The following is a 72,089-nucleotide window of genomic DNA, read 5'->3' as shown; positions in this document are numbered from 1 at the left end:
TTGAAATAATTAGAAATATGTTTTTTGTGACTATCAACTATTTTTAACAGAAGACTCTTCATGTACAAATTACTCAATTGAATAATGTTTGTACTATTTGTCAAATAATATATCAACCATTTTGTCATAAATTATCAGATGGGTATTACTCAGCTAGATCCAGATAGCTCCAGATTCTCTCAGTAAATCTCTGTCATCTTTGGACAGTGGCTGATTTTAGAAAACCAGCTTTTTTACCTGGAGGTAAGCCTGATTCTAAAAAATCTCTATACTTAAATATGAGGGATGGAAAGATGTCTGGGCACAGTTCTGAATTTTGATTGACTTCAGTCACCCCCGAATTACAGATATCTTGTAGATGCACACTGAAGTGCTGTCTTTATTTTTTTTTTTTTTTAATAGGCAGTGTGACAGAAAGTGGGATGACAGCTTGACTTAACAATGTTGTCATGAATCTGACATTGTGCAAACCACAAGATCACAATGGTCCTTATCGAAGTGCTCTGTATGCAAGCACACATATACATATATTTAAGTGTAAGCATATGGTGAAAAAGGTACTCGTCATCATTTTTTCATGTTTTTATATGACACTGCCATACCACCTTGCTATATTGAGATAAAAATTCTATGCTTTTTACTCTTCTACACTTAAAGAAATAAAGCAGAATTATATTTCAATGATTTATGGGTCTTGCAATAAAGCTGTATGTGTTATTGGGTTACTCTTATGGTGTGATTAACACTCATGGTGTTGCATTGTGAAACGTCTTCTGATTGAAGAGAAGGGCTTACTATGCTCTGAAGAGTGGTATGGCTTTTGTCTGAGTAGTTTTTGTAGTTGATTGTTTCTTCACTACATGTAAGACAGAAACAATAGGCTGTCGTATCCTCCTGAAATTAATTTCTTTTAGTCTTACCAATGGTACCGTGGAAATTTTTTGTCTGCTATTGAAGATGTACCACTTCGTCAACACCTGCTCGCCTAAATTACTTGGAGACACTGGGAGTATACTTGCTTTCACAGGTATTTCTAACAACTAATTGCCTGTGAAAATTCATTTGGTTATTTGCAACTTGAAATGACAGGAAGTGTTATGAGAGCAGTAGGTGAAATATATATTCCCAGCTCACCCACCTCTGGTTTTTAATTCTGTTGATTGAGCTTTAGCCTCTAGACTGTATTGCTGCTCCACTGACTACTGTATCAATAATTAAATAATTCAGATTTGATTTCTATATGAAATTAACTCTATGCTATATTGTGTGTAACGGTTATGGAATGGTATTCAATTTTATGGTGGGAAAAATTACTCTAGTTAATTGGAAGGATAATAATGGCATGTGCTGTCCTGAACTCCCATCGTTGTCCCTTCATATAATCAAAATCACAGTCTCATTTCAATTGGCATAGTTCAATAGGACTGTTATTCCCCAAAAATGTCCTGTAGGAATCAAATATTTCATGGCCATGTGTTCCATGTCATCAGATTCCACCTAACAACTTTTAAACAATTAGCTTGTTAGCCAAGGATCCGGAATACACAGAGATACTTTTCTCGGTTAGTCTAGCAGCAAAGCCACATAGATCTCACTCTTTTCAATTCATAACCTCTGAGAATTAGTATCACCTAAGAGAAATACAAAAAGAGAATAGTGAAGATAAAAGAATTAGATTATACTGCAGTGTTTGAATTCTTGAGTACATAAAAAGACTAGCTTACAACTGCAAAGAAAAGCCACCAAAATGGACTAGATTTGCCACATATGATTCAAGCTTTTCCCAATACAGCACTTAAAATAAACATTTGATTTAATAGAAGTTATGAGACTGTGAAATCACCAGTATTCTCTGTTGTGTGCAAACTACACTTGGCTCCACGCTTTATAAATTAATGCTGCAAGACGTTGCACATCTTAAGCATTTATTTGTCCATGAATATACACATATAGACAAGTTGTCTATTTTCTGCTAAGTAGTCTTTCCTAATTTCAATTGTGAATTAAATCAAGCATTTTAAAATGGTACTCTAAGCATGTTTTAAACGATACACCAAAGACCTATTTTTGTATGGCATACCTTCTGTCTGTATTCTCATTTCAAAGGTGTGTTAATTGCCTGAATTTTATTGCCAATTACCTACCTGCTATTCATAGTGCAATGTTTAAGTAGGCTTTTGGTGTTGTACTGGATCAATATTTTGGAGGAACTCCTTTTGCCATAAAAGTAATGGCTTTCACTCCTTTAAAAAAAAAATAAAAATCTATAGGCAATTTTTATTACTTAGTCATCACTTTTTCACTCAGTAACTTTGGCTAAGTTGTATAATCCCTGTTCACAGGGCCTTCATCTATTGAAGAAGACCAGTTAGTCATGTGCACAATTTCGAATTCATGTAAAAGTTCCCTCCAAAATGAATCATTCATTGTGACTGCATATTTTCTTCATAACAGAATGTATAATATGTGCTACATCCAGGTGTCTTGGTTAATACCTAAACTGCTGTTTTCAGTAGCGCTTCACTGCAAATGCGGACATCCATTATAGCTCACCTGTTTGTTTAGCTAAGCTCAGGGCATGCCATCCATTTTTCATGCACTCTACTTTCTGCGGGAACCTAACCTGTGTAAAAGGGCCAGGAAGCAGCTGTGATACGCTCCAGGCAATTCCTTCCTTGACTGGTTGTCAGGTCGGACCCGTTGGTATGGCTGTGTACCTGTTGTACTATTGAATCGTAGTCTGAGAAATTATTTTCAAAAGGATATGGGATTTTCATAGTCACTCTCATAGTGTTAAATGATTAATTATCTCCTGCTTTCAAATCAGAGGTGGAGAATCTGCTCTGTGCTACACTATTTCATTTTATAACTTGGCTTTTTACTGTCTAAAGGATCTTTGAAGCACCACTTTTTATTTTACTATGTAGATATGCTTCCAAAAATAGATGACTTCTCAGATAATGTGGTCCAAATCTATAGAGAGTACTTGGAAGGTGAGCAACCTATTCATGAATTTGCATTTGCTGAATCCATGTATTCAGAGGGAAAACAGTGACAAGAGCAGAGCACTGAACAGACGTGCTGTCATTGTCCTGTCTTGCTTGCTTTGGATTCCAAACTGATTGCAGCTCAGTTAAGGTCAGTAATTTAATTCTTAAAAGCAAGGGTTTACAATCATCCTGGCTCAAGTCTAAGATCATAACATCTGAGCTACCACAAAGAGTATCTATCCCTTTCGTTGACTGGTTAGACAACGAGATAATCGTTCTCCAAAATAAGCACCATTGATGGCATTTTTTGCTTGCAATTGCTTATTTGATCTGTCAGTCATCCCACCAATTTCAAACACAGCTAGAAATAAAAAGTTGGACTAGAAAAAAATAGAATGAGGATGAGTACTCTTTAGCCTTATACTCTCTAGGACAAGACTATAAATATAATGGAACTTCTGTTTGTAACTTCTATTAAATTTTTGAATACAGCTTTTAAAACACAATGGTTTTCTGCATGATTTAGCAACTGAACAAAAATACCATGCCAAATTTGCTTTATTAAGATGTTTAAAAGGCAAAAATATTATTGTATGCAAAGAAAGAGTGATTCTGTAAGGAAAAAGTTACAGATATTTTAAAGGAGGGAATCATGTGAAAGGAAAATAAAAATTTCTGGTGCCTCAAACTAAGCAGTTGTCATATTACAAACATTTTGTTGGTTATTTTCCTGGAACAATTCCATGTTTTGCACCTAATTAAGTGCAGTTATAGTTTTCATATGATTTTCCATTCTATGTAGACAATAAGTTGGATGGGATTGCAATCACAGTAACAGAAACAGCTGTGTTAGAGCTGTAATTTTGAAGGAGAAACAACTGGACATCAAAAAAATAATGAGGCTGAAGACAATTGGCTCACCTGTTTGAGCATGTACAGCAAAAAACTTCTATTTCAATTGTGTCTGCACACCAACCAGTGTCAGTCAAAGAAAAGGGATAGCATTAAAAGAGCTAGAGGAGAAAGGAAATAATTATATTTAAAACATTTGAAGTGATCATTAAAACATGCACACCATGACACCATCTAACACTTATCATTCCTGTCCCAAATTTTCTTCTCTGTCATTGTGTTACCCTTTGTCATATCTAAAATTACACTGTAAATTCCCTGGGGGCAAGTTTTGTGTCTTAATTTATTTTGCAAACTGCAGCAGTCTTGGGGTGCTGTATAATAATGTGCTGGATCTCATTAGTTTGTGGATGTATTTTGATACAAGTAACAGCATGTGTTTAGTTTGCTAACAAGGTCAGTCAAAATCAGTTTTTTTTCCCCATTATTTCCTGTTACCTGCTTCTCTCTTTGTGTAAACCTGTGTGCACACAGATACCTCTTTGTAGGACCTCAGTCCTGCATATCTGTTAAAACAGTATAGGTTCAGGGTTCAAACGGACAGTATTTCTTTTTTGTATTTCAGTGTAGCTCAAGCTTACAAGGAGACAGAGGTGCTCGGTATCTCAAAGGATGTTCTCAGCAATTCAGCCTGCTTATCCCTAACTCGGGCAAAACTTATGATGAAATCAGAGCAGCTACAGCCTGTAAGTCCACAAATGCCTGCTGTTTCTAATGTCTCAGGTCTCAGCTGTTGGCTTACTGGGAGTTTTGCTTTGTGTGGTACTGAGTTTCTTCATCTCTCATTGACTTCAGTGAGAGTTGAAAGGTGCTCAGCAGGTGATGGCGGTACCAGTGGAAATTTAAATGCCCAGATCACTTTGAGTACCTAAATATTAACACTGAGAAAGAGTAATCGTATCTCAGGAGTGATAAGAGGCATTTTGTCCTTATACTTATCTATCAGTAGGCTGTCCTCAAAATGGGCAGTTGTGCTTTCTCCCCTGCCCCCCTCAATATGGTGATCTCATGGAAAACAAATGTTTTGGGGGCTTTTGTAATTTTTTTTTTTTTTTTTTAATTAAATTGCCTACAGAGTGACTCTCTGTGTGATCACCAATTGAATAGACTAGATCTGAATATTAGGCCAAGGATGGAAAAAGTGGAAACTAGTGGTAGCATCTTGCTATTAGGTATTTTTCAATACAATTTGAAACTGTACCCAGTCACAGAGGTGTAAGAGAGATCTCACAAAATTCTGATGATTTACTTGCTTAACTGCAGAGAGGAAGACTACTTTAGTTAGAAAGTATCAGTATGTTATCGTTCTGACAGCTTGTCAGATCACTACCTAGACATTAGATGATTAGTTCATATATTTGGAAATTTCCTTTGCTGATATTTCGCCTACAGAGCTTCTAGGTAACTCTGGATTTTCAGAAATGTGAAATAAATCAATTAGAAATTTGAAAATATCTTCTGTTGGTAATTCAGAAGGCATTTGGATAATTTTTTCATTCTAAATACAGTTTCATAAGTTTGTTTCAATTTCTTGTAATATTGTATGAAATACAGCAGTCACTTTAAGGAACTGTGTCATTTTTTCCCTTCTGTGAAATTTAAAAATACTATCATCATCAGTGATTAGTAAAGTTATAAGTAGAATCCAACCAATTTCCCAAGATATTATAGATCTCATCCATCAGTGACTATGGATAACTAAAGAAAGATCTTGTTACAGGATGCTCTGTCAGTTTTTGTTCTCTGTATTGTGGTACTTTTTTTTTTTTTTTTCCCACATTCAAGTTAAAGTGAAAATGGACAGTATCAGTAATTACTTTTGCATCACGATTCTGTAGATCACTTTCTCTCCTTGTAATGAAAACCAGTAATTTGCACAACTCAGGTATAGCAGCCACATTAGTGCCTCCCATAATGTATTCAGACTTTTTGAAGAGTACGTATACTTTTTTGATCTTACTTCTGTATGTTTTTTTCTTTTTCGCAATCTAGCTTTTTTAAATTAAAATTTTAGGTTCAAGACCAAAATGTTCTATAATCAGAATCTGTTTATTTAAACGGCACTGCTTAGGGTGATATGTAAAGCACTATGTAAACTGTGGCCCAGGTTAGTTTTTCTACTGCATTTCCTTATGCCTATTGAATGTGCTTACTGAAAACATTGCAATGTTGTTTCTTAATACTGTGATACAATGAATTTGTTTCTTCCAAGGACAATCTTTGTTTCTTCAGAAGGAAAATGGCAGCCTTGAATTTTTTATAATCAATTACTCTTGTCTACAGATTGCACATTTTCTTCCTAGAAGCAAATTTACTTCTTTGTGTAACAAAAGAGTTGGTGCACTTCCTTCCTTTAGATTCAGATACACCCAAATACTAGTGGAATATGTTCTACTTTGACAAATGTGGAGTATACTGTTTGTTCACCTAAAGAATGCCACTTAAATTCAATGGCATCTTGCAGTACACCAGCTCTTTTGTACCACTATGGCATCTGCACCTCCCACTTTGAAGATGGAAGATTGTTATACAGATAACGATTCCTACTAATTTCTGAGTTTGTTTATTATTGATACTTATCTGACTTAGTGACTGCTGAATAACTGAAGACTGGAAAGGGTTTGCAAGCCTGGATTCATTAGCTGGTTTCATTCAGCCATCTGAAAGTTATTCGTCACTCTGTTAGTCACCAGAACTCCCTTGGTAACTATTAGAGAGAAAGATGAGCTGCCAGAAGGTTCATCGCTACCATCTTAAACACCTACAGAGGAATCCTAGGCAACAAGCTCAGTCAGCCTGTTTTGAAGATGACTAAATTTAGGTGGAAAAAAAACCCCTTCCTCTGCTAGCGTATGTTTGCTAACAAAAAAAGAGGTTTGAAGATTGACCTCAATGGAACAAGAACTGTGTCCAGAGAGCTAGATCACTTGGCTGGGTGTTTTGGTATGTTTTAATTAGACACTGATTCTCACTATCTGACTGTAGAACTCTATAGTAATAGAAGTTTGTCGTTAGGAACTTCATCAAAGGCTTTCTAAAAATATAAATAAGTAATGTCATCTGCTGTTAAAATTTGTAAGTTCCACTATAACATCCACAAAGTTAGGCGGGCAGAATTTTCCCTATGCTGTACTATTCTAGTTATCCCTTATTAAATTATTGCTATCCCTTAGAGGCATGTTCTGAAATACTTCCTACCTACTTATTTTTTCAATGCTATTTCTCATTGCTAATTACCTGGAAAGATGTAGGTGACATCTGACCCAAATCTTAAGAGTAAAAAAAAAAAAAGTGTTTTCCAGTCTTTAAAAAGAAGCTTGTGGCTTTCTTCTGATTGACATGAAATTTTATGTTTTGTATGATGAAATAGCCTCAAAATATACATGAACCATAGATCATATCCTCTCAGACTCTTTACAGTTCAAATTGGGAGGAGAAGAAAGGGAAAAGAAAGGGCAAAGAATAAATTTTAAAAGTCAACTACTTGCCCTTTTGTCTACAACTTATCCAGGGTCTGAAACAACCCACACAACTTAGAATAGCTAACAAGACAGTTTGCGTGGCTGTGAATCACTGAAGTGGAGTACTGTGTGCTTTGTACTCCTCAGACCAAGTTCATCCAGAGATATTCCTACATGCCAAAGAGGTAAACAGGTAATGGAAAGCCCAGTACTCCAACAGAAACATTACCCAAAAATCCTTTTCCTCCAGTTCTTCCTGCAAGCACAATTCCTTTTCTGTTTACAAAGAGGTTAGAGAGTGGGATGAAATTTGGCTCCAACCATACATGGCGAAAATAGACTTTTGTCCCAGGAATGAAAGCCTCTACTCTGCAATAGCAAACACTTCTTTGTTAAAAGACAGAAGTACACGAGTTCCCATCCCTCTCTCAAGAGGAAGAATAGTGGCAGTATGAAAATGACACTTTTCTATTTCAGCAATTTCATATTTCTAGTACTTTGCCTTCAGAGTTCTGCAGGTAACTCACTAAGTGCTCTAGGCAATGTTGATCAAGAAAGTTATGTAGAAAAAAAAAAAAAAAAAAAAAAAAACAGAACTCATGGTTTATACCTTGCAGATCTTAACTGACTTTGTGTAGGATGACAGTGAATAGTGTTTTGTTGTTTTTGAAATGATGCTTCTCTCGAATGAAAAGAAATCAACAGTGTCTAAGCACTCTTCAAAAATCTACTGTGTGATCATGGACAAGAAATTGAAGCGAGAGCCTTACCAGTATATAATGTTGCTCTGTGCCATTATTAATGACTTTGATTAATGTCTTTGAAAAACAACCTTTAAGTAATACTTAGTATTTCTAAATAGTTTAAAAATTAATTATGTCACTACATTAAAATATGCAAGTTTATATAAATTGATGCAATATCAATTGTGGTAATACATTGATGCAATATCAATTGTGGTAATAAAACTACTTAATTTATTCTGATGACCCTTTTAAGAAAAAATGTAACTGTTTATATAATATTTTCAATTTATCCACAGATTTGAGAATAGGCAAAATCATTTTATATTTTAATTATCTACCATTTTAGTTTTTATTCTTGTTCTTTGCTTTATTCCATAGTTGGCCTAAACACTCAGATAAATACACCACCTTATCAAATAAGGGGACTTTCTATTTTGATAAGGAGGGGGCTGCAACTACTTCTCTCATCTTCACTGGAGAGATTTGCAGACAATATTCCTCAAGAAATTGTATTCGTAAAATCTGATTTGGACAGAAGTCACCTCAGCACCATCTTATTTTCCTTTCACTATCACACCAGCTGAGATCAGCTACATAGGGTCTGATAGAGTTATGGGGGTTTGGAGGTCAATCATTATCACTAAACAGTATTTTAAAACTCTGAGACAGATTATTTCCCCATTACCTACATTGCTCTGCACTCTTCCTCAATTGTGGTCTGGCCAGGGGATGGGGATCCTGCAATGGGAAAAAGCTAATGTAACACCTGCTAGACAGACCCAGTGCTTACCTATCCTTCTTACTCTCATCAGTCTTATCAGTGTTATATTGGCACTCTGAAACTGTTGTCATCCAAAGGTTGCTTGAATTGAATTATGAGACAATAGAAACTGACCCAAGATCAGAAAGGACAAACAAGTTCAACATCTTGAGCTGAGCCATCTGGTCTCACTGTTGTAACTGATTTATTACAAAACTCAAGTTTTTGCCTGGGTAGGACCAAACACCATATTTAATTTATGAGATGGCCACTTAATAGTGTTTGGCAGATTTAGTAAGGTCTCTAAGTAAATAAATAAATAGCTTCTGATCAGCCAAAGTAAAAAAAAAAAAAAAAAAAAAAAACCAAAAAACAACACAGAAAAACATCACAAAATGCACTGACTTTTCCTTTATTCATTTCCAGGCACTATTTAGTTCAGTGCATAAGGGAAAGAAATTGTTTGAGAATGAAAATATCCTAGATTACAAAATCAGAATGTAAGACAAAGAATAAAGGGAAGGTCGTTTGAAGAAATGCCTAGTGTAGCATTTTTTTCCAGCTTGATGAGAGATTTCTTGATGCACGTTGTTTTGGAGTTTAATGTTATAAAAACAAACAAAAAGAAAATCATTGTAGTATTTATTTACATAGTCATGCTGGTGATAGAAATAGGTATGAATGGAGCTGCCTTATTGTTACTTTAACATGCAGTACAAGAATAAAATGTGTTGATATGTCATAAACAAATGTATATCCTCTTCTGAGGAAAAATCCAAATGATACAAGTTAAATATATTAACACAACATTTTACAAAAGGATAACTCATGATATATCATTTATTTCCATGAGTTATAGATGACCTCATAACTCATGAGTGATGGAGCAAAACAGAGCTGGAAGTGAGTTATGAAAAGTCATCAGTAGAAATAAATGGTGGATACAGAATCAGCCTGCTCTACAAGTTCTCTTTATGGAACACCAATTTTCATTGTAGACTGTGCATCGATGGACTATAATATTTTATATTAAGTGCTGAAGCAACATCAGTGCCTTGGTTGAAGTGTGAGTGCCTGGTGGTATTGCCAGTGGTTTGGAAGTAAGTAATAAGCATAAATGTAAAGGTAAGTAAAGGGTTGTGTTGTGTTTTTTACCCTTGCTCCTGAAACTATTATTACTAACATAGGCAAAGAGGAAACTACAGATAGACAAGAGGAGGAGATTAACAAACTGTTCATATTTTTTTATAAATTCCCCATAAAACAGTACAGAGATCCCGTTTCCCGGAATTTGCAGACAGCCCTGTATCAAATACAGAGGAAACTCTAGAGAGCAGGTCGAGCCAGAGGAGAAATAGGTAACAAGTTTAGAAGAATTTGCTTTCATCCTCTGGCTGTAGAAATTACCAGGAAAGATAATAAAATTGCAGGTACGTTGTAGAGAGCTGAATTGTGTTTGTGTATATCTCCTACTCTTACAGTGTTTTGTTAATACCAAAGAGTTTCCAAATGAGGAGCTCAGTCACTCTGTCTTTTCTATGAGGTAAATGGAGATAACTCACTTTGAAATATTGGGTCACCCACTAAAGGAACCTGTCTTTGTAGCTTGATTGTGTAGGAAATGTAGACGACTTAACTGAGCTTCAGTGCCTCAAAAGACACAATAGATGCACAGCTCAAACTGAACTTCAGTATGACACTGTGCAAATGACTACTGCGAAGTATACACAAAGCGTGAAAGAATGTGGGTAGGGAGATAACTTTACTTTGACCAGTAAAAGAATTGTGGGTGCTGATTGCTAAAAGTGGGAGGGTTACAAAGGGAAAAGTTATTAAAGTCGGAGAAAGCTGCCTTATAGACAGGCATGACAAAAAAGAACTTGTTCTGTATGGCTTCCCAAGGAAGAAGTGACTTGCTTATGATCTAGAAGTACAAGAAAAAATATACTAAGTCTTAAAAGACTATTTAAGCTAGCAGAAAAAAATATCTTGTAATAAAAACTCCTGGCTGGAAGCTGAAGCCAAACAAATTCAAATGAGAAATAAGGCACAATTTCACAGCATCAATGGTATTTAACCTTCAGAGCAAAAAGCCAAGGGCAGTGTTTGATTCTCCATCTCTCTGCCTTCAAATCAAGACTAGATGTTTTTCTGTAATACGTTAAACATAAACTACTGAGCTGAGTACAATCGAAAATGAAATTTAATGATCTATGATATACAGGGTCAGAATAGATGATCTAATGGATCCTTCCTGCCTTGAACTGTACGAAAAAGTTAATGGAGCTGCACCATTTTACAGAGACAAAGAATTTGTCTTCCATGTCCATTACTCAGCACTTCTTTTTTTTTTTTTTTTTTTTTTTTTTTCTTTTCCAGCTGGCCTGTGTAAATTCATGTAGAACTGGCTTTCTTTTGACAGTTTTATTCCATGTATTACTGTACTGAGATATAGAAGGCCTATCAGCTCCTCACATTGAATTTGTTTCGCAAAATTATTTCCATTCTCTAAAAACATTCACGCCAGCCTTGTCACTAGGTAATGCCAAACAAATATGCTTGGCAATAGGGTCTTTGCATTCGCATGTTTGTGGCCCTAATTAATTCAGATGTAATCATTCACTACATCTTCATTCCCATATTTCTCCTCCTCTGTGTCTCTGAGGTTTTTTGGTAATTAGAAGGTTGGAATTACGAATTCTTATAGTCTTGTGGGTTTTTTTTACTTTCTTTTTCTCACCTCATCTTTAAGCAGAATTTTATTCTCATGTCTCTTCTTGCCCTGGAGGTCTGTACAACCTCCCTAGTGCTATCTTATTCTTTTTCCTATCTAGTAGCTTAATCCCAGATTGATTCATTATATTTCTCTGAGGCTCACTGTAGCAATTTTTCAGTTCTGATTTTTCTCCTGATACACACAGCTCTACTTTCCCCCCTGTCTCTTTCATGTTTTTGTCTTCCAGAAAGTCTGGAAGCCCTGTGTTTAGAATTAATATCCTTCCTTGGGAATAAATCATGTTTCTCATGTAAGTACTACACTGCCATGCATTTGATTACCAGATGTTCATATTTTGAATATCATATTTCTGTAATGGCATCTCCAGAAACAGAATCCTAGTTACACACTGGATGTAGAGGCACCCCATGAATATTTTATAACTCTGCTCACGGAAGATTCTCCTAAAGTGTCTTTTATAGCATAGTTTCATGGTGAATCATTTGTCCCATTGTTGAGTAAGTTCTTTTTAACCATTATCATTGGTTCTATTAGTTCTAAGCCTCCGCTCTCATTGCTCCAGTATAAATAATTATACACTCTTTTTCTTCTTGTGAGAGTATCTCTAAAAAACAGGGCCTTATTGTCACTGCTTTGGTCAGGATCTGAACTTTCTAAAGGACAGTGGGAATTCTAGTTTTGGGCAGTGGAAATTTCAGTAACTGACCGAACTAGTGAGTCCTTTTAATTCAGTGTCATAACTTTGATAGCAGGCAGTATCAGATGCTTGATTGGAGAGCGAAACAGTTTTTCAAAGGGAAAGTTTTTTTTAAAAACATGTCAAGCACTTACTGGCTTTTTAACATGCAGCATATCTACTATTTATACATTAATATTTTTCTTTTTGATTTTTTGACCACTCTAACTTCTCCTGATGCCTTTTAGAAAATAATATTTCATTAATTGTGTTCATCTTTGAATTGTATGTGGAAGGTGTGAATTGACACGCATATCCCAAACCCAAGTATATTAAAATTATATCCTGTCTCCAACAGTTTAGGAGGTATACCTCTCTCCCAGCATCAAACTATTCTGTATGACACGAGGCGTGTTTGATAGTTTTTTCACTGATTTCTTCTTGCTGCAAAGCTCAATTATTTAAAATTGTAGAAGGTTTACTTCTATTTATTCTCTTCACTGCAGCTGAATGATTTCAAAGCCTTGGTTCTCTGAAGTTTTAGGTTATATATACTTTTAATGCTTCTATTAATTGGCAAACTTATTCCTCAATGTGTATTAGGGATGAAAAATTTAATAGTTAAAGCTTGCAAATAGTAAAACCTCTAACAGCATGACAGTTTGGTTCTGGAGTAAGATTTGGACCAGTAGACTGAGAGGAATGACAGTGTCTAAGAAATTCTTTATTCTGGTCCTTCTTTTAGAATGTTTGGAACTGAAGGAAATTTTAGCTTGTAAACCAACTGTGGAGTAGAAAATAAACTGTAGATAAACTTCAGATGTGAGCTGAACCCATTGTGGTTTCCTTTTAATGGCTAACATTTAATTAGAATCTTGCTTGTTATCAATTACAGTTGCTAACACTTGAATCTGTGGGGGAAAAAGACATAATTTTACTACCATTAAAATTGAAACTGCTTTCATTCTGCAGGATTTTAGATAGTGGGGTGGTTCTCATTTTTACTAAAATGTCTACAGGTTTTTGGCATTTTAATCAAAATAACTTCATTTACTAAAATGTTGGGGAAAATAGGTTTTGGTGAAAAAATCTTTGTGGAAATAGCAATAAATGTTGAATTAAAAATTACAATGTTAAGGAAAACTGTATACATAACAGAAAATACTGGAAACATGGACAGTTTTAACTAATTTTCGGGGGAAAAAAAAATATTAGAATGTAGACCCTGAAAACCGTTACATACATAGTGGCAATAGAGATAGGAAGAAAAATTACAAGTTTGAAATATTCGAAGTTCACCTTTTTATGTGTTCATAAACAAGACCCACTATAAGCCATGAAAAAAGATTGATATTTTTTTCCAAGAAGATTATGTAATTCTTAGATCTTTTTGAACTTTTATATTATCCTTAGATTAAAGAAAAGATTTGAGAGTAATGCCTAGAGCATCTCAAGAACTCAAACAAAATCAGTACTGACAGTTGTCCAAATGTTATCTCAAGTAGGGAGTTGAGACCTATGTGTATGCAGGAAATGCTGCCCCAACAACATGAACACAAAGTGAAGGGCATCCCCAAGTTACACAGAGGCTGGATCTGCTTATGAGGTTGCTTCACATTATAATATTACATGAAACTGTTCTACTTTGTGTAGAAGGTTCCTATAACCATCTTTATGGCACATTCATTGTGGACATTTAGGACAAAGCAGGACTAGCATCACTAACCTAGAGTATAGATTCTGTTGTTGCCTGAAGCTCTTACTGAAATGTGGTGAAACAAAGATTGGAAGGATTCTGAGTCCCTGAAGAGCAGGGATTGGACTGAGACCGTGGCGTTCCTATCCATCCACTTTCTTTTAGGTTATTTCTGATCAAAATGCTACTTTTTTCAAAACAGCAAAAAATCCCCAACCAGATAATCAGAGTTATATTATCATGGGAAAAGGTATTCTTTGACAGATTTTTCCTCGGTAATCAGCAGAAGGAAAAAATAAAACATCTCCTTATCAGAATTAATACATAAGTTACACCATGTAAAAACTGGATTCCTGTAATGAAGTAAATTCACATTTTTCCTGATGTGATTATCAGAAGTGTTTCCAGTATGTCATTCAGAATTTCATTTCTTCATCCTAACATTCTAATGTGTCATTTGCCATCTTTCAGGAGGATGGGTAAGGGCACAGAACAGAAGCATAAACCTAATGCTCAGCTCACCCATAAACTCAATTGCAAACTCAACATCAGAAAAGAAGTTCTCTTGAGTAATTTTTTTTTTCTAATTTCCGTATAGATGGGGAAAGGTATGATTTTGCAAGCAAGAATAAAAGATTATAATGGAAAAAGATTAAGTGCTTGCCTTTTTCCTACTACGCATATGGGTGTAAACCTAATGTTCAGATTTAGCACATTAATATTAGGGATGTGTTGATAAATATATGATACAAATTAATTCTGTAATATCTCACATCACTTTTTGTACTTCGTTTCCCCATAAACAGAGAATAGCAATACTAACATGACCACTAATACCAATCAGAAGTCCATTAGCTAGTATTTTGGTATTGTGCATTCAGCATTTTGTAAGAGTTAAAGGCATGCTGATGTTCTCTAATGCAAACATACCTGTTGGATGATGTGATCTAGGCTTACCTTCTTTCTCAGTCTTTTTAATGCAGCTGTAAACATAGGAGACTTGAGTGTTTGTGTGGTAGTCTGTCAAATAATTGTTAGAGAAACACTGCTTGCTTGAAAAAACATTGTGGGAAATGTGCTTAATTCCACTGCTAAGAAATAATACCAAAACCTGAAATCCTATATGAGACACTTATTCTGCAGTCCTTTTGTGTATGTAATTGTAAATACACGGGAATGGTGAGATTATCCACTGAAATATATACTTAAGAGGAAACCCTACTGAACATTTCCTAATAAGTCTTAGCATTTGATTTAATTTTTTCAATTACGTTGGGCATCAAGCTGATGTTTTTATAGAACTACGTGTCACAACCACAGGATCTTACTCCTGTTTGGTAACATTTTTCTTCCAGCTATCCTTTGGGTTTTTTCCCAGGTGCACTACTTTACATTTATCTCTACTAAATTTCATCCACTCTGAGAGTTTGCAGTCAAACCATCCTTCCACAAATCAGCCTTCACTGTCATGAATTGCCCTATCTGAAACATGTGCCAGAAAAGTTCACTTAAGAGTACAATTGTTTGGGAGAGAAGTAGAGTTCAGAGGCAGCTACTTTCTGCAGTAGGTTTTCCATCTCTGCAATGGGCAGTCATACAAATTATATTATTCCTTTGGAGCAGTAACTCCTGAAATGGAGTAAGTACCAAGGGAATGCAGATTCACAGCCTGAGTTGTTTGCATTTTTTTCCTTTTCCTATTTAAAAAATGTAAATGAAAAGTACTATTTTCAGCATTTCCTTTTAATTTATAGCAGTTCTTCACCACAATAATAAACATCAAATTATTTACTTCAGAGGATTGGGAGGATTACTTAGTTAATGTTTAAAAAGCACTTTGAAGATAAAAAGCACTATTGAGCTGCTTAAGACTTAGCGAATAGTTAATTATCTAAAGGTCCCATTCTCCCCCCTACAGGTTATTTCTATGTAGGGGAGAGTAAACTCTGAGCTTCATATCATGACTTTCAAAGCCAGGCTTTTTAAATACTATTGGTTTCAAAAATTTGCTTTTTTTAGTGGCCTGAATCTGATTCCTTTGAAGTCAATGCCAAATGTCCAACAGATTCCACTGAAGCATGATGTAGCTGTTTAGAATAAATGAGTTGAAACAGTAGTTAGAGCCCCTGTGCACATTATTTATATTTGTCTTAGTGTGTATATATGTAGATGTGTATATATACCCATACATATATACACTCACACACACATACATATATATGTGCACACACAGGTGGGGGTTTGTGAACAAGTAAGATATGTTTTTTAATTTGGGACTTTAGGTATATGGAACTCATTCCTTCATAAAGACCCACTTCTAGGGAAACACACTGACCTTGCTGGGAACTTCCACAGGCAAAATGGATCCCATTACAAGATCTGAACAGAACAGATGAATGATCGTAGCAAAAGTGGGGAAAAAAAGCTCTTGAAAAGGCTCCACCTGGCTCCTGTACTCTGGCCGCCTCACAGCTAACACAGATACCTCATACGAAGAAATGGAGAAAAAGGAAAGAGTTTCTGAACCCAGCATTCGGAATCAGCCCTTGTCCACAACAGAATCATTGAAGGTAATTACCAGTCCTTCCTTCAGTATCTTAACTGTTAAAAAAAATCCTAAGAGATCACTGTAAGGTAAAAGTTATTCTGTATGCTCAGGACAGGAGTCTCCCTTTGGACTAAACAGTTTGGGAAATACTGTTGCACACAGATCGGATCTTTACTGTAGAAGACATCAGTCCTCCAAACAGCAATACATATACTTAATTTTGCAAACATTAAATACCTCTTGATTCTGGTATGACTGATTAGGAGTCATATGTTAAGTGTTTGTTAATACTAGCATAATTATGGCTTAAATTCATCAATACATGCTATTTGAGAAAAAGTCATGAGAGTTATGTATTTAACTAGAGTTCATAATTGATTCATCCCTAAGATAAAGAACAGTATCTCAACCTGAGTTCATTTAGATTTGACCTTTTAATGTGCTACAGCAGCATACTATCTTATGCTTTTAGCTGCGTTGGCTCTTAAATCAGGGTCTAGATGTAAAAGGTCATGCTGAATTCTTGAGTTAAATTTTTAACAAGAAGCACTCTTAAGTTTTTTCACGATTAATACCAAGAACATGTAGGGATCGTAAGAGGAAAGAGTAAAGGAGTGAGAAGGGATTTGATTAACAAATTGGTCACTATACACCCTATTCTGTTTGCAAGCATACACTAATCTGATGACAGGAAGCACAATTAAAGAAGTGATGGTTAAAACACAATGTTATGAAATAAAAAACTAGTTGATCTTTCTAGTGAGAATGTAAATCTTGAGTTAAAAAATGAATGTTTGGCCCATATGTGTCAGACATTTCCAAAGTACAGGAATTAATTATAAGTTTATGGTTTTATGCTTCTAAAATATTCCTCTCCCACAGGATCTCATGAAATATGTGTGTGTTTACAGGAAATTGTGGAAATAGTGACTCATCTTTTCAATAATTTACACACGATAATTTCTTGAAAAGCAAGATCAGCAGGGGCTTTTTTTCCTGATTGCAAAGGATTCGGTTAGCTACCTCTGGACACTCTCAAAACAAGGAGAATTTTCAGAGTAGAATCTAAGTGATATTTGCTCTTCGGCAATACAGTTTTACTACTATTTGCTCCAGTCCTCTAAACCACAGCCTCATATCTGTAACTAGGATTTTTCAAAACTTTGTTTCTGACTAATGTTAAATTTTCCAAACACTGTTGTACGTAAATGTCACAAAATGCTCCTGACACATAGAAATCACTCAGGTTTCTTCAGCTCTTCTTGGAGTGTTTGTACCTACTCTCTGTAGGCCATGGTGTTTTTCTCAAATGTGATTTGAGAGACTGAAGGCAAGTGATGGTCAATGCTTCCAAAAGGTGATCAAAACCTAAATTATATGTTCTATCCTCGAATACCACAAAAAGGAATGGAATGATGTCACCAAGGGAAATGGAACACTAAAAATTGTGACACTGCTAAGTTCAATTTAAGGGGACCAAGCAACAAATAGGCTGTGTCAGAAAAAGCTTTTCACGCACATAACACACAATTAATTGAAACCCATCCCAACTACCATCGCAGTGAGACAACACAGTGAAGCCCAGGGACATGTGACACTCCCTCTGACCAGTCTCTGTTTAAAGCTCTTGGGCAGAGGCTCAGCACCAATGCATAGCAGTTCCACCTCAGGCACTCTGCTTGTACACTGTGTTGGGTGTCCACTTAACAATGTTCCCCCCTCACCCGCAGCCTCTACTGCCAAGTGTAGCCAGATGTTGACACAAGCTGCCAATCAGATCACAGTACACCCTTCCAGCAGTTTCAGGTACCATTCTCCTGTCAGTTGTTGATCCACAGCCCGTACAAGGCTCATTACACTCAGATCCTCTTTGCATTGTCATGTCAATTATGCTCAGGCCTGTTTGCAGTGTCCTCTTGGCCATGACTCATTATACTCAGTCACTCAGCCCTCGGTCAAGGCAAGGCCATGATGCTACCATGTCAAATTAAGGATATTTTCTATATACCTTGACTCAAAATAGCTCAACATTTATTCCTGTCAGATGGTAGTTAATGAAACTCTGGGATGGTTTTTTATATCATGTTTCTGCATCCCAAATACTGGAGCTGCCTGTGGATGGTCTAGTCTGTGATGTAAGTTACAAGACCTGTTTGGGTTCCTCCAGCTCACAGCTGAAAATCATAGCTCTAAGTTGAACAGGAATAACGTATAAGCAATATGGATATGATGCCATTTTTCCTTGGCTGCATCCCCTATTGCAGGAGCTGCAAGAAGAAAGGGCATAGAGTTGCCACAACAGATAAAACATACCTCCAGGTTATTGTTACAACGATGTCAGAAATATAATGAACTCTTTCAAGTATTTCTTATAGACAGCCCTGCAGAACCTAACAATATTTTCATAATGAAGAAAATTCAGGAGCTTTGTTGCTAAAAAATAGAGCAGGTTCTTGCGAATGCTCAAACATAATATGGTGTCCAGCATAATGAATATGTTAAATGAATAGCCACAGGATACAGAAAATGTTCTGCAAGTCTGCTCCATTAATCTTCTAAGAGAGTGAGAATCTGCTACAACACTGGAATTTTCTTTTGGGATTTTCTAATTTAAAGTTTATTGTAGTCTTCATTTCATTCTGAGCCTGCAAATAGTAGCTAATGAAATTTGACCTTATAGACAGAGGGTGAAATAAATAATATTAGTACTCATCAATTAAAAAAGCAAAACCAGTAAGCACACATTTTAAAAGTATGTATGCAAAAAGTACATTTCTGAACTGCAGAAGTATTTTAAATTCTTGCAGTGACCTGTATGACCTTCTCATCAATATGCCCCACATGAATAATGCAGCCACCCCAAACTCATGCCATTAAAAATCGTAATAATTGTCTGACATGCACATGCAACATTACACTGGGGATCAATTTGGCCCAGAGCATTCCATTAAAACAAAGTGAGTTTCAAATGTATATGTTAAAATGAAACATCAGCTATAATGAAAAAGGAAGCAGAACAGAGTGGGCTTTACGTATTAGTATGCATTTTCCTTTAGAGAACATTTTGCCACGCTTGTACTATACATAATGCCATTCCATATTTGATGTACAATCAATCCACATTTTATTTTGCTTTTAAAATCATCCTATGAAAAGTACAAGGCAATCAATGTACTGTGCTCTAGAGAGATGGTGGTATTATTTGAACTGCTATTTAATATTTAGTTTTCAATAAAGCCTTGATTATGGCCCATTGTATTAGCTACCATACAAGTACTTAGGAAAATGTAGCCCCTAATCTAAAGTTCAGCATCTCTGAATTATGAAGCTTTGGTAAGCTTCGAAAAAGACGGGTAAAACACATTAGAGTGGCCTGGTTATTATTCGTTCTTCGTATGTTACCCATGAACATTCAGAGACTGAGATCACTCCACCATCTTGGCATTCTCATATCAGTTCATGTAGCAGGATACCTAAGGAATCATTCTATTGGAGTTAATGTTTTTTAAGTGATTCTAAAGACCTTTAACACTGCACAGTAGAGTATTGGACTTTACATAGCTTAAAAAGATTGTCTTCGTAATACTCTGCAGAGTTCATTCCCTTACTTTAGCAGTGAGGAATTCAGTCACAGCTAGACGAAAACTAAAAAACTACTAGTGGATATGTTTGCCTTTTACCAAGCACAAAATCTGTCCCCATAGATGTCCTTGACATGAAAAGTGTATTCCAAAGTGTATAAGAGGCAAAGCAAGAGTGGCTCAATGACTGGAGAAGGTCATTTAAGATTTTGAAAATCCTGGACACGTTTTGGCTTGACTAAAGAGTGCAGGTGAGAGGTCTATTAGTTCATTTATGTAACTTTAGTGGGGTTACCAGTGAGGAAAGTGGTTGTCCCTGACACCAGATGCACACGGAATTTTTAATGTGTCTGTGAAAGTATTGTCAGGCAGACTTATTCCCAGAAGACAATAAATGTACCCTTTGGATTCCTATCTCCATAAAGCCATTGTGGCTACTGTGTACATTGGTATTTTTAAATCTCAAATATTATCAACGCATTTATTGCATAAAATGAAGACCTGCATTTATGCACTTCTCCCCACTGTAAGGTATTCATTAGTTGAAGGAGGCAGCCAATGCTTCACAACTTGCCAGTCTGTGTGAAGCTTTAAGGACACTTGTGTTAAAGTAATGAGTTGAGGTAATTGTACATGTGCTGCAACTAATTTTATGTAGCCTCACAGTTTTATGTTAAAACCAAAGTTTTACTCCACTTATTCTGCACTGACTAAAACAAATTCCCTCTTTCATTTCCTTGCTTCCTTCTTCAAATTAGAATATAATAAACAATTTCTTAATTTTCTGACAGAAAAAGGGAAGATTTTATGTAATAAAACAATACAAAATTGTTCTTTTCCAGACTAATATGGTACACACCAGATTTCAGCCTGTAGTGAATTTTGTAACGAAGTGGTAAACAGGTATTTGGAAGAGAAATACTGACAGGTCTGTTACTAGCATTGTAATATTGTTGAATATGAAAAGTTTCTGAAAGTTTCAATCATATATAATTACAGTACTTACAAAAGCATTTCCCAACACAAAAAAAGGCTAAACTTAGTAGCAGCCAACCTGTCATTCTGCCTCCTTTTTCAGCATTCCTGCTTTTCTTGGAGGTCATTTTTAATGAGTATGTACAAGCACCTGAAAAATCAGGTGCATAAATTAGCTACCAATTAAGGTAGTTAAAAAAAAAAAAAAAAGAAAAATTTAATTACTAGTTTCCATATATAAGTCCACTCATTATCATGCAGTATGTCTGCATGTTTATCACATAGCAATTACTGAGGCTCCAAAGAAAAGTGATGTTTTCATTGTGTTGCAGTCCTGAAACTGGATATAACATGAAGCAAAAGAATTTGCTTTCAAATTTGTATGTCAGTGGGTACAGTTGAAAGAATATTATCACGATTTAATATAGCAAGTGCTTAATTATTTCTGTGTAACATTTCCCCTCCATTTAATATCACTGTCTGTCTGGAGTGGCTGTTGACCTAGTTTTCAATTAATTGCAATGAGAATACAAAATTGCCTTTAAAGCAGTGATTTTTTTTCACTGGATTACCCACGACAGCTAAAATGGTGAATTTATAATTGATAAACTTTGTTGCCACCATCAACAGTGAACTGGTATTATTACCCAAAATCTTACAAAACAATAATGTCATCGGAAAATATACAGAACGTTGGGAATAGGACTCTGTAGGAAATATCACATTTATTTATAAGACAAAGAAATTTAATATCCACAAATACAAAATAAAATGTCTATGTATTCGGATATTAACACACCAATTATCCTATGAAATATGATCAGGTGATAGCCATGTATTTTAGGCAACTTTGTTGGGGTTTGACTGAGTAGCATAATCAACATTTGGCATTACACCCATAAAACAAGGGAAAATATTTTTTTTTCCATCAGACAAAGAACAGAAGATAATAAGGTGAAGAAAGAAAACGAGGTAAAAAAGATCCATTTACTGTAACCAATCTCACTCCAACAAATCACAGCCTAGGTATAACAAAGAGTGTAGATGCCTATAGTTGCAATTTGGATGCAGGCATTTAGATGCCTGGACTCCAGAGTGGAATCCAAAAATGTAAGTGAAATGCTATGGATATCTGCAGGAGTTAAAAGGTAAGCTACAAGCCTCCAATTGGAATCCCAATGTGATGAATAAATTATACAAGAAGGAAATGCTGAGAAGGTGAATATAATTTCTAACCTTTCATAGTTGTCCACTAAAGACCAACGACCAGTATCCTTCTCCAGTATATAGCTATTTAATCTTTCTTTTGAAAATTTCAGGTAGGTTTCCTCTTTGTTTAAAATTTAACTGCTGGAGTAGAACAAAAAAAAAGACAACCTGATAGTGACAATGCTCCTTTTATATAACAAGCTTTGGTCCAATTCTTCAGTTATCTTTTGGGAACTTGGCTCCCACTGAAACCCAGGAGAATTATGTACCTAATTACTTTTGTTAATGTGATGCCTAGAAGTCAGAACACTACTCAGAATGTTTAAGACCTAAAATCAAGGTCCTCCTCTGCCTGAGGGGATTCAAACCCTGTATTCTCAGAGACTGAGCTCATACTGCATACACCCAGAGTCAAAACACCAGTCACCCATGTGTAGAGTTTAGCTAGCACCAGATGATATCAGGATTTTATAGCAGTATTAGTTTCATCAATTTTGAATCAATTTGATCATGGTGGTTGAAGAATTTTAATGCCAGTAAGACACACAGAAGGAAACTAAAGTCAGCAGATGGTAAATACTCCCAAGTACCCGTGACCTTTCTGTTGTGCATCCAAGCATAATTCCTTCTACTTTTTTTTTTTTTCAGAAACATCTCTCAAAGTAAACGTTATTAGAGCAAATGGATAACAATTAAGTTGCTGCTGACATCTCAGAATACAGGATACCTGCATACTATTTAAGTAATATGCAGACTGTAACTTACAGCATTAGAGACATTTACTGTATGCATTTCATTCAGCACCGTAATAGCCATGGACTGTATTCAGCACTTGCTATCAAAATTAGCCTCAGCTAACTGAATGTTATTTGTCTCTTTCCATTTCATTATTCACCACCATTTGTTGTTGGTACCTACACTATTAGCACCACATGAATCATCTTAAAGTAATTTAATCAGCGAAGTTCTCCTGTCACTTAATATTGGTCAACTCAGGCTGCATTGGTATAAAGTGAAAGCATAATTTAACTCAATGACCAAAAATTAAAGGAGATGATGCTTGTAATAGATTGCATTCTTGTTGTTTGGACTTCAAGTTGGTTGCCCTTTAGTAGGTCCTTTATCCTGTGTAGCTCACATTGACGACAAGGGTTAACAGTGGTCATTAGTAGCTATTAGTGCAATACACTCATAGGTACCACCCACTGCTCAGACCAGCTATTATTCCCCATAAAATTACTTTTAAGTATGCAGGTCAAGCATGCCAGTATTGTCATGCTCAGTCGTGGACAGTCCATTATCTGCATATACATAATAAATATTCAGGACTTTTTTTTGTTCTTTTTTGTTCTTTTGTTTTTTTATTCCCAGTGTTTTCCATATAGCTGGATAAAAGAAGGACTGAAGACAGAAATATAGGAGAAGATCAAGGAAGAATGCAACATAAGTCAGAATTCTCTACAGGCTGATAAAATTATAAGATCTCATATGAGGAAACTTGTATGTAAAACTTTATTCATTAATGTGAGTTGTTATCCAGTGGTTTGTTGGAAAAAAAAAAAGAACTATGAAGATGACCTTAGACACTACACAGCCACATTATGTAATGTTTTTTTTGCAGTTCATTTACGGACTTGTACAGAGACCTCTACACTGCAAAATACAGTGGAAGGTACATATGACTCCTCTCTTTACTTTGACCTTTGATCTGTCAAAAAGACAGTGAAAAATGACATTTAGCACCAGGTAGATATCTTCTTGGGTAGTTAGGGTTGTTCCTGCTCTTTCCTGCAGATCTTGTATTTCAGGTGCTGAATCTGCAGCACTGCGAAATTTCTGTTGCTTTTGGCTATAAAGTAATTGGCAAACAACCAAGCCCATGAAGGGTGGGTATTTCATCACGATGAGGCATTTTTCATAAACTGTCAGGTTTTTGTTTTTAACCTTTAAAACCTGTAAGTCACAGGGAAGTGGGATTTTGAAAGTAAGGTCCCATAGATGAACAAAATATACCCCAAAGACATTATGCAGATGGTTTGCACCAATATCTATATATAACATTTAAATAGTATCTGTTCTATGTAACTAACTGCAAATTATTGTATGATGAACAAAAATAAATAGGGCATCCTTAAAAAGCAAGCTGTTGACCAGACAGCAGATTATTTTGTTATAGTTTCTGTCAGGACACTAGAGACACTGATAGTACTTAGACACTTAATATTGGTTTTTACTTGGACAATTTAAACAAAGGACACATAATCTGCGGGACAATTGAGGCATCAACAGTTCATATTAATTTAAATTAATCTAAAAAATGGTATTATGGAGTCAGAGTGATTTAAAAGACTAAGAAAACCACTGTTTCTCTTGATAGTTTTCTATAGGGAATGTTGATGAAAATTAGACCCCAACATTTCCTGAGACCAAGTGTTTTACTTATTATTCCCTTTGGATTTTTTTGTAGCCAGGAACAAATACACATGGTCACTTTAATTTGTTTTTCTGTTCCAAAGCTGTCAGTCAGCTTTTCGCAGTAGGGACCGTTAGGCAGGTGACTAGCACCTTCATTGTATGTTTGTGATCACATAGCAGGACCCAGGATATTAAAGGGAGATGAGGCAGAGAAGCTGAAGAGAAATGGGAGATGAGGGATTTTCCCAGCAGACTTCTGGGAAAATAAGACCAAAGTAATAGAAAGAAGCTGTCAGGATATTGAAGTAATTTTCTGGGTTTTGTCAGTGTCTTTAGGAATACAATTCTCATAGTTCTTGTAAACAGGAGAGAAAAATGTCCATTTAATTTATTTTCACATCAGCCCTTGTGCACAGGTAATCCTCTCTGCTTTAGGTTTTTGTGAGTTTTTTTTAAATAGTTAATCTTAGTCCTTCTGAACTCTCTGCTTCATATAAAATATAAGTGCAAAACCTATGTTTATTTTCATGATAGGAAGTACAGAATTCTCTTTGCTTAAGGATGATGATTTTATCGGTATATCTTTATGTGCAGTAGCAAAGAAACTTATGTGTAGAAGGGAAAAAAAAAAGAATGAGGAAGATCTGTATCATTCTACTGATTCCACAGCTCCAGATGGCAGAATACTGCAAATGATGTGAACTCAGATGAAGAATCTCAAAAGGAAGCATTTCCTTACCAGGTATGCCTTTATATATGTATTGGGTCTGGCTGAGATGAAGTTAATTTTCCTCATAGTGCTGTGCTTTGTATTGATAGCTGGAAGGGTGTTGATAACACACCAGTGTTTTGGCTGCTGCTGAGCGGTGCTTGCACAGCATCAAGGCTGTCTCCTGGGAGTAGATATAGCCAGGACAGCTGACCCACACTGACCAAAGGGATATTCCATACCATATGATGTCGGCTCAGTAATAAAAGGGCGGGGGGGGGGGGCATTCAATGTTTTATGGCATTGGTCCTCCAGAGCAACCACTACGCATGCTGGGGCCCTGCTTCATGGGGGGTGGCTGGACATCACTGCTGATGGGAAGTAGAGAATAAAATCTTTTTGTTTTCCTTTTGCTTTTCCACGAGCGGCCTTTGCTTCTGCTTTCATTAAACTGCCCTTATCTTGACCCACGAGGCTTTCATTATACTTCCTCTCCCCTGTCCAGCTGAGGAGGGGGAGTGATAGAGCGGCTTTGGTGGGCACCTGGCGTCCAGCCAGGGCCAACCCACCACAATATCATAGCACAGAGGTAGAAGTGATGCATACCAAGAACAAGGGAACAGACCACAAAAGTTGGAGTCGCAAGTAGATAGTGTCTGTGGTTTTCTCAGGTATCCTTACAGTTTGCTAGGAAGTCAGCAGGTAACTAGAAGCAGAAAAACACTTGCTTCTCCCCCCTAAGTATGGGACTTCCATGTCTTTTCTGTTTAACAGCTCCTAGAAGGCGAAAGAGGAGAGTGGATATGTGGCATCTCTGGATGCCACATCTAGGATAAGGTTTAGTATAGTTATCCATGGGCACTATCAAAATACAAGATGTTCATAGTTTTTGAGAGACATATTGGATGGGGAAGCTGATTTGTATGTTATGCACATAAATTTAAAGATAAATGATGCTTCTGCCCTCAGTGGAAAAGACGTTAGAAACTTCAAAGTTACATATTTACCTGAGCTTCCATCCTTCACTCTGAAGTCAACTAAATGAAGCCAACGTATCTAACAATACAGATATGCTGCTAAGCAGCAACCAGTGCTGGAAGAGAGTTTGCTGGCAACTAGTGAAGAGCAAGAGAAGATAAAAATCCCAGACAGCACTAATTGTCCTCAAATAGTCTTGTGTGAAACAGAAATGCTGTAAGTAAGAATCTTGAACTTTGAGGTTTGCAGTTTCTTAACTATACAGTATTGGAAAAGTCTAGAGCATTTTGTGGAAAGTAATACAGCTGTTCCATAACTAACCTTTTAAAAAATTATAACACTGGATTGTTCTCATTCAAAATACTCCAGATTTTATATCCACACTTCTGCATTTTATATTTCGAATTTTTAATTCAACAAACCTATGTAAAATGAAAACAGCTGAGTAATTGAAATGCTATGCATATCAAAATGAAACTGATGTTTTTGTCTCTGAAAAGAGCACACTTGGGGCAGGATAAAAATGCGAACATTTTCATCATTTTTTTCCAGAATCAATAGAAAATTGATTTGTTATATCTGCGTGGTCCCAGTCTTATTCTAGTCTTACGTGTTTATGTGACTAGCTCAGCTTTGGGGGTTATAGTGTTATCATATATAGAATATTTGGGCATTGATATGTATGATTGCCATTCCATCAACCACAGATTTTATCAAAAGGTTTTTTTATTCACTTTTACCTCATTGGTGAAAGTGCTGAATAGCTTCAGGATTTATACTGATATCTGAAGAACTTCACCAGAAATGTTTTTTTCTAGTCCTTCAGTTAGTAAGTTTTCATTCTATTTAGTGTAAGATCTATAGATATTGTATTGTACTAATTTACTATCAGGTTATCTTACAGTACTGATTCAAATGCTGTACAAAGGCTATTGTATCTCTTCAGTTTCTTTTATCAACTAAGTCAGAAATTTTGTTGAAGAATGAAATCAGGCAGTTTGACAAGACAGAATATGCATAAATTCAATCCTGCCACTTTTGTAAGTATGGCTGACATTGTTTTCTACCTGTAATTTTTGTCAGGTGACTCCCATATTAGCGTTTCCATATTTTCCATGGGATTTATGCTAGGCTAACCAGTCTGAAAAAAACTATTGTCATCCCCTCTATTTTTTTTTTTCCATGCTGATACAGCATTAGCACTCTTCCAGGTATCTGAAATTTTCTAGTAGCACTAAGAACACAGTGATCTTTTGTACTCTTTAGTACATTCTTGTAAGTCTTTTGGGCAGGGATACTCTGGGCATCTTGATTATAAAATATCAGTTCTATGTAAATGTTGTCTAACATCTCTCTTACATCCTACTTAGATGATTTAAGCGTACTGTCAAGCTTCTTCCAAAATACAGTACAAACATGTTTACTGAATGTTCATATATTTTCTACCTCATCTCTAACAATTCTACAGCTTCTGTCTGAAAAGGTGTCTTTTTTTTTATCTTAATATAGATTGAAAGATCCTCCCTATTTTCCTTTTAAGTTGTCAGCCATACATTTTCCTAATGTCATATCAGTAAACTCCAAATTGGTTTCTACTGCTATTGATAGTTTTCTTTTCCTATTTTTGATACATTGACTTGTATTAAAATTGCTGCCTTCGGCCAGGATGGGCTTTCATCAAAGTTGAAGCCATAGTTAAAGCAATTATTTTTGTGTTGTAGTGATTATTCTGGCCTTCTACTATGTCATTTTATGGATCTTACAATTGAATAATTTTCATTGACTTTTTCCTTGTAGTCACTTTATGCATAATTTCCAGGAGCTTAGGAAAGTTGCCACCAGTAAATACCAAGGATGTAAAAGCATGGACCAGGCAGCCTTCTTTCCTACATTAACCCTGTTCAACACAGCATGGTTTCTCTGTCACATGATGGGCGAGAAGCTGCATCCTGTTCTTTGTCTTGCTTTAAAAGAAATCAGGTGATGATCACTGTTTCCCAGGCAACCACCAATCTCCTATCTTGAGAGTAATCCATTTTAGTCCATGATTTTGAGGGCCAAAATAGTTATTTTAAGTTGAGTAAAGTTTGGGTTTGTTTGGTTTTTTTCATTCAGTAAATATTTCTTTATCGGCATATACAAAAAACTTTCAATGTATAGCTCCCAGTTTACGTAAAAATAGTTTTTTTTTAATTTGCACTCATTATTGACAGGCATTTTTAAAGGAACTCATTTCACTTTCTGATCTGATAGTCTGTAATAGATTTCTACCTTGGCATTGTTATCATATTCCTTTAGATGCATTTAAAACCTATATTTCTGATTTACCAGTAATTCTAAAAGAGATAGATGTAGAATGCTGAATATGTAGAATGTTTCTCCTATCTAGTTGTCTTTTACATCGTCTACCTTTTTTGAATATGCCATAACCAGTTATATTAGCATTCAAGTCATGAGTCATCACATCAGGTTTCAGGAATGCCAGTTATGTCCAATTTCTTTTCCACAATGAGAATTTCCAAATCCTTTTGGTTCTTATGAAGCCTCATAGGACTTGCATGTAAACAACTGAAAAATGTCCTCTTTTTCTTTGTTTTTGTCATATCAGTTCACTTTATTCATGAGGGTGCAGATTTAAATTTCTACTACAGTGATAACCAAGCTAGCTGTAAACGAGCTAGCTTAGGTATCAGAAGCTGTCAAGTTGCAACTGCATAAAAGTCAGCTTAGGCTAAAATACTCAGATATGATTTGAGAGCTCACCTGAAATTAGGATTGTATTCTGTTTGTCTCCTTACTTCATAACATTGATTATTTAGTCACCTCCCAGCTGCTTGAACCAGTCTCCAACTCTTTGTATGATATCTCACAAGAATGTGACCCACAAACTTAAGCTTTCTGCTTCATGCCAGTTCCACTATCAACAGTAAAGTTTCCATATTTTCACTGCTAGGCAATCTTTCACAATGTGGAAGACATATCCTCTCCCCATCATGATGTCTTCTTCAAAGACATTTCAATTACTCATAGTTCAGACCAGTTCAGAAACCTCTGAAGATGGAGGTTCCCAGCACCAACAGGTCACTAAGACAGTGAAAGAGACCAGGGCTTATGAAAAAATGCACTGATGTGCAGTGATATTTGAAAATCATGCACTAACCTTTTAAAAAATATACACAGTGTTTAAAACAAAAATAAAAAATCGAAAGTCTCTCACTCTTAGAATTTCTCGTGAAATTCATCACAATTTTTCCTGTTACAACATTCACTTCCAAAACTCTCTAACTGTTTCATGTTCATTCTAAACATGAATGCCAGATGGCACTTGCCCTCAGGCCAAACATACCTTCCATGTCTTGACACTTCTTTTGTTTTAATGTTTTTGAGAGAATGATACCTTTGCAGAAGCTGCAGCAGAGAAGATGCTAATGCTCAGATCCTATAGCTTACTCTTTGCTTTCCACTACGTTTATTGAGTGCCACATTAGGTAGACAGATGACCAATGGGTAGACAGATGACCGATGCGTCCGTCTCATGGCAATCCTTTTCACTGTTAATTTACATCTCATTAATAAGGTGGGAAAGGAAGTGAGTTTTATTTTTTAGTGTAGTTCAAATAATTATCAGCCCACTCTGATGCCAAGAATAAGTGAAACAATGCAAAAGGAACTCTCATAGTCTGACAGTAATTATAAAAATCACATTTAATGTGCTCTGTTTACTTCATTATGCAATTAAGACCATACAGGATAGCAAATGAAAACTGATTTCAAACAGAACTTGATACTCTCCACTCATGTAACTATTTCATTAGTACTACATAGTTCTGAAAACTTCAGTATCTTCCTACCAACCCTCCTGCTTTACACAGTAAGTCTTGTAGCTTGTCTTCAGGTAGCATTGAGAGTCCCAGCTGCAATTGCTCCTGCGCTGTCTGCAGTGTCCAGTTCTAAGGCAGTCCATGTTCACTATCATATTTGCAGTCAGCGCCATCATGTTTTTCCCTCCCTAGATGTCTGATCCAAAGCCTGTTAAAATCAGTGGAAGGGCTGTAATCAGCTTCCGTGGGCTTTCATCAGCCATAGCCAGTCTCTCCTGTCACTATGGGTTTTTCACCAAGTTATGTAAGCACTGTTGTTACTAATAAAAATAAATTTCTTGGAAACAAAATAGAGAAATGTCTGTGATCAAATTCTACAAAACATTATTTGACCACTTGGTACTGAGGATCCTCAATCAAAAACTTTTTTCACTCTGAAGACCTGCCAGTTTACCAGACAGGCAAATGAAGGCAGTGAGTTAGCTTAACATTTGTACAATAGTTTATGTTAATTTAAAGCCACATTATTGGTGCCCTTTGCTCAAGTGCAGGCAAGAGAGAAAGAATTTTGCAGGAGAGCAATTACTCCTTTCTTATATTATCTGTTGCTTTTTTGAGTTCCAGCAAGTCACAGTGAAAGACGTTATTGAAATAAAGCTCAATCACAAGAAAGTATTGGATTTTCTTGCCCTGTCCTATTTAAAAGCTAGATCCAGGGCCCTAGGGACCTTGCAAGACCAAGCTCACGAAGGTGAGTTTAGTTCTGTTTTGTTTTTTTTTTCCTGGACTAAACTTGATTGGCTATTTGGACAACACATTTTTATATTTTGAAGTGTTTAGAGTTTTTTTGAAATACTTGGAAATGTATGATTTTTTTAACTGTACTACTGTCTTTACGACTCTAAAAGGTCACATCTATTATATTCTGCAGTCAAAGCAGCTCTGCAGGGAATCTTATCTCTGACATATGCCAAATTATGCAGAATCTCATCCATCTAATTGCACATCATGTACAGTGACTTTTAAAGAGTATTTTTAGGCCCTGAGACTGCTACTAACCTTTAAAAAGTGCTCAATCCATTTGTTGTGCCACCTCCTATCACCTGTTTAATTTTTGTCTTGTATGACTGTTAAGTTCAAAAAACAAAAAAACCCAACCAAACCAGCTCGACTGATTTCTTTGTGTATAAGCACAGAAAAATTTGCACCATCCACATTCAAGTGAAAGGATCTCTTCCCTAAACAATCACATTGTTATGGCTCATACAAGGCACACCTATGGCTTAATTACAATGCCATCTTTTACACAAAATTCAAAGATATTAGCCCCTTTGTGTAGTATTTCCTTAAAAGATTCCCTTGCATGACCTCAGTGGGTTCTTGTACTGCTAAATATTAACTTGTAGGACCATGTTTTGCATGGGTATTCAGACTAACATATTGATTTTGTCTCTGTGTAAAAAGTGCTGAAATATACATTTAGTTCTGAAGGAATCTTCACTGGGATTAAAAGGAGTACATAGTAGATATCGAATTTCAGTGGCAGCTGAGTTCTTCACTCAAAGAATTACCTGTAAAAGTCTCTGCCAGTATCTTTCTTGTGCTTTTGAGAGATTTAGGAATTAAACTTCAACATGTGACAAGGTATTTATTACTGCAATTTATACTTATACAGGAAAATTAAATGTGCATATATATTTTATTTGTATAAAATATTCACAGGGAGTTGATAAACTACAATATTTTTCTAACCATTTAAATTGACTCCTTTTTTGCCCAGTTTCTGCAAAACTAAAATTGCTGTACGTTGCAAACATCAAATCATTCCTCTTCATACTTGAGGTTACTGATCAAGACAGATTCCTTAACATAATACTTGTCTATCAAAAATTTTGGACTCCTCCAAATTCATGAAGCCAAGCAAAGTTTACGTGGAATCTGATTGCAAAATTTTTTATTCCAGACACAATATGAAGACTTTGTATTTAAAACAAAGGAAAAATGGTTCTGAATGTATCATTTGTTACCTGCACCCCAAACAGACCAACATAAATATCTGCAGGAATCTGTGAGAATTAGAGCCTAAGAAGCTTGCACAGCTCAAGTAAGAATGTTTCATCTACATTAATTCTTCCTTACCTTTGTGCATGACAGTCAATTGAACCAGATTTGTTGGGGTTTTTTTGTTCCATCATGGGCAGACAGATTTTTTTTTTTTTTTTAGTGCAAGTTTAACAGGAGTAGAAATATTTCAAAGTGTTTGCAGTTTGCTTTTGTTAATATTAATCCCTAAAATACTTGCCCTCCATACAATGAAGCAAAATAACTTTAAGGTCCCCTGTACTAATACCAGTTTCTATAGGGGTGCAATTTGGAGAAAAAACTGCATGTAGTTCACTGTGGGGCTCAATGTATTCATGTAATTTCATAGACTAAAAATTAACAAACTACAGTACTCTGCCCGACAGCTTCAGTGACTAAGACACTGTGCAGAAAATGTTAACCATTCTTTTTCCTAAAAAATGTCATGTGGTTAACTAGGATTGAATAGCACAAACTATCATCTGAAACATGAAAACTCTCTATGCATACACCAATTCATACAGTAAGTTCTTCCTAACACCATTTAGGATTTCCCAGTGTTATCTGATTTGTAAGGAGAAGTCCAGCCATGTACGGCAATTTTAGTTTTGCAGCAGCGAAGCATTTGCCATGTTGCTTCCTGCAGACATGGACTATACAGAGTTCATACGCAGAAAAGTGTACCGTTCAGAAATGTGAAGATGTTGAATGTTTTTTATGTGCTGTTCATGCTCTTTTTAAGGTGAGTTTATTCAGACTGGAATGCATTTAAGTTCATTATTACATTTTAGAATGACTAAAAAGAAAGATCTTTCCTCTTTAAAGCCCTCCATAAAGGAATAACCACAAGGGTAAGGGGTGACATGATATGGATAATAAATATCACCAGATGTGTGACTACTGAACATCTTTAAATGCATACAGAAAAATCCACATTAAATGTCAAGACTCCGTAGATTCCCCCAATTGCTGTATTTGGTAATGAGATGTCTGAAGTTCTGATCCATCCTAAGAACTAATGAACAAGTAAAGTCTTTTCCTTCCACTTCCAATAAAACAGTAATAGAAAATTCTTTCTTTAAACTTACCTTGCTGCCTAACACATGCAGTTTTTTTCACCATCTTTCTGTAGCACTGTAATGATATGTGCTGTATCACAAACACTGAGTTGTTCTTTCTTCTTAAGACAAATCTAAGTAGTACTTTTGTCTCTTAGCAGGCCCATACATTTCAGTGTGATCATTACCTTGCAGCAAGGTAAGATATGCAGGAGCACTATCTGACCCACAATAACACAGAAACTGTAAAAAGATTCTGTCACCACAGGAATATCTTAGTACTCCACAGTGTTGTGAAGATAACTATGAAAAACGTATTTTGTGTGCAGTCTGATTCTGAGTGATGTTATTCTTCCAGCTACTCCTGAGTTCAATGGGTGCTATCCCATGTGTATTTTGTTAAAGTAGTATTTAACACCTAAATAATCAAGACAAGTGTCCTTTTTTTTTTTTTTTGCAAACTAATTTAATTGTTAAAAACAACTTTTATTCCCATATTAAAACTGTATGATTCTTCAGAAAAGCGTGAACGACTCTACAGCTTTGTATATACTTCTGGAAAATAATTGATTGAAAAGATTAATAGCTGTTTATTGGCTTGCTGTTTCTTAAGAAACATAATACCATACATTTACATTGCAGGAGTTAATAAATGATGGCAAATTCCTCAAGGCATTATCAAACTGTGTGAATTTGTGTATCTAATCAAATATTTATTAGCTGCAGTCTCTTCCTACACTGATTTTTCTTTTCATTTATTGCTCTAGGCCTTACTGCACAACACTAAGGTGATACTCATGGGCATATGCCCCCCAAAGAAAGGCAATCATTATGAAATACCCAACTTCAAAACCACAAGCTGCTTGAATTTTAATTTTTGGTTGGTTTTTTTTTTTCCTTTAAGTAAACTGCCACACTATTTAGTTATCTTTTCTAGCTCATTTACTTGGCCTATATTAAAATTAAACAGAAAGAAAATTTCATTGTTTAAGCTGATAATAGATATTAATTTCTATCAAACGATGCCCTAAGCTTTCTATACTTTTAAGATCTTCTCATTGCTGTATAATTCTACAGAAAGTGATTTGTTCTGATTCTTCATTCAGTGTTTACTGTTTTGGTAGAGGTCTGCTCTATATTATTTTCATTTTCTATAGACATGTTAGATGTGCAACAGGTTCATTGCACTGAACTAGTCTGAAACTTCGAAACCAGTAAATGTACTAATAAGGCTTGTGGGAGATTGATAGTTGAAGAAAAATGAAATGTCAATGAAAAAGAAGGAAATGTGTGCAAATTTCCCAGACACTCTCAGTTTCAACACTGAGCCACCATTAAGTCTTCTGGGTGCGATGCCTTGTTTCAATGCAGTTAACTCAGAGGAGGGAATCTGTGGTGCTGACCCAGCAGGAGCACAGTGCCCACTGTATTACAGGAGCACTAAGGAATGGCACATATCCTATTTTCTCTCATGACCAATCCTTTAGCACCTTTGAGTAAAGTAGAACTTCCTGGAGGTGGCAGAGATAGCCTAATGATAACCCCTCCTTCTACAGTGTTCATTTCAGAGTTTTGTTTACCCCGTCATGTTGCATGGGTTCATAGGATAGAGAATTATCTTCTGGGTGTGATCAAATATGCTTTGCAACAGGACTTTGCTTCTCTGAGCACTGCACAGCAAGTTGTCAGGATCCCTTTTATAATTTGAACATCTATGTGTCTATTTTAAAATAGATGGAGAGAAAAAACGTGTTTTGCTTAGGAATATATCACATCCTTGGGTTTTCTGCATTTCTGTAGGGCCATAAGAAGCTTTGGAGGAATCTGTTTTCAGTAGTTTCACCATAGGAAATGATACGTATATAGAGAAAACCAGCGGCACTACCTTCTCATTCCATTCTCTTTACTGTCCTTCATAGATTCTCCATTTACCTCTGAGGATGTAGGCCAAAATAGGCCATGGAGACATTGTGTAAATAATACTCTTTATAATATCCCATGTTCTCTAAAATGGAGACGTCTTCAGAACTAAGCTAAATTCACGTACTGCTGCAGAATGCAAACAAATGCACAGAAGCAAAATAAGCCTGAATTACAGCTTACAAAAATACACATTTCATAAAGAACAATAGGGAGAAAGTCTCAGGAGAGTGCAAAGTCAAGACTTGTGAGATCTATGTATTTATTTTGATTCATACAAATAGATGAAGAGGTGCCTATGCTGAGCCCTAGGCATCCCTGACAATTATGAAAAAGCATAAGCAACATAAAGAATGAAGGACTCTGCAGCAATCTCTGCCATCCGCAGCACTGTGTATTAGACCTTACAGCAAGAGGAAATGAAGAAAAACCATGTCTCCCTCTTTCCCTTTCTCCCCAAGCACCCTTCCAAAGAGGAACTTAGGTGCAGGACCATATGATGCATATAATATTGCTGTTTGGTTATTTCATTACTGAGATATTCTTCTCACAAGATAGAGAGATAGATAGGTATCTCCTGTGTGTGTATATATAGTCTTGTATGAAATGTGAGAAACGATAGTTTCCATTTAATTTGTTCTATGGTAGTGAACAAGAAATCCCCAATAAGTAATCACTGTCTAATACCTTGTTATAGATTCATACACAATGTTTGACCTGATATGCTGTCTTTTAATGTTTTTTCTTTGTATAATCAATCAAACATGCATATGGACAATTGACACAGCTAGAAGAAATTTAACATCAGTCCCAAGATTCCTAAATGATACATCAAAGACAAAGAGCTCTAGTCTACAATATTAAACCAGTCTAAATTTTAAAATTGAAATTGATACTAAAACAGTAGTCATACTTATGTTGTTCCATTAGCTTGGCCCTGGACACTGGTATAAAGGGGGCAGTATTTAGGTGTTAAGTGGTACTATGTTTCAGATTCTGAATTATTTAGGCCTGCTAAGCCACGAAAATCAGTGAAGCTTTGTCCACAGCACTAGCCAAATAACTAACTGTTGTTGTGGTTTTTTTTTGTTTGTTTTTTTTGTTTGTTTGTTTGTTTTGTTTTTTGTTTTTGTTTTTGTTTTTTAAGTCAGGAAGCTGGTTGATTGTATCTTTAAGTACTTTCGTTTGGAATTTCATTAGGACAATGATTCTCTCTTATCAGTTAGCAGCAGTTCAAATTTTAAACAGAGCAGAATATTCTGTTGTTCTGTCCTGGGGAGTGCTTCTGTATGCTGATCCTTTTCCCCTACTTGCTCTTGGCTTCTACATTCTGAGAAGAGGCATGAGGGAACCATGTGGTGTTTACTGTGACTGCATAGGGTTGAGTCAGAGATGTGTCTTTTTGTCTATTTGATTCTAAAGGCAGTCAGGTTTGGGTTTTGGTGTGCAGTTGGAGAAAGGTAACTACTGCACACATGCTGTGAAGGTATCTGTTAAGATGAAGATTACTCCCCTTTTCATCTAAATACTAATCTGTGTTTGAAAACTGCATAAAATGAGATTCAAGGTTTTGAAAATTATTATCATCTGTTTAGTTAAAGCAGCCAAGTAGAAAGATTTGTAACAAAAATATTAGGACTTAAGCATTTAGGATGAATGAAAATGTCTGAGTTTGAAAGCGTCACAAGAAAAAATATAGAGTAAAGGTTAAAAAAAAAAAGGCCTATGTCAATAAATAAGGAGCTGACTGATAGCATTAAACCCAGGAAACACTGAGGAATTTGGTTTTTTGCAGCAAGACTAGAAGGGTTATGTTTCAATAGGGTCACAGCACGGATGAATTGTCAGCAGGTAACCTTCACCCTGAGAGCAGAAAGATGGCAACATAGTCACAGCCCATTGCATTCGCACTTCCCCCTTGTTATCCCAACAGGAAGACAGACTGTACCCATACAGATACCCAAAATGAGGACACAGTAACGGTGGGCTGTAACCTGGCCTCAGAATGATAGAGGTTGAAGTAAAATTCCAAGGCAAAAGACTGTGCTATAATTGTTTGACTTGTAAAAGGGTTAAAAAGCCAGTCCAAAAACCAGTTCATTGTCAGCAATCAAGAGAAACCTAGGAGATGTAGCAAGGTCTTGATACCAGCCATCACTTGTCCTCCGTGTTCATACAAGGGATCTTGACCAGGCCACAGGGATCTTGGCCGGACCAGAGATACACACATCTTGGTGCTTGTGAGTATGGAAATACAAGAATGTGAGTGAGAGAAATCCAATGAGTGTGAACAACTAGAATCAGTTTTGTTTAAGATAAATATCACCTTCCCCTCCCATAAGGTTTTATGCTGAGTTTTGTTACATTAAAATCCTACAAAAGCAGGCACTTATTGGTTCCACAGACCTGTTTATATTTTATGAAGTGTGCTATACTTTTGTGTTCACAAAGGAAACCAAGCCAAATCTCATTCCAAAGTCCTTATTTTCTTTCTTTCTCTAGAGTTGCCAGTGTGCTTTGCTATTCATACAAAGACGGAAAGATGATAACTAAAGGACTGTCTTCACCTGTTTACATATGATATCTTGTCTCTAGGCAGATTACTTAACGATTTACAGGAAGATTTTCAAAGGTAGAAATGGCAATTAGGTATCTAACTCAACTGAGAAAACTACAAGAACTTTATTATAGAAATTGATGAACACTTGCTTTTCCATAAGGAAAATTCAAATAAATTTTTGTTTTTATTTTGTAATATGAGCCCATGTTTGTAATGAATACAATGCTGTAACTGCTGTAAAAATGTTTTCACACTGAAAACTTACCTTTGTCTATACAATTATAATTATACAAGAAGCCTGAACAAGATGAGGGGGAAAGTAGAATTTGTGATTGCAAATGCTTTGGGAAGAGTAGAGAAATGCAAAGAGGCAAGAGCACTCTTATCTCAGCATTGTCTACCATATTCATTTACAAACATGGTGATAGCATTGTCACTATTTTGAGACTTAAATCTCATTTTATATATGCTGTTAACCTTTACGAATGAAAGCATCAATGACTGTTATATGAATATTAAGAGTAATGTGACAATATTTTACATAGAGCTGGGCGTAGGTTATTTATGAGTGTTAGACTTAACCTGAACTAATTTTTTTAATCCCATTTGCACTTTCATTGGGAAGCATTTTTGGGAGGAAAACAATAATAAATTCCACTTTATTAGCTGGAGCTGGGTCTTTACCTTGCGAAGGGAGAAAAAAGATGCTGGAGGGAGAGAACAGAATTCACTTATATTTTCTTCCCTGATCACTTTTAGCTGAATCAAAGAAGATTAAATAGGAAGTTGAGATGCTGGATGAAGCCTCTGGCCACTCACTGTTCCATAACAGAGGGCTACAGGTAATTTGGAATTTACAGGACTAACTATTTGCTTTCCATCCATCTCTCATTGGTTTAACAGAACCTCCTGAATGATCAGTTTTCTGATCATTCCTGGAAGCATTCCGAGAAGAAATCAGCTCCAAGAAAAGAACAGGATTGATTCTGTACCTTTTGCATTGTTCTGGCAGCAGAAAGAAATGGAGAGCTGAACTAACAGGTCATATCCTTGGTTGACAAAAGTTTTGCCAAGAGATGCTGAAGATACAACTGTTCTGGCAATCCCTAGCTGGTGGTGAGATTAGGGAATAAATTTTCAAGCAGCTTTGGGCTAGAGGCTGGTCTAGTCAAAGATCAGGAGAATGGGATGACTTAGATAATTTGGGGTCCTTTCCTGTACGGAGTTTAGGCAGACCTAGGATCCTTGCCCCAAATCCTTCATGGGCACCCACACCAGGCCTGTGGACTTTTGATAATAAGAGTGAGCTGACAAAGCACTGTCAAAGTAGCTGGGATAATTCAGTAACTTTTGTTTTCTGTAAGAGAACTGAACTTTAAAGGAAGAATTGCTAGAATTCTTAGAGCAAGAGGCACTGAGAATTTTGAATAACGATTGAGTTGTCAGTATATTACAGATCCTATAATATGTATAATAATATAGCAGAAATCACATTTGTTAAGAGAATGTGCAGAAAGCCCAAGTGTGAGGTAATATTTTAGCCAGCTTTTGTTCCCATCACTTTCTCCTCTAAAATATGATGCCCTATTGTGGTTTGGGTTTTGTTGTTGTTGTTGTTGGGTTTTGGGGGGGGGGGGGGGTTGTTGGTTTTGCGGGGGAGGGGGAGGGGGATGGGGATGTCCCTGAGGGGTTCTTATGGTTTCTATTCAATTGTATTTTATTTTAATTCTGTAAAGCAGCATTCCACGTTGGGGTTTCCGGTGGTCAGTTGAAAGCTTCTTTCTTGACAATCTATAGATGACTGAGTAATTTTGGATGAGCCACACAACACAATGCAAGGCTGTGTAGATATATCTGTGGTTGTTCTGAACCAGTAATCATAGGTGGTAGAAGTCCCTTAAATATCATTTATATTCCAGGAAGAAGGCAGCGTTATGATATACTGTCCTCAGCCAAGCTAAGTACACTGAGTAAAGCAGCACACAATGGTGATTAAGCTGTTTTTAAAACACATGTGTATACTTAAGTATACTCTAAATGCAGTAACATAGTTCACTGAGCCTGTGTCTCTACTGTCAGGCATGGTCTAAAATCACAGATGCCCCGTGGAATATTTAAACTTGGTTTTTGATGGTGCATTACACTGACTTTGCACAGAAGTACATTATTCTTAAACCTTGAAGGACAATATAGATTTGGTCCCAGTTTATTCATTCATGGTGAATTTTGCTTTGATAAAATCACTCCTGTATATCTTTATTTGTAAAATTAGGGATACTGTGGCCTCAACTATCATCAGAGTTCAGGCACTATCACTAAATTTTTCTCTTTGCTTGGAATAACATCTAGAAAGCTAAAAGCTCATATTACACTGTGAATGAAAATGTGAATTTCTGTAATTAGGAACACAAGTATAGTAACCTTAAATGAAGGTCATATCCTTACAAGGAGATTTATAATGAGGGTGCAAGTACACACGCTGCTGAAACACAACCCTCTGAACTGTACTGCATAGAAGTTGTAGTAATGATTCACTGATTTTGTGGTTTTTTTTAATTAATTCAGTGATGGGTGAAATCTCTTATGTCTTACTTTTATTGTCTCTTTGTGACATTTGCCATGTAATTATCATCTTTTAATGTTTCATAGGATCTCCTAGCTATCTTCTGTTCTCAGTAAAATTAGTTTCACTGTTGGTCTATAGCATTATGATTGATTCTTTAAAAAAATTAGATCACAGTATTGCAGCACAGACTCCTAATGCCCAAAACTCAAAGCTGTAATAGATCAGCATTTCCCAGGTTTTCAAGGGAAAGTCTTGTAAATTAAGGATTTATAACTGGAGTTGTATTGCAGTCTCAAATTGCTCTGTTCATCAGATGTTTAAAAAGAGTAGTATCCTGAACATCAACAATTTTTTATTATTCTCAGGTAAGAACCTTTGTTTATGTAAGTTTGAAGAATATTGATCAAATTATATTTCTGGTTAGTTTTTAGTTCTAAAAATTCTTGAAAGTGGAAACTACTTGGAATCATCTCAGTGCTCTCTAAAATTCTTGATGTGCTAGCCATTGATACCTCATTCTTGTGTTATTTCTAATTGTATCTTTTGACATTAAATATATTCCAGCTACAAAAAGTAAATTCTTTTGCCTGTACTGAACTTAAATTAACACATTAGATGTATTTTCCTTTGAAATTGTTCCCATAAGTTAGATAAGATCAAGTCTGAAAAATCTTAAAAAAGTTTCTCAATGATTGTTCAAGTTATATAGGTTTCTGTGCTATTATACGGAACAGTATGGATTTAAATAGTTTATTTTGCCTTAATTTTATCCTGCATTTAAATATTGTTTACTTGAGGACATTGTTTTTTCCATCAATGTCCTTGGTGAAATGTATGAGTTGTGCTAATTACAATATAGTTTTCATAGCGCCTCACACTATGCAATTATTGAAATAGATTAGTGCATCAGATAAAAAAAAAATGTTTAGTACAACAGGTTGAAATATTTGTGTTATGAAGCCATGAAAGAGCTAAGACAACAACACTGAAGTTCATTGTTAAAATTCATCCAACATAGAAGCGTAAAAATATGGTGCTCTCCGTGGAACTAACAACATGACAAGAAAGGATGAAAATTATATCAGGTCAGAACTTGCAAGCACACAGACCAGGCAACTTTGAAACAATCTTCTCAAAATTAAATAATTTCAACTGTTTCAGTTTACTGTGATACAGCAAACAACGTCTAAAATCACCACTTCCCTTAAAGAGAAGCTCTGCAGTGGATAACATTTTATAAGATACTTTATGAATTCAATTTATTACTTGAAAATGCTTACATTTATGTGTATCAGAATACTGATTTGAGTTCTCTAACACTACCTGAGCTATGTATTTTCAAATGAGCTAAACTGTAATACTGGCATAGTTAGTTTTAGTGAGACAGAGACAGCCATGACACAATATGTTTTCTCACAGCAGTATCTGTATATTGTACATCTTTGATATCGGTTTGGAATCAGATAGTTCTAAGATTGAAGGAATATCACCTGTCTGGTCCAAAACCCATGGCACACGTACATAGGGTGTAACTGGTGTCTGCATGTTGTGGTTTTTTGGGTTGGATCCTAAAGGGGAGGTTTTTTATATCGCAGTCCAGGACTGCAGAAGAGGCAGCAAATGGAGAGAGCTGTCCAGAAGTACTGTAGGAGAATGTTCTCTGACATTTCCAGCCTCAATCAACTCTGACCAGTCTTTAACTCATATTGGTCAATTGTAGACCCACCTGTAAAAGGAAGATCACAGCCATTGTAGACACAGGTTATCTATGAGATTTCAGAGCCTACATGTTGTGGAAGATCAATGCAACTGTACGACTGTAGCCAGCAGGGCACTGTGGTAACGTGCAACTTCCAGTAAAAAAGTGACCTGTTAAAAGCTACTTCAGATGCCTCTACATAGTTTTTCACTATGTGATATAGACATCTCAAGGTCTTATTTTAAACAGGAGTTTAGAGTATTACTTGATGAACAGAAATGGTGCCAAGTGTTGCAGTTTTAAAACTTCTCACTCCCTTTGCTGGGAAAAATTAGTGGCTCAGCTCAGATTCAGCAATGAAGTGCGTGATTTCCATACCCTTTCAATGGAAATTTGAACAGGTTTGCTTAAAGTTTAAGGGAACCCATTTCATGTTGCAGTGAAACCAATGAGGAGCTGTCACACTGTCATTTCCTGCATCTCACCTGAGAGCAGGCAATAGCTTCCTTAGTTTCTTTAACTGAACCACTTGTGATTTTCTTATCATACCATTAATTGCCAATGTCACTTAATATTTTTGAAAATGTGAATGTAGGCTAATCACAGATGCACCTCTCCTAATCACATATTTCTTCTTTCCCAACAATGATTTTGGCCAACTTCATCTTGTGAATTTCGTTTGACTCTCATTTAAATCACTGCTTCAGAACAGTTTAATTTTTTTTCAGCACTTTCTTTCATAATTCACTGTGATGTTCTAATTGCTGTGGTACTGTCCTAAATTTGCAACAGGTGAGTCCTTTCAGAGCCTTCTTTGCTGTTTACAGTTTCACTGATATTAAATCTTTGGGAAAGGAATATTCCAATTTAGGTTTTGGAAAATGATCCAAAGAAATTAGAAAGTCTGGCGAGAGTAGCATGAAGAGTAGATGTCTAATATAAAGGCATATTAAGTGGCAAAAAGATTAATAAATTCAGCAGAACGATGTCTTTTACATTGTTGTGAAGGGTTATGGATGTCTTCTATACTTGGCAGAACTAATGGCTAGGAGTCAGGCCTGCCTGTAAGGTATTATGCATGTACAAGATTCTTGGAGAAAACCAATCGAGAATGGAAACTTCATTAAAATGACACCTTTTTTTAATCAGTCCCCTTCACAGCTGTCTTATTCAAAGGGTACAAGAATGACAGCTGACCTTCTGGATATAAAAATGACATTTAAAAATATGAATAAAGTACAAATTAATCCAGTTATAAAAGGAAAATACATTATATCATTTCTTTGTCTTTGGTATTACTGTTTTGCAGTGATAACCTGTCTCAGTTGAAATCTGTGGGAATTTACAATTGATTTTAACTCAGCAAAATGTGCCATCTCCTGACATCAGAAAAAGACTGACTGAAAAGCTTAAGGTGTCTATTGTGCGGTTTTATTTTTGGAAACTATGCAAATTGAGTTCCTGATGTATTCTAATCCAAAACTAACATATACTGGGCCTGATTTTCATGATTGCTATAAGTAGCTTTCCCACACTCTGGTGGCTAGAATGTACACTTGGGAAGTGGGAGGCATAGATTTGAATTTGCACAGGCTAAGGAGAACAAAACCATAGTTTTTATGCTTTTGAACAGATTAGCCTAATTGGTGAGTTGTTTTGAAAAAAGCAGGTATCATCAGCCAGCTAAGTTCCAGAAAAAGTGAGTCCTGACTAATTAAGTGCCTGTCTTCAGAAAATTATTCCAGTCTGTAGAGCATGCATGCAGGCCCTTAATACGCCACGCTCACTGGTACATTTCATGGGGGTTTAGGCTCATTGCTATGCTCACGGTGGTTTATTGGCTGGAACTGGGAATACCCACACACACAGAAGGGTTTTTGTGGGCCAGCCTACTGAGTTTCTTGTCTGTGTTCACTACTGAGGGGAACCTGGGTACTGAACTGTCACTCCCTGGATCATCCTCTTAGAATCAGCCACCTAAGTTTTTGCTGCTGCCTAAGTTGGAAATACTTTGTCCCTTTCTTTTCATCTTAAGTTAATACCCTTGCTTTAAGGAAACTGTTTCGTCACTGTTTATTACTACATTTGTTGTTCCCCCAAAAAATGGTCTTTCAGGTACTAGTATTCTTGCAAGTACTGGAAATAAGTCAGATCAACTGTGATAATCATAGCTGATGTGGTAGTAACGGTTGTCCAAGGCCTAGTCTAAGAATGGGAGAATAAGCTGGACTCAATCCTTTGATTGTCCCTGCCGCATTAACCACGTTAGTGCTGTCACGAGTTAATTTATAACAGACACTGGGACTAGTTGGAAAATTTCTGATGCAACATCTCCATCAGCCAGTATTGGTTTGTCAGGAAAAAAACGGAAATGTGGTAATTGTGATCAATCTTTTGAATGAAATCAGACAAGTTTCTGATAAAATCCTGTTTAGTTTCCCAACAGCTCACCTGACTTCACTGGCTCCTTGGTAGCCCATGGGCAATTGCAGAGCCAGGGACTGTGGGTTATCCAGAGTCCCAGATGGCAGACTACTCTGTTTTTCAATCATAAAAGCACAAACCCCTACTTTTTTTAAAGTCCCCAGAAGCTTTAATGGAGAGTACTTTTTGGAGTCATTTTATCAATGGTCTAGGAGAAAAGATTCCAAGGTGTAATCTAAAGGCCATGATGAATAGTAAGTGGCCATGGAATTGTGCAACAGAATTGTCACCTAAAATCTTTTGAAATGGATATATTCCAGCTTCTGGAAGATGAAATCTGCTTACCTAAGAAGAAAAATGTGGGGGGGGTCTGATTTTTTTCCAAATTCTTTAAGGTAGAGAAAAGGCTGTTGTCTTTTTTCCCCTCTTATGGGTAGATTTTAATTTTTGACAGCAATGTGCTAACTCAGTTATCTTAATGGAATTTTATAACTACCTCCTTCATGCTGTCCTTAATAATTACAATCATCACTATCAGTTTTGTGAGCCTATAAATGTGCAGGGATTTGTGCTGTATCTCCTCCCACCAATTGTGTCTAGCAGTATATTTAAGAAGGCATTGGAGAAAGGGTGTGGTAGCAATCTCAGTATACAGAAATCTGTGCTTTGTTAGAATATGCTTTAACTAAATTGCAAAGAGCATTAACATTTCCCCTCTTGCTTGCTTCTGTAGCATAGTCTTGGACTAAGCTGATGCCTAGTAAAAAAACTGAGACAGGCAAGAACTGCTCTTGCTTTACAGCTGCAATATCTGTAAGAGGAAAGGGAAGTTCCTGCTCTTTTTAAACAATGTGTTAGTGACAAATGCATCACTTATCGACACCGAAGGTTTCATTTCAGTAGTTAAATCAGCTGATAAACTATGGAAAACTTTTTTTTTAAATCTGAATATAATAACCAAGGTGTACCACATGCTATGTTGAGAAAATATTCTGCGTTATTTTGTTCTTTCATGAAGCAACAGTAGAAAACGGGAGGGGGTAGTGGAGTGTGGAATCTAAACCCACAAATCATTAAGTTATAGTTCCATCGACTTCCATTTATAACAAGTTTGATGCAGTGAAAGTCAGTGTATGCAATGGAAATTACCCCAGTGTGAAAACAGTGGGCTTGATTTTTTTTCATTTCATCAAAACCATTGTACCAGTGCAGAATATAAGTACAAAATGTTATTGTATTGATTTGGGTTTCTCTACTACCTAATCAGCCACAAGCCAGCAGTGTGTTGTAATGACAGCAGGTCAGAGCATCATGTATCCATTGTTTCTAATACTGTCTCTTCTAAAAGAAGGCCTTTTTATGCCTATAGCAGCAGATTCACTCGTTTCTGCCAGATAAAATGGATTGTTAAACTAGCATTTTTCAAACTCCTTACTGACAAAAACTCTGGAACATCATTTAAGACTAGATCAAGTTTCAGATAAATGTTTTCTCATCTTTTTGCTGATTTAGGGATACAAACTCCAGTTATTGTTCTTTTTCCAGTAAAGTGCAAGAGATAATTAAGGGGAGCATACATGTGTGAAGTACTGAGTACAGCTTGCTAAATGTCTTAAAAAAGTGTATTTCACTATGAGGCGGTTGCTAAACAAATGCAGATAATTTAAACTATTCTAGGTCTCTCTTTAGATTAAAAGAAAAAAATAAATAAAACAAAGAGAAAGGGGCCATGAAGTAGCTTACACCCAAAGTGTGACCTGCCATAAAATTAGCATAGTAGTTTTGGATTCCTAACACCTTCCCACTCCAAAACCTACTCGTTTACTGCAATGAAACAATTGACCCTATTTACATAAAAGTTTCAGTATCTTGGCTTGACACGCTTTTCAAACCTTGCTCCATACACATTATTTTTCTATATAGCCCCCATTTTGCATAACCATATAGTAATTAATGCCTTATAAACAAACTGCAGCAGCTGTATTCATTGCAGCAGAGATGACAGAGTTGTGTTGCTGCATTTGGCTTTTTTTAGCCTAAAGACATTTTAAAATAGTTAATGGAATTTCATTTTTCACCCTCGTATTTAAACCATGATAAAGTTCCCCATTAAAGATCCCTGACATTCTTATGACAGTAGATGAAGCTGAGTGACATAAGCCTCTGCCCTCTTGTGGCAGATCAGGTTGGTGAAGTAAGCTAATGATTAGAGAATTTCTTTAACAGTGTTTCTATAAAATGATAAAAAGTTTTAAGGGTTCAGTTCTGCAGGCACTGAAATCTTTGCCTACTCTCATAGTTTCCTAATGGAGCAAGGCCCATGGGCAGAAAATGACTGGCTTTTCTGATTCAGCTCTGCCATTCAAACTCTGCTTGGAACACAGGTATATTCAAACAAAAAAAAAGGAGTCCCTGTGCGATGGTGATGGGTAAAGCCCTGCTTGCAAAAGATTGCTTAGGCATTCTGCAACTTCTCTACTGAGACTAACCAAGCCCGTTTGTCATTGTAAATATCCTGGCATACACTGTTTACAGCAGACAAATCATCAAATACAGGAATAAGCCGTAACAGTTCAGTACCATATTCTAGAGATACCAGACAGAGTTAACTGAAGGGATATTTAATCAAGGTGTACTTCAATACAAATGTTAAACAGAGAAAGCTAGTACATGAATGTACTCACATTACAAGGAGCCTAAGGAGTATAATTTGGACATTTGGGTGAGAAAGAAACTTTTTCCTTCTTTGTTGCCCTAGCAGCAAAATATTTTTCAATGATATTTTTCAAGGCACTTGCTGGTTCAGCACACTCTATTTCTTATTTTGAGCTTTTGACATAGTTTGTGGGTGGTTCACCATGAAAAGAAAAGGTATAATAATAGAAAGAGGGGAGGGGCACAGTTGTGAACAGAAGTCATGAGAAATCCGTGGAGACAAGCTAAGAAGCTCTGGGTATATCAAAAGCCACAGGAGGTTACAATAAATGAGTGGTAATCGTTAAAATGTAGAAGTACAGAAGAACATAGCTAAGGGACACTGGATGTCAGGTTTTGCTTGTCTGTGCAGAGCTGCTCTTCTAATTCACTCTTGGAACCAGATCAGAAGGGTTTTTTTAGCTCCAATTCAGTATAATAAAAGGCTAAGAGACTTTCTGAGGGAAGATAGATGGATAAGAAATCATCTGGAGAAAAAAAAAAGGAAAAAATGAAAAAAAAAAAAAACCACAAAAAACCCCCTCAACCCTCCAGGTTCAGCAAGTAGAAAAATAAGCTCAGGCTAAGTACAAATTTACTATCTTGGAACTTTGTGATATCAATTAACAGTAGATTTGAACTACAGCAATTATTTCTGTTTCAATCTTATGTTCAATGCTTTAAGATCAGAAATCCCATCTATTTAATGAGAAAAATGTGACATGTGTTTAGCAGTTGATTGTTTTTGCTGTAATGGTAATCTGTACAGTTACACATCTCCTAGGTGCCTTAATGACCACAAAGTACATGATGTGCTACATATTTAAATACTAGCAAACATATCCACCATAAATAGAAATGGTATTCAGATATCAGATTGCCAAAGAAAACTGGCTGTAAACAACGTAGCACAAAAAAAACCTGAAAACCACAAGAATGAAAAGTAAAAATAGGAAAGTGAAAAAATCAGATCTTAAAGTTTGTAAGGCCAGATTAACAATGTAGTAACATCTGTCTGTCTGTTTGTAATGCAGTATCTGCTGAATGTCCTAGCCAGTCAATACCAGGGAATATTCTAGGAATCAATCAATAGAATGCTGTTGATTTGGGGATGTATCAGGAAAAACAACAACAAAAGGCGAAAGGGAGGACAATGGAGCTTTTGCCATGTGTGTGGCAAAATCTCAGCTTTAGTATTTCTGCAGTTGTCTGTAATGGATGGCACCCTTAATGCCTTCCTATCCAACCTTGCTACTCCGCCTTACAGAGTTTAAGATATCTTGACACCAAAATTATTATCTCCTAAACAAATAAGAACAGAAAGAAAAAAAAAAAATAAGGGTGTGTGAACAAAGACTGAAAATACTGTGTTCATAACGTCAGCAGGGAAGCAGAGGGACTGAAGGAAGGTGGGGAAACACAGATCCTACCACGGAGTAAAGTGGAGCAAAGGGCCTTCTGGGCATGGTAGCTCCCACCAAGCAAATAGCATAGAAAGTGGTGGGCCCTTCTGTGTGCGGAAAGGGAATGTGTGAGTGCACAGACCCCCTGAGGGCTGTGAGACGCTGTGATGGAGTGGTCTGTCACAGATGCAGTGCATGCAGAGCCCTAGCTGACAGAAGAAAACAAGGGGTGTGAGTGGGTGCTGGGACTGGGAGAGCCCTGCCCAGGCATGAGAGAGTAGGTAGGAAAGCCGCAGAGAGAGATGAATGGGAGAACAGAAAACCAGGAATTACTGGTGTCTGCAGTGAACTTGGCCTTACAAAAACTATTAGGGTTATTGCTGCCTTATGTATTTAATTGAAAATAAAAAAGAAACACTGTGGATTAGCATCCATGTAGTTGTGAGCATGTTTATTATTAAATCCTACTTCTTCATGTCCTTTGTGTACTGCTACCATGAGAAGACAGCCTACCATTTCTCAAACATCTGTTTTGAAAGACTTGTGAATATTTGCTTACAGTAGCATGTATTTAACATTTAAGCACTTTCAGCAACTCTTTAAAACAATTAGCTCATAATGAGCAGCTTCCATGCTAGCAAACTATACTAAAATGCTTATTAAAAACTTTAAAATGTTAAGACTCTGACTTTAACAAGAAAAAGGCCACACGATCATTGGCTCACTCTGGGAAGTCATTTTGAGGTGTTGTTTCTACAAAGCAGAAAATAATTGCTGCAAGGAAGTTCTATTTCACTGTAAGCTTTTGTGCAAGGACTATGTCTGAAGGTACATCAAAGCCTGCTGAGGTTGAGTGCTTTGTGACAAACTCCTGAAACGTCATATGAACAGAGCTTTGACATGATACATTATAAAAGTTATTTGGGATTTTCTTGGGCTTCTTCATGAACCTTTATCTCACTTCCTTCATCATCATTAGGCCCAAGGTGCTGCCTTGCCAACCTAGCTGTAAAAAATAGAGTTTGACAAGATACTCAAGCCAGCAAAAAAGGGAAGACAGGGAAAGTGTTTCCTGACACCAGCTATTCAAGAGAAGAGGGCTGACAATGAGGTCTTGCTACAGGGGTAGACCATCAAAAAGAGGCACCTGGCTCAGAAGCAGGGCTTTTCCTTATGTTTCTTGACCACAGAACAATGTGGCCAATATTTGAGAACTCTGATTTCTTGAAGCTGTCCTTGAAGAATCACCAAGGTTTCTTTGTGGAGATCCTTCCCAGAGATCCCAGGAGTCCTAACCCTCCCCCCCCACCCCCACCCCAGATTAAAGTTCAGCCTTGGAACTTGAATGCTTTAGTTAGCTGAACCACAAAGACAGAAATGGAAATAAATAAATAACTCTCTCCTTCTTTCCCCTAAACTTTAGGACTGTTTATTTTTGCCTTGAGATGTAAACTCTTCTCATCCAGAAGAACTTAATCTGCAGCTTGCAACTTCTGGTCACTTTGCAAAATGGAAAAAATACCTAAAAGGGACTTACCAGAGTTCATTTCAACTACTCTATTAGAGGTATTGTTTCACATCAAATATGCGTAAGAGGGAGTTATTGTAAGGTTATTACAAACTTAGAAGGCAACAATGCTATGAAAAATATATGGAGTGCATGTGCCTAACTGTTCAAAGCCTACATTATAATAATTTTTTTTAATCCATACCTCTGCATGCTTAAATCTGAATGTAAATTTTCAGGACCTCAGTGCCTTGGAGGCCCATCTAACACTGTTTCTATTGTGCTGGAGACTGTGCAATTGCATAGTATGAGATGTTGCATGCTGTGACGAGCTGATACTTTAGGTAGACAAGAGCAATGAAGAAAAGCTTATTTAGGGATAATAGATGAAGAAGTGAAGGCCAGATGGAATAAATATTCTTTGTAAGGCCACATGGCTTTCTAGCCAAAATAAGAAATAAACCTTGTTCACATGCTCTGTCTTCTATAAATGTTGAGTCACTTCAGTTGTTTACTCAATAAATATAACTCAAAGCCTTAATAACAGGTATGAGGTGTCAGTATTCTTTAGCAGAATGTACAACTTGGTACTTGTACCCAATGTTTCCTGGCATAGTCAAGGGGAGTTTTATCATTCTCTGAAATAAGAATAGGATTTCGGTCATTCAGTTCACCACAAATGTTATTAACGTGTTAATCTTTGAAAAGAAATGAAAGGTTTTTCCAGCACAGAACTTTGCTGATTGTTCAGGGTTTGAGATACATCCTTGTTAGTTATGTACTTGCCCTAACACCTTGGATCCAGCATCTCTATGCCCACATAATAATTCTACCCAGAATCAGATCTTGTTTTCTTGAGAATTTAAGCGTGCTATATAATACAGCTGATAGTAGGATGTGGAAACTCAAGACCATTAATCTATTATTGATAGGCTGCTTGGTTCAGAAGTAGCTATGGTGCTCCCACTAACAAGAAGCAATTTTTGTCATGAGTTCAGTGGCCTTTTGCATGTAGCTTAGACGCTTCACTCCAGCATCCTATATCTTGGTTCTCTTTGTCTTATGTACGTGAATTGCAGTCCCATAGATCATATTCTGTCCTATTGAAAGATACTGCACTTACGAGGAAGCAATGAAAACTTAGAGACATTAATTTATAAGAAAGACCTAGGGTGCAGATATTTGGAAGAACCTCCCTTTTTCCTTCATGCTCAAATACATTTGAAACACTGTTATAAAATATGCACAGAGAATCACAGTGCTAAAATGTTCCTTCACATTCTCTAAATAGACAAAAGAGTTCTTGAAATTATGCAGATTTTAAAGACATAAAGCAAATAACCAATGCATCTTCAGTATACCTTGTTTTCTGTGATTATCTACATAACTACCATAATTGCCCATTGTATTCAATGCATTTTAGTAATATTCTAATTGCTATTATGTTCCTGAATATGTCATATTTCTAGTTATTGTCAGCAGTCAACAGATGGCATATGTACTTGGCATCATAAATTATATATCATATCAAAGAAGAATATGACTTTATCCTTTGCTAACTTGGCTAATTTTTTTTTTTGGGGGGGGGGGAATCTACTTTTTAAAAATTTCTATTTTAAGTATCTAAGTATTGCTTTAGATCATGGTTTTGCATGCATCATTAAATTAACATCTGTGAATAAATTGAGCAAAATGACCCAAATTAGAATTTGACCAAAATGCCATGTGAATATATTTACTTTCAGCTTTGATGCCTGCTTCCACAGCAGATAGAAAAATAAGGTACATAATAATAATTTTAAAAAACATAGTAAGAAAAATAAGCTTTGGTCATATTCAGCAAAAATTCTGACGTTAGGTCTTCTTCCACTGTTAGGTATATTTATAAGAGCTTTTAAAGGCAAACATGAGTTCTACCTGCCCATTCTCTGAAGCAACATGAGCCAGTTCTCACTACATATGAGCCATCCAGCAGCTATATAGCTTCAATAGCACAACACCAAGTATAGCTACACCACCATATATCACAGCAATCCATGGCTTCTATTTTGAAGATGATTTCCTCTAATCAGTTCAAAACATAGGGAGGCTGAAGTTGCATCTGGTGGTAAAATACAGCGTAGATATATCCTCCGTTAACATAATCTGATTTAGTGTGTCATTCAGTAGGCCTGGACTCAATCTTTTAGTTAGGTCTAATCAGAAGATTTCTGCTTCCTTTATTGGGGGTTTTTCATACAAAGTCCTCTGGATACATAGGACAACCCTGCGTATCCAAAACTCTCAAACATCCAGAGGGAAAAAAAAAAAAATTAAAACTTTACTTTTTATATTTATGTTTTTTCAGTATGTTTAATATAGTTAAAACATCTATATTAACAAATAGTTAACAAATTACATACATGTAAAGCTATCATTGCTGTTATTGGCAGATCTGATGAATAAATGATACAGCATAGAACACTTATAGATTTTTGTTGGCTTCCTTTGAATTTATTTTAGAATAGTTACACTTTAAAAGAATGCTATGACATAAACCTTCACTAAAGTTACAGAGGATGCACCACCATTCTGCTCCCCAAACCACCTTTGATCTCCAGTGACAATCTTGGATCCCCAATGACAACTGACTGCACATACATTTTGAAATCTCCAGAATGCTTTCTATGGAGCATTGATCTGAGTAAGAGTGTGGGAACTGTTTCTTGGAAGCAAACTCAAAAAAGTTAAGAAGAACATTTTATTTAAAACCAGCAACACTGAGCTAGGGGATGACTGAAGACAATTTTTACGAGGGTTTTGGTTTTGTGCTTGTTATATCTTGCCTGTATAATGGCACCAGAAGACCCAGATTATGTAAAAGAGAGTTCATGAAAAGATGTTTGCTATACCAAACAAAATTTTGAAAAGGTGACTCTGGTTTTGATGTCTCAAATACTGGATACTTAGTATAAGAATATTATATTTAGTATATACTTAGTATAAATATTTGTAGGCAATGAGTACCCACAGTTACCACATCAATATCAGCTGGATTTTGAAAGCACAAACCACTCTGAAAAATCAGGCCTTAGTTTTGCATAGGTTGGACATGTCAAAAGTGAAGGCCTGTTTTTAAATGTTTGTAATTATCTCTACCTGTAGAGCTAATAAGCAATTAAGTCTATCTACAAAGATTTCTGAGGCAAACAGATCCATTGTTTTCTGTGTTAAACTGCACAGTAGCCTTTGCCTATGAAGCATCATGTCTTAATAGTAGAGGATTTATTTTGCTCATACGCATTTTGTTTTGTTTTTAGAACATTATGTGGTACCTAAAACCACAGGAATACAATTATTCTTTGATTTTTTTGGGGGGAGGGGGGTCTAATTAAGCAGGTCTCCACTGTTATAGGCACAGTTGTGACAGAATTGACTGTGACATGAGTTATGTATCCCAAACTGAAAGCAAGGTTGCTCAATAGATTAGGTTTATTATTTGAGAGTAGAATCCACAACAAAAGAGATAATTAACATCAGAAGAATATAGATACCATTATTTTCTTGGTTTAGGTGATTTCTTTTTTGGACAGGCATGGTAAGTTCTTTTAATGTCAACCTTTTCTTTTAAAGACTACGGTCATTACTGTGTAAGCTTCTTTGATGGGTTAGAGTGGATTCTATTTAGTTAAAATATCCCATAGTACTCTGATGTGTTAAAATGACCCAATTAATGTATATACTTACCAAGAAAAAAATCTAACTGAAATATTAAAAACTATTGTGAAGAGACCCAATATAAAAAACTAAATGAAGTCAAGGGTCAGCCTTTTTTGTTTTAATTACTGTCATTTCCTCAATTCCCCAGCTGTAAAAAGTGCGTATTTCCTTGTTCACATCTTCTCCGATATTTTGTAGTTAGGCTGTTTCACACAAGGACAGTTTCCCTCAAACAAAGAGATATCAATCTTGATTTTGTGATGCAAATCTTAAACACTTCAGTCGAAGGTTTTCTACTTCCTCTGTTATGCCTCAGTGGCAAAGTCTCATTCGACTTCTACAAATGTAGGCACAGATGTGAGAGGTCCATTTCATGATACATGTGTAAACAACCGAAAATGTTTTCAACAGGAAAGCAGGACTTCAAGAGCTGAGAACTCTTAACTTTGAAATCTGCAATGTATTAAGGGAGCTGTAGCAGATTCAGTCTCCAGGCTACTATAAAATGGAGTCAGCCTATAAAGTAGTTTGGGAGCTGAACAAAGTGTAACTAGCTCACTTAGAAGTATTACAAGTATCATTTTTTCATAATTTTATGTTTAGAACCTTGCACATTTCCTCAGATTCATTTAACCTGGAATGATTACAGTTACATATGTGAAAATGAAGTCCAAATTATTTTATACATTAAATTAAATCATTTGCATTTTAGATAATTTCTTTATTTTTTAACCCTGGGCATTTCCTTTTAAATGTTTTTTTTTCCTTGAGACTTATCTGCTACCAAGCCTTTTTTTCAGCCAAGAACTTCAACATTTGAGGCCATGGAGCAAAACTGCTGATTTTTAAAAATTTAATTAAATAACTGTCAACCTAACCATACAGATAAAGGAGCTTCAAATGGCCTGAACTTTACAGACATGGAGAAGTAAGCAGGAGGAAACACGTAAAAGATGGAGTGAATAAGATAAAGGTATGGGATACGATTATTTTTAACATAATCATCTATCAGTTAGTCTGTTTCACTAGGCTGATTGGTAAGACTTCACATTTTCCTTTGAAAACAGTGGATTTACCCTGTTCTTTGCATTAGTTTCTTCTGTATCTTTTGCTGTCATCTCTTAAATCATGATGAGTTTTTATCCTGATAAGAGGATAATGACCGTTCCGTAATGTCTGGATAAATAAAATCCCCATCTAACATTTTCTGAGCACCTACATGAACAAAGCTAAGTTTAAATGCGACTTTCAGGAAAACAAACAAACAAAATTGGTAAGGTATTTATTTCTTAACAGACTACTTTTTTCTCTTTTTCCTGCTTATGAAAAAGAGAGAAAATAATTTTCAAAAAAAGCCTAAACTGGAATTGTGCCCTCTTCAGTCAAGTTGCAGAGTTCCGTCATCTTTTTACAGTCCTCATAAAGGGCCAAGTACAGTCCTTCAACTATGATCCCGTAAGCTCATGGGTCACCCTTTGCCATTTCCTGCATTCCGAGCTTTTCCATGAGGTAGATACATTTGGAGCTATGAGCCTGTATCTGCTTTCTGTATGCCACTCAGAAAACTTTACCTGATTCATGGAGTTTGATTCCCTATTGTAAAAGTCTATGCATCTGCCATAGTTGTTTTAGGAGCACTGAGAATAATACATGTCCTTTCCTTCAAAGCTTCATGTGAAATGATGTCATGCAGTGCTTACAAAATGGACTGCTGATATCAAGGCAAAGGTTGTCCTGTAAACTATTTTGACCCAGGTATATTTCTTCGTATTTGCTGTAATGCACTTTACCTGAACAATCTTCTGGAACAACAGTGGCAAGGATGATAGTAACTTTTTAACCATGCTATCTGAACTCTCTTTAGAACAGATCTAAGAGTAAATGACAAAGTTGCAGTAGTCTAATGACTTATCTACATGATTATTACTACTATTGGCAAAGAACAGAAAAAGAAAAAATTCTATCATAGATGGATTAAATGAGCCAGCTAAGGTTATTCAGTGTTACCACAACAATCAGACTGACTGTATATAAAATACTTTTCCATGAATATTTTTTCAGCCTGAAGAATAATCAGTTATGCATCGATGTAGACTGACTAATCATTCCATATACCTTGCATTACAGACTAAGCGTACTGTTTTAAATACCTCCCTTTGAAATCATTATTGCATCTGGTGTTCAGCAGTGTAGTAGATGATAACAAATCCCAGGAATCAGGGGTCTGAAACTCTATTCCAGTTGCTTCAAAATACAGGAGTTTAATACATGATGAATGGCTATTTATGGTTTGTATAATACCATCGGTGTGAATAGCAATTTATGCCATAAAAACTGACAGGTTTCTATCCTGATTTTCCAATCTAGTACAGAAAACAGTAGTGAGGGTCAGTTTCCTTCTTGACTTCACAACGTTTGTAGAATTACTCTAGAATAAATGATTGGCAACTATGAACTAGAAGAAAATAAATATGTTGAGGAGTTGTGTTGACACACTGCAGTACAGAAGAGTAAAACTATTGATGTAGAGTGAAAGATAGATTTCCCTGAAGTCAATGAGAATTTTTCTACTGGGTTCCACATTGCCAACATTTCACTGTCAGTACACAGAGTTTGGCTATTTTTGTCTTGAATTAATGTACAGTTCATCTGCTTTCCTATCCCTCCCCACTCATTTTCTCCTCTACTACTCTGTCTCCGTCCTTACCTCTCTTTGGTTCCTGTTCCATATCTGCTGCATCTGCTAGGCAGTTAAATTTTAAAATAGCTTTTCCCTTTGAAGTGCTAATGCCAGCACTGCTATTTCTATAGCAAGTAACTTCACTGACTGTTGCGGTTTGGTTTTACTCTTTGTTTTATGTGTTTGTATGTGCATATGCAGGGTGTTATGTGATTTTAACAGTGAAGAGCTGGAAAAAATGGAAAGAAAGAAAAAAAATCTCCTAATTAAGTTTTATAAATAAAAGTTAAATCCCAGCTGCTCCACCTCAGGCTGTTATTTTGTCACGAGCTAAGCAGGTCGAACTTGGTGAGTAATTAGACAGGAGACCTCTGAGGAAAACCCAGGGTGCTGTATGTGGTGGCACTGAAGATTCAGTAGCTGCCACTGTTCCTTTTCAGTAAATGTTAAATCATTGCTTATGTTGTTCTTTCTTCATTCAGTCCATCAGTGACTATTAAACATGACAAGTCTGTACAGAACCTCTGTTGCAGAAAACTTTTACACTGTTTATTGCCAGAAGGTAGGATGTTCTTCTGAAAGGACCACTTTGTACACACACTCTTTTTATAGTCTTTAACCATCTGCTAGTGGCCAAGGGTAGAAAAGTAGATGAACTATACATTGGAGACAGAGTACTGGACCTTTGATCAGTTCCAGCATGGCATTCATATGCTTTCTTAATAGCCAGAATTTTTTTTGTGTATTGAGCACTTGAGCAATCACTGTTGTCTTCTTCAAGATGGTTCTTTTTGCTGTTGAATAAAATATGTGTGTGTTTATTTTAAACATCTATACTTACCTTATTTACATTAATGACCAACTGCCTTAATGTGACCATTATACGATATGCTGTACATTTACATAGCAAAGTAAAAAAAAAGGCATTCCATACTTGGGTGTTAACCTAAAAGAGTTTGGGAGTCCTTAGTGATACCGTGAGATTTAGAAAGCTCAGAGGTGTCCATTTTAAATATTTATGTTTCATTCTTTCACACTGGGAATGTTTAATGCATGAGTGTGTTGCATCTTCCACATAAGTTGTTTCATTTATTTACAGGTATAGGAAAAAGAACAGTGATTAATAATGAAGTCACCAGTTACGTGTGCACTGAGAAAACTAATCATTTGCATTATCTGGATTATCCTCGAGATTTGCTTTGGGAAAGATAATTTGAGATAACTGTTTCCTGGTCTGTATAAGTCAGGAATGTACTCATACTTTAGTGAGTTGAACTCACAAGGTCAAAGCCTGACTGGTTGTCCTCTTGTACAGTTGTTTCTTTGAGCTGATCCTGTTTGTTTACAATAAACTACAAAATCCTGTTTCCCTGAACAAAGCAATGGAGTATTCCTTCACGGCTTGCTCCAAGCCACTGTCAGCCCACTACCCCAAAGGCTCTCTCCTTTTCTAAGCTTTTTTCAAGGCTCTGGGGGCAAATTCAAAAGATACCTACCTACATTCTCTCTTACTTTTTCCTAGACTTGCTGGAGAGGGGTTGTAGGTGTACTGGGGAGGCTACACACATCTAAATCTTCACATAAAAGTTGGGAATTAAAAACTTTTTCTCCTGTATAGGAATGTCTTTTTGATTTAGCAGGTCTTTGGGGTATTTGAATGATAACTAGATATATCAGTTTCAGCTCCCAAGCATAAATAATTCTTATGAACACCTTAAAGGAAGGTGTTTCTCTGAAAATGTGAGGCGGGAATTCTGTAAGTCAATTAATAATGATATGTATAGTTATATCTGAGATTTATCACTTTAATAACAGCATGTATATTTACATCTGAGATTTATCCCTCTGTCACACAGCTTTGTTATTGTGCCCAACGGCTGGTCAAAATTTGGGGGTTTGTAGGCTATTCCCACTAGAAGGAGGAACTGTTAATAGAGATTGATCTTTTTTCAGTGCAGTCCTGTTTCTAAAAAGCAACATAAAAATATCCTGTTTCCTTGAGTGTATCAGAAATTACACATATTGAAAAAGCTGCTTTTTTTCAGGGATTCAACACAGGTCAGTCTGTGCCAGCATCCAAAACCTGTCTAGGTTTTCTCCTAGGTACCTATTCTTTCGCAGTAATTTGACATGAGCTCCTTCTACATATTGGCTGTGCCTGCATGTTTATGTATGTCCTAGATACCTAGCCCCTATTTGTTTCACTTGTATTTATTTCCTGCTTAAGACAGCAAAACGAGTCCGCTCACCTCAGTCACATTCTGAGCTGGCTCTTTCAAGCTTTTGTTTTGTAGAGAGACATGTAATTGTGTTTGGGGTTTAGAGACTACTGTCATTCCAGCTACTTGTTTCTGCAAAGGAGCATAATGACTTCTTACATCTATCTTAAATGAAGAGGGACAGCTATACCCAAGGGCTGCAATGAGGTTTACCTGACCTATAATTTTACAGCATTATAAACCACATTTCAACTGAAACTTCAGGGCTAGCAAAACATTAAAGGTCTTGGTTCAGCATTGTGGTGTAGTGAGTTTTCCTTCCAGTGGTCTCATGTCTGTTCTTCCAGAACCTGGAAATGCATCTAGGTTCTGAAGGGCAAGTCTGCAACACCCTTCACTCTTTGGCTAATGGCACAGCTTCAAGAAGATGTTCAGAGATGATATACTGTAGACACCAGCCCTGTCTGCAACTTACCCTAGCTGCATATAGATAATTTTGGACTGTTTTCAGGGTGAGAGAACTACAAAAGCAATTTTACTTTTAGTTACCATCCACTCTGAGTCTGCAGAAGGTACAACTCAGCTGGACTAGCAATTCCGAGTAATGTCTTTTTTTGGATCATCTTATTCCTTGCTGTGACTGCTCATTCACCCTTCCTATTTTCTCTCTTTTCTTTCTTCAGTTCACTGCCTCTGGTGACACAATTTAGAGCAGTGCAACGGACATATGAGTGAGGGTATTTAAAATCAAGGGCAATTTTAAAAATCAGAAATAGAGTATATGGCAAAGTGTTTCAGCTTCAAAAATTATCTACACTTGTGTGGAATGCCCTCAGTAACCCTTCAGAAATGACAGAATTGCCCCATTTTTGGAAAATAAATTTGTCATCTTTCAACACTATTGATGTACTCTCAGTAACTTGTGTCTATCGCTTTACTGTTAATAAGGATTTCTAACAGTCTTTATAACTTTAGTGAGAAAAAGTCATTTCATGATAATTAAGATGTCAGGAATTACAATACTCAATTGCTAAATAAACATGAGAGAAGATGCACTTCTCTGGAGTCTTTCAAAGATTGGTACTGTATTGAATACTAGACGGTGCCTATGTCAAGCCCTGAGGTTTCATACGATAAAGTTCCTGTAAGTTTTATGCAGATTGAAATCCACATTTGTCTTGATAATCTCACTTTGTTATAAAGCTGTGAAGAAAAGGTCTTTGGAGAATGAGGAAATGTTGAGTCAAATTCACTCTTAATGAACTCTAGTGACTTGAGTACAGAAAGGTAAATCTGCCCCATTATTTGTCAGATGTTTAATTCACTTAAAAATGCATTGAAAATCAAGGCAAAAGACACCCTTTATGCCTTGAGTTTTAGTTTATGCTTCAGACGGAAAGAAATACTCAATCATAATTCAACTGAAACCACAGTTTCTGTGTAGTGGCCAGAATTAGTCATAAATCAGACCAACTTCGTGAACCTTAGTGGATGAATAATTGTGACCAAATCTTGAGTATTAAGCCTTGCGTCAAGCAAATGTCATATGGCCTTCAGGCCAGGGATATTTCATATAGGTCTACTACTATTATTTGCTTTTAGCTTTACTAAATCGGGATTGATCCCATCATAAAATATTCTTCCATCAATATAATTCATTTTCTAAAAAAAAAAAAAAAAAAATCTAGAAAACCTCTATGTTTATATTTTATATAAGCTACCGTAATTAGGAATTTCATGTCAAATACAGTGAACCCTCAGAGACAATTCAGTGAATGAAATCCTAGCCCTGATGACGGAACTAGCAGAATTTCCTTGATTTTTGTGTGATCAGGATTTCATCTAAAGTCTTTGATAGACATGCACCAAGACTAAATGTCTAGATGTGACAGCACTGAAACTTGAACTGATCCATAATATGAACACATATATTACTTGAAATATTTCCAATTAATCTGTGTCCATATAAATTCATATATTGCAGTAGTGGAACTATGCATCCATATGTAATAAATCTGTCCATCTTTTAGTACTAGTAAGGCATCAGCAAGGATGTTAACCATTTAGTAGAAACATAAAGTTGTACTTCAATAAATAAAAACAATGTAAGAAATCCAGGCTTTGAAATTTTGAATACTTTTATAGGTACATAGCTCTACAAGAGTCACTGAGATGACTCATGAATAAAATAGCCCATGCAATTGAGTTCTATGATAAGGAATCTGGATAATTTCCAAAAATACTCAGAAGAAACTAGTGAAAAGCATTGAAAATAGGTCCTTTCTCCCACCTCTCCAGCCACAGGGATCTTTCTTTGCGTCATAGTCCTAGGCCATTTGTAAGTGGAAATCTAGCACACCAAATAGACTGGACTTTCACCAGGCTAGCCATACATGTTTTTCTCCTCTGTTCTTTTAATTACACTGTACCTTTATCCCTCTATCACGAACGTACGACACCTCATCCACCATCTCATTTAACACCTGCTTTTTCCAGAGTTTAATGCTAGTCGCCTGGAAGCAGGTGTCTGTATATGGGCAACTATTTAAATGGAAGAGATGAACACTAGTAAAAAAATTGTGAAGCAGATAAGGACCTGCAAAAGGAAGGGGGCTTATGTTGAAAAGAGATCAATGCATAACATGGAATCTGCCAGATTCTTTAAAAATCAGTCTTATTATTTCAGTATCTCTTAATAATTTCACTCATAATCTTAGAAAAAAAGAAAATGTGAAATTTACCATTGATTCCCAACTTGTCAACAGCACACACAAGATATTGGAGCCAAGAAATGGTGTTACAGGAGAACAAAATTCAAGATTATGCACTAGAGCCTAAGAAAAACTTTTGGTATAATCTTGTAGTTTGAGAGTCAAAAGTTGTACAGCAGGAGAAAAATTTGTTGTTAGTACTGAGCACAGGACAAGCTATACCCTATCAACATAGGAAAGTCATGAAAGAAAGTAAGGCCAATCCCATCTTTATCAGTGTTTAAATGGAGATGAGAGACTTAATGCTATTATGCACATTACTAGTAAGAGTTCACTTGAATGCCATTTATAAAACTCTGTCCATTAGTGTTTGAGACAGACTAATTCAAACTGTAATAGGTCATAGATGTCATCAGGGAAATAGAGAACTTGTTTTATGAAAAGAGATTAAAAGAGGATCTGGTTCAATTAAATAAAAACTCAGTGTTGTATATAAATACATCGAATGGTGAACCAAAGAGAATAACACTTAAGAACATTATTGAGAGAAACAAATGAGACAATTTCTCATCAGAGGAGTGATGTTCAGGCACTGCCTTCAGTAGGAAGAGTGAAACTGATTTTAAGATGAACCACTGGATTACACAAGATATTAGATAATGCAGTCTGCTGAAAAGCAAAGAGTTTTGGATTGGCAATTCATAGGTTTTACTCAAGTCCCTTTTTTTTTTTTTTTTTTTTAATTTTTCCTGCTAAAACTGATGTACTCATGTGAAACTTTCAATTCTGACAAACTGATTTTTTTCAATAAATACTAGACGGTACAGTTCCATCTAATATTATGTAATTATGTTGGAACACCAGTACTAAGTGCAATGAAGTAATATGGTGGCTATATCCAGAAGCAGTCAGAAAACAATGAAGAAAATTAAATCCACATGAAAAACAGACACCAGAATTAAAAGAAAACTTCATTTCATCAGAATATGATGAAACATAGGACACACACTTTTAAAAGCAAAATCAGAAACAGGTCTAGCTGTCAAATCTCTGTCAAATTTAATTGGTCTGTGACAAATATTGGGATGACTTTATATGCTTAATTTTAAAAGTTCAAAATCAGCTTTACCTGTGTTCTTATCCCACTGTAAGAATGGCTTGCAATACATGGGAACCCTTAGAATTCAGAAATGTAAAGAAAATGTGAAAATTCTGAAAAAGAGGGCAATTGAGATTTTTCTCTGCAGAAGACATAAATATTGTTTTAAAAAGAAAATTCAGCTGTAATTCTCAAGTGTTATGGTGCCAAATGTGTAGTCTAAATGCAAGCATTCAAGTATTAACCGTAGAGATTTTAATCCTGCTATAAGTGTAAACCACAGTGCAACCTCAGCTGTGGAGTTACAAGTAATTACTCTTTTGTATACAAGTAATACAAAACCTACAGCATAATGGGAAAGGAAAAACAACAATAACGTGTCATGTAAATGAAATTTTCCTACAAAGGCGCTCTACCCTTTCATTTTATTTTCTTCTTCCTCCTTACACAGCTTTAATCCTATGATTATCTAACTAAGGGCTTGTGACAATTTGGGGGATCTCTCTATGTAAAGCTTATGGATTCTGTTTGATGCTTGGGAATCTCTATATATAGCCATGTCAGGTTGAAAATTCTTTGCTAATCTAAAATCCAGAAGAGGTGACAAGAGAAATTTTTGCTCCTGGCACATGATCAATAAAGAATTGTTAAACCTTTATAATGTCCTATTCAAATACAGTCCCTTGAAGCGTGACGATGCTACCAGGTAGGCAAACCTGGTTTTATAGATGAGGTGTGGAGGTTATAAATAGGTGATAAATCATCTGTTCTACACAAATTTCATCAGCTGATAAGGGAGCTACCTGACTAAGAAGATAAGGTGGCTGTAAGAGCAAGTGTCTCTTGCTTGGTGTTGTAGACTAAGTACATCTGTTAGTAAGTATTGGAGGGGGATGGTGGACTTGCAGGATTTCTGCCTCTATTTGGAGTGGAATATAGAGGCAGAGAAACGCAAAGGGGCTCTTGCCTTCAACAGCTGTTTTGAAACCCTTAAAATCGGAGTGGCTGCTTACCCCTGCTGTGAAGAAACTCGAAGTCCAGCGTACCGCAAGTTTAAACAAATGGTATTTGAAGAAATCAGCACTGCCCCTCAGAAGAGAGGGCGGTAGAGCCCCGTGCCAAGATCGCTGCCGGAGGACTAGGGAAGGAGTCGGCGTTGCTGCTTCAGCAGACCAAAACAAGCTCACGTGCATACCAGTGGTGTGTTGCATGGAGAAACCTGGCTCTAGCAACTGGCAAGTGGCCGAACAGTTGTTTTTACCAAGGCTGGGGTGGGTGGGGTGGCTACTTTTGTGCAAATGAGCCCTGTCCTGCTAATGTGATCACGGCCACGTGGATGCTCAGTGGCCTTTCTGCCCTCAGGGATTCTTGCACTGCCCGGCTCATCCCCTCCGTGCTTGGCAGCGGGCAGCTCGGGGCTCCGGGGCCCTTCTCCACGGCCGAGAAGACAAGCGAGGGCTGCACCTCCCGCCCGCGGCCTGTTTCCCACTGAACTGGGGAATCTCCCCGGCGTTCAGCTGAAATCCGCTTCGTGGCGTGGAGCCGTCGCAACTTCCCACGGCTACCTCAGCCTTCCCCGACCGCTGCCCGCCCGCTTCTCGGGCGAGCTACCGCGGCCAGCGGGCTGAGGGCGCGCGTGCCGCAACCGTTGAGCCCTAGCGGTTCCCCGCGCGGGAGGCGCGTGGGGCGGCTGGCGCCGGCCGGGGAGCCAGGGCTGCCGGCGGGGCGGGGCGGGGTGGTGGGGGGGAGATCGCCCGGTCACCTGCCCAGAGGACTCCCCCCTCCCTCAGACCTGGCAGGGCACGGGCAGCCGCGGCGCGGCGCGGCGAGCCGGGCGCTGGGCGCAGCCTCCCCTCCCGTCCCTCCGCGCCGGCGGACCTCTGCGCCGGCGGGGGTGAACTCTGGTAGAAGGGACGCTCCCTGCGCCCTGCCTCTCGCCGGTCCCCGCTCCTCTCCGCGTGCCTCCTCCTCTGGTCACTGGGGCTGATGAATTAATCATGATGTGGCTGCTGTTAATGCATTTATGTGGAGCGGGCTGTGCCACCGGCTCGAGGCGTAGCGCGGCGGGGTGAGGGAGTGAGGAGATCGCCGGCCCCTCCGCTCCGCTCCGCTCCTCACCGCTCCGGCGCGGAGCCGAGGCCGCGGCCGCACCGCTCTCCATGGCTCCGGAGGAGGTAACGGGAGTCGGGACTCGCTCCCCCTTTCCCCGGCAGCCAGGGAAGGGGGCAGGGCTGGCGGGTGCGGGGGTGTGGAGGGGCACGGCGGCGCTGGCAGGGCAGTTTAACTTGCCGGGAGGGGGGAGAGCAACGCGCCTGTTAGCGCGGGGGAGGTTGGCCCCGCGTCCCCGCGGTTCCCCCCCAAATCCTGCCCGTGGTTTAAAAATTGCTCTTTTGGCATAACTGTGCGGGAGCCGGGCTCACTTTTATCGCCGCTGACGCTGTCAAAAACGTTGTGGCTTCAGCAGTAACAACAGCGAGCCCCCTCCCTCCGCCGGGCTGCCGGGTCACCCGCCCCGTGTGAGAAATTGAAGGCTGATAATCCATTAGCTTCATTTTCCCCGCTTACGCGAGAGTGATGAAGACTTGCTAATTAATTTACATAGGAGGGAATGATCTCTGAAGGAAGGAAAAAATACCCCGTTGCACCTGCTCCGCCGAGACTTGTCATCTGAAGCTGGAGGAGAGCTATAAATCATGTAAAGTGTTCGCGGTGGAGTCGGCTTCTGAGATCTGTAGGATTATGTATCCAAATGCTGAATTTATATTTCCCACTAGGAAAAGACTGAAACTCAGGTCAGATATAAACTACATAATTTCATTTAAAACTAAACTGTGGTTATTTACTGTAATTCTAGAGGGGATTTTTCTTCTCTACTGATTAAATAGAAAGTACTATTAGAGCATGTAGTAATGATTTACACATTATAGCCTGAAATCTCTTGCGGAGTTGGAAGTGGTTGACAGTGTAAGGATGATGCTTTAGAATCACATATGCCCTATTTTTTTGCAACACATGCAAAGACTGAGAATAACCAGGCTGTTAAATTTTACTTTCAGTTTTTAGTCTGTGCAAACCCATATTTTATGAGATACAGAATGGACAGAACTTGGACTAGGGAGACCACAACTTCCATTGAAAATGTTGACTTTCTCAACTACAGCAACTAAAATCTGTGTGATGTCTGCTTTGATTATTTCCATCCTTTGAAAAAAAAAATTTAAAAATGTGATAGGCTACTTCCAAGAATTTCGCTTACTGCCTCTAAGGCAACAATAGTTCTTGACACTTGCCTGTTAAATGAGCTGAACTGGGGAGAGCTACTGCTCAGTAAGATGTTTGTGTTTAGGGGTATTTATTCCTGTGGCAGGTATTTCTTCATAAAACAGGAAATGGGGGGGGGGTAGACTGATAAGGTCATGGTTTCATACTGTAGAAATTATTAATAATTTAGTTTTATGACATCAGTGAATTTTCATGTATTTGACTAGTTTTGTTGCTGGCAAAACTAGACTGAGGTTTTGTCATTTCAGATGGAACTAATTTAGATTGGGGTTAATTGCTTTAGTAGCCTAACATATTTTTGGTAATACTGTAAATGGCAAATATTATTAAGTTCTTTTGTTCCAATTATGTAAAACTATTGCTTTCTGATTAAAAAGATGTTGTGTGTTATAGATGGAGCCTGTACGTTGCATTAAGTCATGTCGTCAGAAAGAGGGAATTAAGGAGTTTGTGTCCTTCAACAACACATGTGATTTGCAAGTTTCATAAGTTGTGAGCTTATTGTAAAAATCTGTGTATGTGTGTGGCAAAAGAGGGCGATACTAGTAAAATAAAGTAATCTATGAGGTAAGCAAGAACATATGAGCTAGGCTAACCACTCAATATGCTTACTTTGAAAACGTGTGTATGCAGTAGTTTTCATATCACTGTTCTGCAGCAACAAAATAAGGAAGCCAAAAATAAGCACAAGCAGGAAATGAAAGGACAAAAATATAAAAGGAGACTAGTCAGAGGGGAAGAAACATTTTGAAATTGAGTCCTCCTGTTAAATCCAAGACTGCATGTCATTGTTGAACTAAAGCATACTCTCATATACAGCAGTTTATGACATTTAAGGTGGAAGCCTTGGTCTAGTCTACAACAAACCAATTAGAAGATATTCTGTTGTTGAGGATTTGGTTTGTCACGGGATCAGAGATGGTAGAGGTCAAAAGACAGTCAATAAAGGTGGACTTCATCTTTGAACTTGGAAGAGGAGAGCAATTTGTTTTCTTCTCTGATTCTTCTGTCTCTGACTGGAAATGCTGTCATGAACAGCAGTCCCAAAGTGGCTAAAGTATACTAAGCGGTGGACATCATATATTGGTCTGAGATAGCACTTTAACAGAAGTACTTTTTCTATGTAACCAGCTTTGTTCTGGCCAGTGGTTTGGCTATGTAGGTCATACGTGGATAACACGGAAGTTTTGAAAGATTAGGGGTTTGAAAAATTTCTGTCATTCCTTAAGTTTCAGTCTAGTGTACATTTTTAAGTGAAATTTATGTTTGGCTGCCAAAGTATGGATCAAGTTACATTGGAAAAGCATTTGCTTCTTTTCTAATCTAAAGTGAAAAAAATCTTTTGTCAGCCAGAAGGATGTAGGGAAATATGTTTACAGTCACCAGACTTTATTGTGCACACAACAATGACTTGATTGTGTTTGATACAATGGTTTGTGGGCTTGGTGACTTCAGTGAATGACAGACCCACCTACCTTTTCAACATTTGCAACAGATTGAGCATGCTTTTTGTGTCATGAAGCCATAGTGCTGCACATTTCTTGATGGACATAGCTTTGAAAGGAGCTGAATGGAGAAGAGTTAGCTGTCTGCAACATTGCTTAATGTTCTCTTAATGCTATACAAATAACTATGTGGCAACTGGTCCGTGTCTGTAGTCATGTGAATATGCCCTCTCTATTTTCTGTAGCTTATTTTGAATTACACACTGCCATAAGAAAACTTTTGAACGGGTTGTTCAATGATTAATATAAAAGCAGTCTGTTACCAGGGGCGCGGGTAGCTCAATGTCCTAAGAGAAGCTTATGTGAAATTTTCACATAGCAACATCAATATAGAAAGGATAGTGCCGGCATTTGAGGCATATATGCATAGAGTACAATCAAATTCCTTTTCTGGCTCTTTATATAGTAAGCAGGAACCCATTAAACTGGCAAGGAGGACAAATATTTAATGAAGACCTAAAGAGGCAATATAATTTCAGTATGTTTGCAATGCATTGCTCTGTTTAGTTGCTGACTAAATCTTTTGATCTCAAGGAGAGCTGCTAGTAATCTGCTTTGATGCAATATTTTATAAAAACATGTAAGCTAGCCGGGTAGGTGTTTAAGTCTTAAGACGGTTTTCTCTTAAAGATAAAAAATTGCATGTAGTCCTCTCATAGCCCCAGTTGAACTTTAGTGGGAATACTAGGAACAAAAAGACTGGGAAGGGAGGGAGAAGAATAGGGAGCAGTTCTTCACCATAGTAATTCAGGGCTGAAGAAAAGGCCTTTCTGAGTTAGGCAACAATCTTATCTAATCCCAGCCATAAAGTCACCACAGTCTACCTTAAAGCCAGTTCAGTACTTTGCCCTGTTGCTCTTTCTGGAAAGATGTTTCAAAACCTCTCTCCTAATGTTTAGAACTTGCTTTGAACTTCCAGCCTAAATATATTCTTTGATTCCTAGTTTTTAATATCTTAATATTGTTGTTTAAAACCCCTTCCTTGGTGTGTAGCCTTCAATAAATTATAAACATTGATCATGTGTCTTCCTCAGCTTTTATGTGCTAGGATCAAACAAGCAGAGCAAGAACCTTTTAGTCTGTCTAGTAAAACAGAATAAACAGGAAGATACAGAGCCTAGTAACTTGATTTTCCTGAATTCTGAATGTACCTCACCTGCATCAAATACCTTGTACTTGAAGTGTTTCCTCAAAGTCTTGAATAATAGTGCTAATGCTCCACTTGGTCTACTGAAAATACTTTATCAGATATTGGTGAAGATCAAGTTTGTTTTACAGGTGTGCCAGGTTTGCTTAATCTTCTTGCAGTAAACTAGACATGGGTGTGTGATTTCTCCTTTTCTGTTGCTCTCAAATGGTAAGACACCCTGTAATTACAGAGATTTTGCTGTTTGTCATCATGTGCCTTTGAAGAGCTGCTAAATGCTTTTCCCTTTCTAATATGCCTACCCCAATGGTCCTCCAATGTCTTCTGTAAGTTAGCGACAGCCTCTTCTGTATCAAGAATGCTTCCTGTAACCAGTTTTTATCAAAACACCTCTACTTTTTGCCAGGTTCATAGACATGCAGTAAGATGAGTGTGAAGAAGGATCTTAAATAAGTCTATTCAATATGTCACCGTCAGGTTTATATCCACTTTATTTTTCTGTTACACCCTGTCTTTTCCAACTCAGTAAATAATTGCTGGGTGATACCATATCAAATTCTTTACTGAAATCTGGAGAGATTGGACTCTGGATTTCCTTTGCCTTAATATTTGCTTTTAAAGGTTAACTTACTTGTTCCAGACCAATATGTCTTTTTAAAGTTATGTTGAAATTATCCTGACTTTTTTTTTTAAATTGTCCTCCTTATTGTTAATTACCTTTTAATTGAAAGAAAGAAAAGCCCAACTTTTCGTACATTAAAGTCAGGATAACAATTGCCTAGGTCACTTGCTTCTCTCTTCTTACACCTAAGCACCACGTTTTCTACTCTCCAATATACGCTCCACTTTGATCTAGCTTTTTTTGCTACTCACTGTTTAAAAGGAGTAATATCCTACAGCTTTCTGCTGATGATACTAGGTCCTTTGTAAATTCCCTACCCTGTGGCCAATCCATTAATAATCCAGGGAGGAAGCATAATTTAATAGCTCAAAAGCCATTGTGCCTTAGTCGTTGAGAACAAGGGACTGATCCAGGCACTTTTTTTTTTTTTAATACTTGGTTTAATTTCCTAGGTCAGCTTTGTGTCCCTACTGCTTCTTTCTTTCCCCATTCCCCCCTTACAATTGCTGTCCATTCTGTTCAGCTGCTCAGATGGTGTTCTCTTGAGACTTAATAAAAAAATGGGATAGAGGTGGAATATGGTAGGATTTTCATGATGACATGGGCAACACTTGCAAATTGGGTCATTGAATTATTACTGAAAATATACTAGAGAAGTAGGAAGTAGTAATTGTGACCGCATCATTTAAAATTTACTTAGGTCATTCTGTTAAATAACAGACTGATCTATGTTTGTGATGAGTAAATTTGTTGAAATGATTTAAAGATGTTGTCATTCTCTAGATATCACTTTATGAAGATAGCTAGTTCATGTGGCTCCACAGAAGAAAATTATGTCTTGCTGCTGAAAGGACTTTGAAGCCCTTTTCTCAGTTTAATGTCCAAGTTTCCTTGAGCTCAAAAGTGAAGAATATCTCCAGGATTAGGTTTTTGCTGGGGTGTCTTTCTTTCTTTTGTAGTCCTTTCTTGTCTGTTAAAGCAGGTTCCTATTTTCAATCTAGTCCTTATTTCTACTGGTACCTGTGAAACCAGCAACACTTACCAGAGCTTTATCAGTCTTCCTGCTGCCTACAAAGTTTTGAATGGAAACTGTTGAATTGACCAGAGTCTCGTGCTAATGTTGCTGCAGGACTGCACCTCCATCTGTACCTCAAAAAAGCCATTACCCTTTCATGCATATTTAGAATTTTACCATTTCTAATTATGAATGTAAGAATCTATTCTGTTCAAATACTGAAGAAATTTCTATGGGGGAAAAAAATGCAGTTAAGCCCCCTTGGCTAAAACTAACAAACAGATTGGGAAGTTTTCAAGCCTGGAGAAGAAAGGTAAGCCCATCGTATTAATGAAATAAATGTTGATAACTGAAATGGGAAGTAGGTGGAAAAGCTACTAAAGGGACATATGTGCTGCAATGGCTTGAATAACTTGAGCTGGAATAAGAGTATGGCAACATTTCATTAATTAAGTTAAAATGTGGTTTTGAAACAACTGTATTTTTTAAATGTTTCATTTTAAAAAATATAAATAGTATTTTGCATTAATCTTACTTGTATTGCATTTTGATATTGCAACTTTTTTTTTAAACCTTTCACTAGTGTTGATTTTGCTTAATCCCCAAAGTGTAACAAGATTTCCATGGAAATTTTTAATTGTAGATAAGAAAGCAGAGTATGTCATAAAAGTAATACATTGAAAATTCAGGATAGGACATTAACATTATCATGCTAAATTTGGCAGTGTTATGTTAACAGTTGGACTCGATGATCTTAAGGGTCTTTTCCAACCTTAACAATTCTATGATTCTATGATAAATAACAGTAGTTTGCCTTTATATATGTGGAGCTGCTTACACAAAAGATCAAATGGATATCTAACCACAGAATCACAGGACTGGAGAAGGTGGAGGGGACCTCTGGAGATCATCTAGTCCAATCCTCCTGCTCAGAACAGAGTCACCTAGAGCATGTTGCCAATGGCTGTCTCCAGTTGGGTTTTGAATATCTCCAAGGATGCATACTTTACAGCCTTGTTAGGCAACCTGTTTCAGTGTAGGACAACGCTCACATGAAAAATGTTTTTTCTTGTGTTCAAATAGAATTTATTGTATTTCTATTTATGCCTTCTGCCTCTTGTCCTTTCACTGGATGCTCCTGAGAAGAGTCTGTGTATGTCTTCTATTCTCACTCCCATCAGCTATTTATACATACTGATAAGGTCCCTCCTGAGCCTTCTCCAGGCTAAACAATCCCAGCTCTTCCAGCCTCTCTTCATATGACAGATACTCCAATCCCTATATCATCTCTGTGGCCCTTTAATGGATGCACACCAGTATGTCCACGTCCTTCTTGTACTGGGGACCCCAGAACTGGACACAGTACTCCAGGTGTGACCTCAGTGGTGCTGAGGGGAGGATCACTTCTGTCAGCCTGTTGGCAGTGCTTTTCCTAATGCAGCTCAGGAGGGTGTTGGCCTTCATTGCCGCAAGGGCACTTTGCTGGCTCATGTTCAACTTCTTGTCCACCAGGACCCCCCACATGCTTTTCTGCCCAGTTGCTTTCCACCTGGTTGGTCGCTAGCCTTTTACAAGTGCACGGGGTTATTCCTGTCTGGGTGAGCAATGTGCATTTCCTTTTGCTGAACTTAATTTCTCCAGCCTGTTGAGGTCCCTCTGAATGACGGTGCAACTACTTCCAATTTCGTATGGTCTGCCAGCTTGCTGAGGGTGCACTCAGTCCCATTATTCAGGTCATTAATGAAAATGTTAAACAGCATTGGCCCCAATGACAACCCTTTGGGGTGCACCATTAGTAACCGGCCTCCAGCTGAATTTTGTGGCACTGATCACAATCCTCTGAGCTCAGCAGTTCCTCTAGTTTTCATTTCATCTCACTTCCATACTTCATCACTAATAAAGTAGATTACCAGTGCTGTATAGCCAGGATAATTAACAGATAAAAATGTCTTTTTGCCATCTTTCCTTGTTCTGATTTAATAT

The sequence above is a fragment of the Platalea leucorodia genome (assembly GCF_965183815.1).
Source record: "Platalea leucorodia genome assembly, chromosome: 4".
In the NCBI taxonomy this organism is placed as follows: domain Eukaryota; kingdom Metazoa; phylum Chordata; class Aves; order Pelecaniformes; family Threskiornithidae; genus Platalea; species Platalea leucorodia.
Note: the sequence above shows the minus strand (reverse complement) of the source record.